The sequence below is a fragment of the Balaenoptera acutorostrata genome, chromosome X (genome assembly GCF_949987535.1).
Source record: "Balaenoptera acutorostrata chromosome X, mBalAcu1.1, whole genome shotgun sequence".
Classification (NCBI taxonomy): domain Eukaryota; kingdom Metazoa; phylum Chordata; class Mammalia; order Artiodactyla; family Balaenopteridae; genus Balaenoptera; species Balaenoptera acutorostrata.
The window spans coordinates 45,542,954-45,615,042 of NC_080085.1; the positions used below are offsets into that span (position 1 = coordinate 45,542,954).

The window sequence follows — 72,089 nt, forward strand, 5'->3', positions numbered from 1 at the left end:
AATTGATACAGCCACTATGGAGAACAGTATGGAAGTTCCTTAAAGAACTAAAAATAGAATTACCATATGAGCCAGCAATCCCACTACTGGGCATGTACCCAGAGAAAACCATAATTCAAAAAGACACATGCACCCCAATGTTCATTGCAGCACTATTTACAATAGCCAGCACATGGAAGCAACCTAAATGCCCACCTACAGACGAATGGATAAAGAAGATGTGGTATATATACACAATGGAATATTCCTCAGCCATAAAAAGGAACGAAATTGGGTCATTTGTAGAGACGTGGAATTATCTAGAGACTGTCATACAGAGTGAAGTAAGTCAGAAAGAGAAAAACAAATATCGTATATTAACGCATATATGTGGAACCTAGAAAAATGTACAGATGAACTGGTTTGCAGAGCAGAAATTGAGACACAGATGTAGAGAACATACGTATGGCCACCAAGGGGGGAAAGTGGTGGTGGGGGGGGGTGGAGTGATGAATTGGGAGATTGGATTGACATATATACACTAATATGTATAAAATGGATAACTTATCAGAACCTGCTGTGTAAAAAAATAAATAAAATAAAATTCATAAATTCAAAAGAAAAAAAAAATGATCAGGAGAGATATTGTGTCATTATGTGGACTTTGAATATTTGATAAAACTCTATAGAACTACTTACTTCAGTGAGGTGACTTTTGCAAAAGAACGTTTATCACTGTTTTGATTTTTCATGATCTACTCATGTTTTCCACTTCTCATGTCAATTTTGAATGTTCATTTTTTAATCAAGATATTATCCATTTTATGTATATTTTCAAATTTACTGGCAGATGAAAAAGAAGTGCTCTTTTATTTCCCAGAACACATGGGATTTTTAAGCTATGTATTATCATTGATTTCAAATTTCATTGCAGTCTGATCCAATAACATAGCTTTTATATATGTGTTCTGTAAAATTGTTGAGAATTCTTTTATGATCTCTACATGGTCATTTTTTAAATTTGTGTTTGATACAAGTACATTTTCTATTGAGGTATAAAATTCCACTTTTAAAATCATATTATCCAAATGTTATTGTTGCTTATTTTTATATGCATGTCTCAAAAGTTCTGAAAGGACTGTATAATATCTCAAAAGTATAGGGTTTTTTTCTGTATCCTTTCAATTTTTACTTTACCTTAAGGATATAACATTGCTTTTATGTACCTGACACTTAAAATGACATCTCTTGTTGCATAATATGGGAGAGGGAGAAACCTAGTATGTGGCCATAAAAAGTGTTGGGGGTGGGAGGAAAAAAATGACAGCATCAAGCCTGGTTCAGTATACGAGTGTTTATCATGTATTATTGAGTTTATAAAAGATGTAATAGAATTAGCCTACCTTCTGCAATAGTTAACATTCTGGGCTTAGAGGACAACAATAATCCTGAAATCAATTTCAAAATAAATATAAAGGCATTAAAAAAAGGTCAAGATGGAATAGTTTTCAAAGTAAGGCACAGAAAGGCAAGAAACGTGGAACAGTTGAATGAGATACAAGGGAAACAAAAAATAAAATAAAACAAAATAAATTGCCAGACATAAACACTAGCATACCAATAGTTACAATAAGGTAAATTGACTAAATGAATAAATTAAAAGGTAGATATTGGCAGTATCAGTAAGACACGCAACCTAACATTACAATGTTTATATGAAAATCATTTAAATTTCAATGATATAGGTAAATTAAACGTAAAAAGGGTAGAAAATGTCATATCATGTAAACATTCATTATAAAACAAGTGTGTTTGTCAGGTCTGCCCACTGTAATGTTACCTTCCCCCCCTTTCCATACTGTACCCTTTGGGAAGAATGACTATGGGCAGTCCACACTTAAGGAGTGAAGACTTATGCTCTACCACCTTGAGGACAGAGTATTTACATAAAATATTTGGAATTCTACTGCACAAGAGATTTGTCTCTCTCCATTTATTAATTTATTCAGGCATTACTTCTGTCAGTATGGACTCATGGATTTTTTATACTATGAATTACAATAATCCAACACTATTTTTTTAAACATCTTTATTGGAGTATAATTGCTTTAAAATGGTATGTTAGTTTCTGCTTTATAACAAAGTGAATCAGCTATACATATACATATATCCCCATATCCCCTCCCTCTTGCATCTCCCTCCCACCCTCTTTCTCCCACCCCTCTAGGTGGTCACAAAGCACCGAAATGATCTCTCTGTGCTATGCGGCTGCTTCCCACTAGCTATCTATTTTACACTTGGTAGTGTGTATATATACATGCCACTCTCTCACTTTGTCCCAGCTTACCCTTCCCCCTCCCCGTGTCCTCATGTCCTTTGTTTGGTTGCTTAAATTTCTATTTGGGCCATAAAGACAAAACAAAATAAAAAGCAGGAGTGTCTATATTAATTACATAATGTAGACTTCATTGCAAAGAAAATTAGTAGAGATCAAAACAAAACATTATATAATAATAAAAGAATCAATCCTCCAAAAAGTCTTTCCTGATCCTATCCACTGCTCCTATTAGTGTGTGTGGGTCTTTCTCTGTGTTTCAGACCCACCTGACCTTACTCCTGTCAGAGCAAACATCACGCTATTTTGGTAATTATATATTTTTATAACTGACCCTAATAGATTGTAAGTGCTTTGGAAAGCCTTATCCATCTCCACATCATCAGACTCCAACATGGTACCTGGTGCCCAGCAGGTGCTCAGTAAATTATTGCCTTACTGAGGTAGAAGATAGATAGGCCCCAGGCTGAGCAGCTGCAACTGGTTTCCTGCTGCCCTGAGACCAAAAATAGGCACAAATGAGATGACTGGCCAAAGACAACCCAGAAAACTACCCCCATATGAGCAACCTAAGCTGCCCCTATTACACACAACTCACTCCAAATTCACCTGTGTGCTCTTCCATAAGTACTTTGCTTCTAATAACTGTTGTCTCTATTTCACAATCTTGGTCTCTTTGCTGAATTCTTTCTTCAAAGAAGACAATGATTGGGGTCCTTCTTCCAGCCATCTCACCAGCAGAATCATTACCACTGAAATTCAAGCAGTAAAGGTTGTTTCTCTTTTTTTTTAATTGAAGTATAGTTGATTTACAATATTATGTTAGCTTCAGATGTAGAGCAAAGTGATTCATTTATACATATACATACATATTTTTTTCACATTCTTTTCCATTATAACTTATTACAAGATATTTATTGTAGTTCCCCATGCTATAAAGTAAATACTTGTGTTTTTTTTATCTATTTTATGTATAGTGGTGTGTATCTGTAAATCCTATACTCCTAATTTATTCTTCCCTTCCTTTCCCCTTTGGTGACCCTAAGTTTGTTTTCTATGTCTGTGTGTCTATTTCTGCTTTGTAAATAAATTCATTTGCATTATTTTTTTGATTCCACATATAAGTGATATCATATAATATTTGTCTTTCTCTCTCTGACTTACTTTACTCAGTATGATAATCTCTAGGTCCATTCAAGTTGATGAAAATGGCAATATTTCATTCTTTTTTATGGCTGAGTAATATTCCTGTGCAGGAAGAATCAGCACCAGACACTTCCTCATCCCAGCATCATGCTTCATCTTCCTCCTGGGTTCTGAGAGCATCACCAGGCACGGATCCCTCACACACAGAGTGCTGCACAGCTTCTGCAACAGGTGCAGGGTGCAGAGTTTCCACACATCAGTCTCTAACCCCAGAGTTTACATCACCCTGCACTGCCTGGACACAGGCACCGTGTGCAGCATGGTCATCAAAGAGGTCACCATTAGCGATGTGGGGGAGGAGGCCATGAAGGAGCACAAAGCTGTCCAAAGTGGGTCCACCAAGTGAGCCCCTGCCTCTCTTCCTGAGGAGGGGCAGGCACTGGGCCCACAACACACCTGAATCAGAAGGGAACTACCTCAGTGCTTGTCAAAGACAGTGTGTGAAATAGGTCTGTTTCTGGACTGGTGAACCCATGATGTTGCTCCAAGCTTCTACCCCTTCCCTGCCAGTATTTTTCAAGGGACTTGCTCATAATAATAATAATAATAACAAAAAACCTGAGCATGAATTTGTCTGGATACAACGATAATAATTTTCCAGTCCAATCAGCAAGTAGTGGCTCTACTTTTTCAAGTCGTCTTTTACATCACCCAGTTCTCACAAATCACTTGCAGATTGTTCATATGTATTGTACAGTTATGGCGCTATTGTGAACAGGATTCTCTTTAGCAGTTGCATCTGGTACATAGGACTACTACATCCAAATGGTTTCCTAAACATTTTTAGGACGTTTTCTATTGCTTATCCCTGTGTGTGTTCTAGGTAGGCACTCACATTTTTGCTACTTAGACATAGGCTTTATTTTCAGCTATATCATTTATTTAATGTATTTTATATAGTATGTTTAAGATTCATTAGTGTCACATACCTCATTGTACTTATTTTTCAAATGATGTTGTTATTTTGCTTGGTTTTGTTTTGGAATCTGTCTCTGGGTAGGGGGACAAGGAGACGGAAGGGTGAGAGAGATGTCTGTGTACTGTATGCCCTGTTTGATGTTCTGAAATTCCTACCTTGTACCTGTGCTAAGTATTCAGAAATTAGTAAATACTTTTAAAATGAGATTAGGTATTTTGATTTATATACAACAGGGCTTGTCTATGGGAATTGTTGGTTGTTCAATGTATTTGGTCTCAGATTATTTGAGAAAATGGTGGTGTCCAGATCCTCTAAATTCTTGAAAAGGAGAAATAGCAGAATGTTTACAGATTCAAACTCTGGGGCAGACCACCTGTGTTTGAATCCAGGCGCTTCTACCTACTAGTTAAATGACATGTCAAGTTGCTTAAACTCTGTACTCCTCAACTTTATCTTCTGTAAATAATGTTAACAACTAACAGTTTTGTCTTCAGGGTAGCATAGTACTTTGTACTTACTAAGTTGTTAATGAATGCTTGTTTTCTTTTTTCCACTGATTTAAAATCTCAAAACCTCCTCCTATCAAGTCATCCCACAATGTAGGAGCATCTCCATGATAGCTGAGATTTAGCCATAATATTTACACCATCTCATGCTGGGTTAATATTTAGAGCAGAAGGCACAATGATACTAGGTGAAAGTAATTAATATGGCAATATTTTAAAATCCTAAATCCAGACAGAAATCAGGAGGAGGCAATTGTTTCCATAAAGATCATTTAGAGGGCAACAAGGAGGTACTCTCAGAAAAACTGAAAGGAAATAAGATTTTTCTCTACATGTGAAACACAAAAATCAGAGCAAAGATATTCAAATTTTCTTTAAGGAATTAGACATATTCACAGTGTGATTGCATGTATAAAAAGATTTTTGAAAACAAGCAATACTAAACTGTATTGTTTAGATGTACATATGGTTGGACAACTCTAATGAACTGCAAGGAAATAATTTAAACAAGGATCTGATTAGGGCTTAAGTCTATGGAGGAGGGATGGTTTTATGACTTGAGTGGGGAACATGTCATATGTTTCTGTTACTCTTGCTATATAGCAAACTACCCCAAACTTAGTCCACAAAAAAAAAAAAAAACATTTTATTATATGCTTGGAGTTTCAGAGTAAGTAATTCAGAAAAAGCATAGTGGATATGACTTGTTTCATATGATGTCTGTAGCCTCAGTGGGAAAAAAACAAATGGCTGGGGGCTGGAACCATCTGAAGGCTCATTCATTTGCATGGCTGGCACTTGTATTGAGAACACTGGAAGACTAGGACTGACAAATAGAGTGCCTTCGTATTACGTCTCAGTGTAATTTGGCTCCCTCACAGCATGACAGGCTTCACAGTAGTCAGGCTTCATATTTCATAATTCAGGCTCCAAACAAGACCGTTCCAGTAAATGAGGTAGATGTGGCATCACTTTGTATGATCAAGACTCAAAAGTCATGTCATATCACTTCTGTCACACTCTATGAATTACAAGTGAGTCCACCAGACCTTTTGTACTTACCTGCATCATGAGGAATGCATACCCTTGGTAGCTATAGCTTCTTGTACATGGCTTATGAGAATGATTTTGTTCCTTAATCTTCTCCATATGTGCTAGCAGTAGTCCCATACCCACTCTCTCAAGAGTGGAGTATCCTCTACCTACTCATACCTAAAGACTAAGGTTTAACCGTACCCACTGTCTAGTCACAGGGATTTGAATCCTGTAATAGTTTACTTGGTATCTATAGATAACAATAGACTTGTCTCTATGATATAACCATCTAATTTCATACGTTAGATTTTCTTAGAGCTTATTTAGAATCACATTTTGAATATGAGGTGAAGATATGTAAAACTAATTTTTACCTTTAATTTTAAAAGTTTCCTTTTCCTTTTAAGAAAGAAAAAAGTGACCTTTTTGATTACATATATTTCTTTTCATATTGGTTTAATAAAAATTCAAATTATTTGGTTCATCTGACAAATTTCCTGTGATTTGTTAGGTAATAAATTAACCAAAAACTATTCCTCATTAAGCAATGTAAGAGGTAATATCAGAGACATTGAAGTTTCTCTTGGATAGAATAGTAAATTCTGGGCAGAGTTTTGGGTGACAAGTGGTCAAGTCCTAATTCTTTCATTGATAAGCTATGTGACTTTAGGGTGATCAGCTAAACACCTTGCCTTGGTTTCCTTAAATATAAAAAAGTGATTTAACTCTAGATTCTCTTAAACCCTGAAGTTTTATCAATAGGAAAAGAACTTTGCCTTAAAACAGATAAGGACACATAACTGAACTGCCCAGAATGCAAAGGATATTAGGAAGTTTATGGAGTGAGAAAAATTAACACTTCACAATGTGAAGAGAGGAAAGAAATGGCATCAAATGAGATAGTTACTGTAAAAAGAGTCCATTGAAACAAGAACATATGGAGGGTAATGTCTGCCATATTCAAATTAGTGCCAGGATTTGTGGTTTGTTGGATGCTTTTCCGTGGACTTTAGAAGGAAAAGGAATACAGCTGTGCAAACTCCCCTCTTCACCTTGGCTGAGGAACTCTCCAAGAGGGCAGATGGTCCTGAGTTTCAAGCCATGAATCATTGTCAGGGGATCTCCTCAAGCTGCCACAAGCAAGAAGAGTTGACAAACCTCAATGGATAATATTTTTATTACTATAGATGTCAGTCACATCCATGCCCTTGCTGCTGGGATCAGGTTTATTATTTAATAAAGCTACAACTTTGAAACAAAATAGCAAGAGCCAGCAAATTACATCTATCTAATGTCTAATGGATGTTTCAAGACCTTAGCATTCCTCCCTTTAATATTCATCATGGGGCTTCCCTGGTGGCGCAGTGGTTGAGAATCTGCCTGCTAATGCAGGGGACACGGGTTCGAGCCCTGGTCTGGGAAGATCCCACATGCCACGGAGCAGCTGGGCCCGTGAGCCACAACTACTGAGCCTGCGCGTCTGGAGCCTGTGCCCCGCAACGGGAGGGGCCGTGATAGTGAGAGGCCCGCGCACCGCGATGAAGAGCGGTCCCTGCACCGCGATGAAGAGTGGCCCCCACTTGCCATAACTAGAGAAAGCCCTCGCACGAACCGAAGACCCAACACAGCCAAAAATAAAGAAATAAATATTCATCATGAAGAAAGAGACGAGGCATTTCTTTCTCTTTATTTTTTTGTCTGATTTCAAAGTAGACTGATGGATAAATATTTTATATGTTTTGGTGCCTTAACTAGCTAATAAAAAAAAAAAAAAAATTTCACAATTTGTATGGAAACACAAAAGACCCCGAATAGCCAAAGCAATCTTGAGAACGAAAAATGGAGCTGGGGGAATCAGGCTCCCTGACTTCAGACTATATTACAAAGCTACAGTAATTAAGAGAGTTTGGTACTGGCACAAAAACAGAAACATAGTTCAACGGAACAGGATAGAAAGCCCAGAGATAAACCGACACACATATGGTCACCTTATCTTTGATAAAGGAGGCAAGCATATACAGTGGAGAAAAGACACCCTCTTCAATAAGTGGTGCTGGGAAAACTGGACAGGTACATGTAAAAGTATGAAATTAGAACACTCCATAACACCATACACAAAAATAAACTCAAAATGGATTAAAGACCTAAATGTAATGCCAGACACTATCAAACTCTTAGAGGAAAACATAGGCAGAACACTCTATGACATAAATCACAGCAGGATCTTTTTTGACCCAGCTCCTAGAGAAATGGAAATAAAAACACAAATAAACAAATGGGACCTAATGAAACTTAAAAGCTTTTTCACAGCAAAGGAAACCATAAACAAGACCAAAAGACAACCCTCAGAATGGGAGAAAATATTTGCAAATGAAGCAATTGCCAAAGGACTAATCTCCAAGATTTACAAGCAGCTCATGCAGCTCAATAACAAAAAAACGAACAACCCAATCCAAAAATGGGCAGAAGACCTAAATAGACATTTCTCCAAAGAAGATATACAGATTGCCAACAGATACATGAAAGAATGCTCAACATCATTAATCATTAGAGAAATGCAAATCAAAACTACAATGAGATATCATCTCACACTGGTCAGATTGGCCATCATCAAAAAATCTAGAAACAATAAATGCTGGAGAGGGTGTGGAGAAAAGGGAACTCTCTTGCACTGTTGGTGGGAATGTAAATTGATACAGCCACTATGGAGAACAGTATGGAGGTTCCTTCAAAAACTAAAAATAGAACTACCATACGACCCAGCAATCCCACTACTGGGCATATACCCTGAGAAAACCATAAGTCAAAAAGAGTCATTTACCAAAATGTTGATTGCAGCTCTATTTACAATAGCCAGGACATGGAAGCAACCTACGTGTCCATCATCGGAGGAATGGATAAAGAAGATGTGGCAAATATATACAATGGAATATTTCTCAGCCATAAAAAGAAACGAAATGGAGGTATTTGTAGTGAGGTGGATGGAGTTAGTGTCTGTCTTACAGAGTGAAGTAAGTCAAAACGAGAAAAACAAATACAGTATGCTAACACATATATATGGAATCTAAGGGGAAAAAAAGTCATGAAGAACCTAGTGGCAAGAAGGGAATAAAGACACAGACCTACTAGAGAATGGACTTGAGGATATGGGGAGGGGGAGGGGTAAGATGTGACAGGGTGAGAGAGTGGCATGGACATATATACACTACCAAATGTAAAATAGATAGCTAGTGGGAAGCAGCCGCATAGCACAGGGAGATCAGCTCGGTGCTTTGTGACCACCTAGAGGGGTGGGATAGGGAGAGTGGGAGGGAGGGAGATGCAAGAGGGAAGAGATATGGGAACATATGTATATGTATAACTGATTCACTTTGTTACAAAGCAGAAACTAACACACCATTGTAAATCAATTATACTCCAATAAAGATGTTAAAAAAATAAATAAATAAAGAAGTTGTGGTACATATATACAATGGAGTATTACTCAGCCATAAAAAGTAGCGAAATAATGCCATTTGCAGCAATATAGCTGGACCTAGAGATTGTCATACTGAGTGAAGTAAGTCATAGAGAGAAAGACAAATTACATATCATATCACCTACATGTGGCATCTAAAAAAAGGGTACAAATGAACTTATCTACAAAACAGAAATAGAGTTATGGATGTAGAAAACAAACTTATGGTTATTAGGGGGTAATGGCAGGGGGAGGGATAAGTTGAAAGACTGGGATTGACATATACACAGTACTATATATAAAATAGATAACTAGTAAGGACCTGCTGTATAGCACAGGGAACTCTAATCAATTCTCTGTAATGGCCTATTGGGAAAAGAATCTAAAAAATAGTGGATATATGTATATGTATAACTGATTCACTTTGCTCTACACCTGTAACTAACACAACATTGTAAATCAACTATACTCCAATAAAAATTTTTTAAAAAAGAATATTAAGAAGATTGAGTAACCATAGAGGTGAGAGAAACTAGGTGAGCTCCATGAGCAATATACATGTTAGGAGAGTGAAAAGGTTTACAGCCTGATGCTAAAGAAGCTGTATTACAGATTCAAATAGATCACTGCAGAAGACAAGGGGATTTTTTTTTCTTTTAACCGTTGGTGCTAGGATGTAGGGCTGCTGACTGGATTTCAATGTCACCTTTGCTGACAGTGTTGAATTGGGTCATTAGAGGAGCATGTTCACGGCCTGTTTGTCGAGGCTCTTGGGGTCTGGCTAGTGAGATCAGATTGAAAGATGTAATAGACTTCACAGGGTGATTTAGTGTTTATTGCCTCTCTTTTTTCTGTTCTCAATATACACATATAAACATCGTTTGGATTGTTTTCTTGGAGAAGAGTACCTTTTGAGATGCATCTGATGATTAACTTTATCTGTCATCATAACAGGGGAAAGGCAAGATGCCCTTTCTATCCACTTACAAGTTCTTTGCCATTTGAAGAGAAAGTGACGTCTCTCATCTTACATGTTCAGTGGTGCTACTTACCGCCTGAGCCACTGGAGCAAAAGTATGCAGCAAGTGAAAACATTTCCTCAGATCACGGCAGCCAGGTCAAGAGCATTACAGGGTAATTAACTCAGATCTGTTACTGTATCTAGTGTGTGGATTCTTTTAGCTTATTACTAAGTGTGACATTGTGTAAAAATGGGGAAGGGAAAGTCCAAAATCCAACCTGGCAAAAAATATTAAAAATGAAATAGAAACATATGCAAGCAAATAAGAAGGGATTTATAGTTGATAAAAATGTGGACTAACCTTCAGAGATACATTGTATTCTTTCTACTTCTAGATATTTGTAACTTGGAGGCTGTGACTCAACACTCAAGGACCTGAGAAAAAGAAAAATAGGAGAATTATGAAGCACAATTTTACTGGCATTTTAGATTAACATTTCATGCTTTGTTCATATTATAAATAATATTCATATTCACTCTAATGCATTTTCTATATGAAGTGCTGAGCAAATAACTTCATTTTCCAAGTATTTATAAATACATGATTATGTTCCATAAAGTTAGATCATTTTTAAAAATAAATGACACATTTCATTACAGGATATTTTATTAACTGAGCTTCCTTTACGATTTCATTTGTCAGGCAAGATGAATTTGAATTGCTATGGTATAAATTTTATATCAGAAACTTACTGTTTAACTTACATTGTTCATGGGGGGTCTGTATTTTGTTTACTTGATCACAAAAAGACATTATCTTTAAAAAGAAAACTTAGAAATTCAGGTGAATAATAATTCAATGTAATGGTTGAGAAGTTGAAAACTCTCTGTGAATCAAATGCAATTTCCAGCAACTGAAAAAGGATTAATCCCAAAAATATACAAGCAGCTCATGCAGCTCAATATCAAAAAAACAACAACCCAATCCAAAAATGGGCAGAAGACCTAAATAGACATTTCTCCAAAGAAGATATACAGATTGCCAACAAACACATGAAAGGATGCTCAACATCACTAATCATTATAGGAAGGCAAATCAAAACCACAATGAGGTATCACCTCACACCAGTCAGAACGGCCATCATCAAAAAATCTAGAAACAATAAATGCTGGGGAGGGTGTGAAGAAAAGGGAACATTCTTGCACTGTTGGTGGGAATGTAAATTGATACAGCCACAATGGAGAACAGTATGGAGGTGCCTTACAAAACTAAAAATAGAACTACCATATGACCCAGCAATCCCACTACTGGGCATATACCCAGAGAAAACCATAATTCAAAAAGAGTCATGTACCACAATGTTCATTGCAGCTCTATTTACAATAGCCAGGACATCGAAGCAACCTAAGTGTCCATCGACAGATGAGTGGATAAAGAAGATGTGGCACATATATATAATGGACTATTACTCAGACATAAAAAGAAACGAAACTGAGTTATATGTAGTGAGGTGGATGGACCTAGAGTCTGTCATACAGAGTGAAGTAAGTCAGAAAAAGAAAAACAAATACCATATGTTAACACATATATATGGAATCTAAAAAAAAAAAAGGTTCTGATGAACCTAGGGGTAGGACAGGAGTAAAGATGCAGATGTAGAGAGTGGACTTGAGGACACAGGGAGGGGGAAAGGTAAGCTGGGATGAAGTGAGAGAGTAACACTGACATATATACACTGCCAAATGTAAAATAGATAACTAGTGGGAAGCAGCTACATAGCACAGGGTGGTCAGCTTGGTGCTTTGTGACCACTTAGAAGGGTGGGATCGGGAGGGTGAGAGGGAGATGAAAGAGGGAGGGGATATGAGGATATATGTATACACATAGCTGATTCACTTTGTTATACAGCAGAAATTAACACAACATTGTAAGGCAACTATACTCCAGGAAAGATGTTAAAAAAATAAAAATAAAAACAAATGCAATTTCCATTTGTTGGAGAGAAAAGATTTATACTGGTGACATGTTTACACAAAAATACATTATATTTTAAATTACTAATGGATGCATTACAGAAAATGCTGTAGAAGAAGATGGATTTCACACCTTTTATACATATTAGAATTACATTAAAATTAGTTATTTTAACTTAAAAAATGGGAGAGAGCTCAAATCAGTAAAATTAGAAATGAAAAGGAGAAGTTAAAACGGACACCACAGAACTACAAGGGATCATAAGAGACTACTACAAGCAACTATATGCCAATAAAATGGACAACATAGAGGAAATGGACAAATTCTTAGAAAGGTACAAGCTCCCAAGACTGAACAAGGAAGAAATAGAGAGTATGAACAGACCAATCACAAGTACTGAAATTGAAACTGTGATTTAAAAACTCCCAACAAACAAAAGTCCAGGACAAGATGGATTCACAGGTGAATTCAATCACACATTTGGAGAAGAGTTAACATCTATCCTTCTGAAACTGTTCCAAAAAATTTCAGAGGAAAGAACACTCCCAAGCTCATTCTATGAAGCTATCACCCTGATATCAAAACCAGACAAAGATACCACACAAAAAGGAAAATTAAAGGCCAATATCACTGACGAACACAGATGCAAAAATCCTCCACAAAATACTAGCAATCCGAATCCAACAACACATTAAAAGGATCATACACCATGATCAAGTGAGATTTATCCCAGGGATGCAAGGATTCTTCAATATCCATAAATCAATCTGTGTGATACACCACATCAACAAACTGAAGAATAAAAACCATATGATCATCTCGTTACACGGAGAAAAAGCTTTTGACAAAATTCAACATCCATTTATGATAAAAACTCTCCAGAAAGTGGGCATAGAGGGAACATACGTCAACATTATAAAGGCCATATATCACAAACCCACAGGTAACATCATACTCAACAGGGAAAAGCTGAAAGCATTTCCTCTAAGATGAGGAACAAGACAAGGATGTCCACTCTCACCACTATTATTCAACATAGTTTTGGAAGTCCTAGCCATGGCAATCAGAGAAGAAAAAGAAATAAAAGGAATAGAAATTGGAAAAGAAGAAGCAAAACTGTCACCGTTTGCAGATAAGATGATACTATACATAGAGAATCCTAAAGATGCTACCAGAAAACTACTAGAGCTCATCAATGAATTCGGTAAAGTTGCAGGATACAAAATTAATATACAGAAATCTGTTGCATTTCTATACATTACAAATGAAAGATCAGAAACAAAAATTAAAGAAACAATCCCATTTACCATTACATCAAAAAGAATAAAATACCTAGGAATAAACCTCCCTAAGGAGGCTTTGTAGTAAGTTTTGAAACCAGGAAGTGTGAGGCTTCCAAATTTGATCTTATTTTTCACCTTTGAATATGATGTTAGCTGCGAGTTTGTCATATATGGCATGTATTATGTTGAAGTATGTTCCCTCTATGCCCACTTTTGGGAGAGTTTTTATCATAAATGGGTGTTGAATTTTGTCAAAAGCTTTTTCTGCATGTAACGAGATGATCATATGGTTTTTATTCTTCAGTTTGTTGATGTGGTGTATCACACAGGTTGATTTGTGGGTACTGAAGAATCCTTGCATCCCTGCTATAAATCCCACTTGATCATGGTGTATGATCCTTTTAATGTATTGTTGGAGGCGGTTTGCTAGTATTTTGTTGAGGATTTTTGCATCTATGTTCATCAGTGATATTGGCCTGTAGTTTTCTTTTGATGTGATATCTTTGGCTGGTTTTGGTATCATATATGACTTTTATACTTATGCTTCTATTTCTATGGAACAGATATCCATGAGTTAGATTACTGAGTCAAGGGGTGTGTGTGTGTTTTGGGTTTTATTTATTTATTTATTTATTTATTGGCTGCTCTGGGTCTTAGTTGCAGCATGTGGGATCTAGTTCCCTGAACAGGGATCGAACCTGGACCCCCTGCATTGGGAGCATGGAGTCTTAACTGCTGCACTACCAGGGAAGTCCCCATGTATAGTTTTGGGGTTTTTTTTAGTACATCTTTATTGGAGTATAATTGCTTCACAAGACCATGTTAGTTTCTGTTGCACAACAAAGCAAATCAGCCATACGCATACAAATGTCCCCATATCCCCTCCCTCTTGAGCCTCCCTTCAGTCCTCCCTATCCCACCCCTCTAGGTCATCGCAAAGCACCGAGCCAATCTCCCTGTGCTATGCTGCTGCTACCACCAGCCAGCTATTTTACATTAGGCAGTGTATATACGTCAACGCTACTCTCACTTCGCCCCAGCTTCGCTCGCCCACCCCATGTCCTCAAGTCCATTCTGTATGTCTACCTTTTTATTCCTGCCCTGCAACTATGTTCATCAGCACCAATTTTTTTTTAAGATTCCATATATATGTGTTAACATATGGTATTTGTTTTTCTCTTTCTGACTTACTCTGTATGACAGACTCTAGGTCCATCCACCTCACTACAAATAACTCAGTTTCATTTGTTTTTATGGCTGAGTAATATTCCATGGTATATATGTGCCACATCTTCTTTATCCATTCATCTGTCGATGGACACTTAGGTTGCTTCGATGTCCTGGCTATTGTAAATAGAGCTGCAATGAACATTGGAGTACATGACTCTTTTGGAATTATGGTTTCTCAGGGTATATGCCCAGTAGTGGGATTGCTGGGTCATATGGTAGTTTTATTTTTAGTTTTTTAAGGAAGCTTCATACTGTTTTCCATAGTGGTTGTATCAATTTACATTCCCACCAACAGTGTAGGAGAGTTCCCTTTTGATCACACCCTTTCCAGTATTTATTGTTTCTAGCTTTTTTGATAATGGCCATTCTGACCAGTGTGAGGTGATACCTCATTGTAGTTTTGATTTGCATTTCTCTAATAATTAGTGATGTTGAGCATCTTTTCATGTGCCTCTTGTCCATATGTATGTCTTCCTTGATGAAATGTCTATTTAGGTCTTCCGACCATTTTTTTTTTAATATTTATTTATTTATTTATTTATTTATGGCTGGGTTGGGTCTTCGTTTCTGTGCGAGGGCTTTCTCTAGTTGTGGCAAGCGGGGGCCACCCTTCATTGTGGTGCGCGGGCCTCTCACTATCGCGGCCTCTCTTGTTGCGGAGCACAGGCTCCAGACGCGCAGGCTCAGTAGTTGTGGCTTACGGGCCCAGCTGCTCCGCGGCATGTGGGATCTTCCCAGACCAGGGCTCAAACCCGTGTCCCCTGCATTAGCAGGCAGATTCTCAACCACTGCGCCACCAGGGAAGCCCCCGACCATTTTTTAACTGGATTGTTTGTTTTTTTGATATTGAGCTCCTTGAGCTGTTTGTATATTTTGGAGATTAATCCTTTGTCTGTGTTTCATTTGAAAATATTTTCTCCCATTCTGAGGGTTGTCTTTTTGTCTTGTTTATGGTTTCCTTTGCTGTGCAAAAGCTTGTAAGTTATACTAAGTCCCATTTGTTTATTTTTGTTATTATTTCTGCTACTCTAGGAGGTGGGTCAAAAAAGATCTTGCTGTGGTTTATGTCAGAGTGTTTCTCCTATGTTTACCTCTAAAAGTTTTATAGTGTCTGTTCTTACATTTACATCTTTAATTCATTTTGAGTTTATTTTTGTGTATGGTGTTAGGTAGTGTTCTAATTTCATTCTTTTATATGTAGCTGTCCAGTTTTCCCAGTATCAATTATTGAAGAGGCTGTCTTTTCTCTGTTGTATGTTCTTGCCTCCTTTGTCATAAATTAGGTGCCCATATGTACGTGGGTATATCTCTGAGCATCCTATCCTGTTCCATTGACCTATATTTCTGTTTTTGTGCCAGTACCATACTGTCTTGTTTGCTGTAGCTTTGTGGTATAGTTTGAAGTCAGGGAGCCTGATTCCTCCAACTCCGTTTTTCTTTCTCAAGATTGTTTTGGCTATTCGGGGTCTTTTGTGTTTCCATATGAATTGTAAGGTTTTTTGTTCTAATTCTGTGAAGAATGCTATCAGTAGTTTGATAGGGATTGCATTGAATCTGTAGATTGCTTTGGGAAGTATAGTCATTTTCACATACTGATTCTTCCAATCCAAGAACATGGTATATTTCTGCACCTGTCTATGTCATCTTTGATTTCTTTCTTCAGTGTTTTATAGTTTTCTGAGCACAAGACTTTCGCCTCCTTAAGCAGGGTTATTCCTAGCTATTTTATTCTTTTTGCTGCAATGGTAAATGGGAGTGTTTCCTTAATTTCTCTTTCTGATTTTTCATTGTTGGTGTATAGGAATGCCAGAGATTTCTGTGCATTAATTTTGTATCCTGCAACCTTACCAAATTCATTGATTAGTTCTAGTAGTTTTCTGGTAGCATCTTTAGGATTCCTATGTATGGTATCATGTCATTGGCAAATAGTGACAGCTTTACTTCTTCTTTTCCAATTTGTAATCCTTTTATTTCTTTTTCTTCTCTGACTGCCATGGCTAGGACTTCCAAAACTATGTTGAATAATACTGGCGGGATTGGACATCCTTGTCTTGTCCTGATCCTAGTGGAAATGCTTTCAGTTTTTCACCACTGAGTATGATGCTTGCTGTGGATTTGTCATATATGGCCTTTATTATGTGGAGGTAGGTTCCCTCTATGCCCATATTCTGGAGAGTTTTTATCATAAATCGGTGCTGAATTTTGTCAAAAGCTTTTTCAGCATCTATTGAGATGATCATATGGTTTTATTCCTTAATTTGTTAATATGGTGTATCACATTGATTGATTTGCGTATATTGAAGAATCCTTGTGTCCCTAGGATAAATCCCACTTGATCATGGTGTATGATACTTTTAATGTGCTCTTGGATCCTGTTTGCTAGTATTTTGTTCAGGATTTTGCATCTATGTTCGTCAGTGTTATTAGTCTATAATTTTCTTTTTTGTGTGTGATATCTTTTTCTGGTTTTGGTATCAGGGTGATGGTGGCTTCGTAGAATGAATTTAGGAGTGTTTCTCCCTCTGCAATTTTTTGAAAGAGTTTGAGAAGGATCGGTGTTAGCGCTTCTCTAAATATTTGATACAATTCACCTGTGAAGCCATCTGGTCCTGGACTTTTGTTTGTTGGACAATTTTTAATTATGGTTTCAATTTCATTACTTGTGATAGGTCTGTTTATATTTTCTAATTCTTCCTGGTTCAGTCTTGGAAAATTGTACCTTTCCACGAATTTGTCTATTTCTTCGTGGTTATCCATTTTATCGGCATATAGTTGTTTGTTGTAGGCACTTATAATCCTTTGTATTTCTGCAGTGTCAGTTGTTATTTCTCCTTTTTCATTTCGAATTTTATTGATTTGTTTCCTCTCCCTTTTTTTCTTGATGAGTCTGGCTAAGGGTTTATCAATTTTGTTTATCTTCTCAGAGAACCAGCTTTTAGTTTTATTGATCTTTGCTACCTATTGTTTTCTTTGTTTCTATTTCATTTGTTTCTGATCTGATCTTTATTATTTCTTTCCTTCTACTGACTTTGGGTTTTCTTTGTTCTTCTTTCTCTAGTTGTTTTATGTGTAGGGTTAGATTGTTTATTTGAGATTTTTCTTGTTTCTTGAGGTGAGATTGAATTGCTATAAACTTCCCTCTTAGAATGTTTTTGCTGTGTTCCATAGTATATCCTGCCACTCCCTTCTGGCCTGCAGTGTTTCCACCGAAAAATAAGCTGATAACCTTATGGGGATTCCTTTGTATGTTATGTTTTGTTTTTCCCTTGCTGCTTTTAATATTTTTTCTTTGAATTTAATTTTTGTTAGTTTGATTGATATGTGTCTTGGTATGTTTTTCCTAGGGTTTATTCTGTATGGGACTCTCTGTTCTTCCTGGACTTGGGTGACTATTTCCTTTCCCATGTTAGGGAAGTTTTCCACTATAATCTCTTCAAATATTTTCTCAGACCCTTTCTTTTTCTCTTCTTCTTCTGGGACCCCTATAATTCGAATGTTGTTGCATTTAGTGTTGTCCCAGAGGTCTCTGACATTGTCTTCAATTCTTTTCATTCTTTTCTCTTTATTCTGCTCCTCAGCAGTTATTTCCAACATTTTGTCTTACAGCTCATTTATTCGTTCTTCTGCCTCCGTTATTCTGTTATTGATTCCTTCTAGTGTGTTTTTCGTTTTAGTTATTGTGTTGTTCATCTCTGTTTGTTTGTTCTTTAGTTCTTCTAGATCTTTGTTAAACATTTTTTGTATTTTCTCAATCCGTGCTTCCATTCTATTTCCGAGATTCTGGATCATCTTTACTATCATTACTCTGAATTCTTTTCAGGTAGATTGCCTATTTCCTCTTCCTTTATTTTGTCTTATAGGTTTTTACCTTGCTCTTCATCTGTGACATATTTTTTTGCCATCTCTCTTTTTTTAGTTGGATTCTGTTCCTGTTTTACTGGTTGTTTGGCCTGAGGCTTCCAACACTGGAGCTTGTAGGCTATTGGGTAGAGCTGGGTCTTGATGCTGAGATGAGGGACTCTGTGAGACCTCGCTCCAATGAATATTCTCTGGGGTCTGAGGTTCTCTGTTAGTCCAGTGTTTCAGACTTGGAGCTTCCACTGCAGGAGCTTCTGCCAGACCCTGGGTGGTTCACTCTGGGGTTCCTCTTGCCTCCTTTGGGGTCAGAGTTACCCACCAGCGGCCGGCATGCACCCTAGTTGTGGGGAGACACTAACTCCACATCTTCCTACACCGCCATCTTGATTCTAAACCCGTGTGTAGTTTTTTTTTTTTTGCTACTTTATTTATTTATTTCTTTATTTTTGGCTGTGTTGGGTCTTCGGTTCGTGCGAGGGCTTTCTCTGGTTACGGCAAGTGGGGGCCACTCTTCATCGCGGTGCAGGGACCGCTCTTCATCGCGGTGCGCAGGCCTCTCACTATCGCGGCCCCTCCCATTGCGGGGCACAGGCTCCAGACGCGCAGGCTCAGTAGTTGTGGCTCACGGGCCCAGCTGCTCCGCGGCATGTGGGATCCTCCCAGACCAGGGCTCGAACCCGCGTCCCCTGCATTAGCAGGCAGACCCTCAACCACTGCGCCACCAGGGAAGCCCCCCCGTGTGTAGTTTTAATACATGATTTCACCAGTTTTGCCTTCTTAAATCCAAAAGTCTTAACACTTCGTAATATTACCACTAATATATATGAATAAAGTCTTCCTCATATCCTTGCCAATAATTGAAATTATAACTCTTAGTGTTTGCCAATCTCATGTATGTAAAGTAGTAGTCTCATTATTTTTTAATTTGCATTTATCTGACTACTATAGAATTTTGGCTTCCCCCCTCCCAATATTTATTGATTTATTGGTCATTTAGATCTGCGACTTTGTGAATTCCTGATTCTTAACCTCCTCCCATTTAAAAAAAAATTAGGTTGCTTGCCCTTTTTCTAGTCAATTTGTAAGAGTACTTTCTGTATAGTTTGGATATTAACCCTTTGTCATCTGTATTAAATTATATTTCCTGATTTTTTAAAAAAATATTTATTTATTTATTTGGTTGCGTCAGGTCTTTTTTGTGGCAGGTAGCTCCTTAGTTGTGGTTCCAGGGCTCCTTAGTTGTGGCACATGAACTGTTAGTTGTGGCATGCATGTGGGATCCAGTTCCCCAACCAGGGATCGAACCTGGGCCCCCTGCATTGGGAGCATGGAGTCTTATCCACTGTGCCACCAGGGAAGTCCCCCTAATTTTTTTTTGTTTGTATATTAATGATATTATTTGTCATTCAAAGGTTTAAAATTGCATAGAGTCAAATGTGTCAGTTTTTATTCATTTTTTTTTAACTTTCAGAGTTTCCAGTGTAGATTTCTCTGGCTCCTATATTATTCATATAAAGCTTCCTAGATCTTCTTGCAACATTCATTTTGTTTATTTAAAACTTTTGTTGATTTAAAATTTTTCTATATTTAAACTTTAGTTCATCTCGATCCTGTGATGTATGGTATTGTACATGTTTTAAGATTACAATTCAATTTTATTAATAGTTATACCATGAATTCAAGTACCACCTTTATTTTATGTTATTACATATATATAATGATATTAGCATTATAATATAATGATATCCACTAAGGCAAGTCCTCTCACTATTCTTTTTCATAATGTCCCTGCCTATTCTTGTTAATTTATTTTTACAAATAAACTTCTGATTATTTTATAAAATTCCAACATAGTAAATCTCGTGTATTATAGTTACTATCGAATGTTACATTTTAATTTTGGGGGACTTGATTCTTTGTGATATTAATTAAATCTTCTCATCAAAGGACATGGTTTATCTTTTTAATACCTCAGATTTTGTTTTCTGTCTTTCAATCAGATTTTATAGTTTTCTTCCTCTCATTCTGATTTTCTTGTTAAATTGATGTCTGAATATTTTATATTGTTTCACTATAATAAATGGAATGTTTTTTTCCCCTTCCTACTTCCTTTCTCCTTAACTTAACTGTTTGTATTTAAGCCTTGCTCTGAGACTCTTGTTTTAAATGTTGTCAAAGTTTCACAGAAGCAGATTATTGATCACTTTTGAAGGTGGTTAAAAAGCTAGAATCACAGGGTCATATAGTCCAATCCCTACCTGGACAAAACTAGGTAAACTTCTGCAAACTACCTAAACATGCTCTGCTGTTATGTCTTTATTCCCCATGCTTTTGCACCCGGCTCTGTGCCCCAGGAGGGGACTTTGCCCTCTGGATTCTTTTTTTGGTAATTTTTAAATTGAAGTATAGTTGATTTACAATGTTGTGTTTCAGGTTTACAGCAAAGTGATTCATATATATATTTTTTTCTTTTTCATGTTCTTTTCCATTATGTTATCACCAAATATTGACTACAGTTCCCTCTGCCATACAGTAGGTCTTTGTTGTTTACCTATTTTATATATATAGTAGTGTGTATCTGTTAATCCGTAACTCCTAATTTATCCCTCACTTCCCCTTTCCCCTTTGGTAACCATAAGTTTGTTTTCTATATCTGTGAGTCTATTTCTGGTTTGTAGATAAGTTCATTTGTATCATTTTTTTTAGATTCCACATATAAATGATATTTGTCTGGCTTACTTCACTCAGTATGATAATCAGACTGGTGCTCTGTAAGAATGAGGCTCTATAACCAAGCCTACTTTTCATGCTTTCCCTAGGAAAGAATACGTGGAAATCCAAACAGACCTGCTGCAGTTCAGCAGAACCTTTAATGCTGTCCTTTGTATAAGCCATCACCAATATGGAGAAGTAGCAAGTCAAAACCCCTTGGGAGAGGAAGCAAGATTGCCATTTTTATCATTTTCTTTTTGTCCTCTCATCCAAGGCACAAATATGCTTTCTTTCTTAGGTGGTCTCTGCTAGGAAAGCTTATAAAAATAAGCTATAAATTATTCAAGTTAGCCCTAACAGTTCTTTTTGTAGTACCTAGTAACAGCGGTGACTTTGCGCCTTCTGGTGGATTTTGTAGGAACAGACATAGCTCTGTGCAGTTATGGATCTTTGGTAGACATCAAAATGCACAGAAGAGAATTCTGGGAGCATCATCAGAAGTCAGCAGGCAGCTGATTCTTGTTTTCATATGGTACAGGAAGAAGGTCCTTGGCATCTGGTTAATACTTCAGTTATATTAGTTTCATCTATAGTAACAGTTTCAGGCATCACATCCAGGCAAAGCAGAGTCCAACAGAAAAAAGAGGATCTTTTTCCCCTTGGGTATAGTTCTTGAAGAATGAGAAAATGTGTTCTATATCATTTGCCCCCAAATTCAGATTCTGCTTACCTTTCCCTAATTCTGATTGTGATCTTGATTCATTCAGGATAATAAATATTATCCTCCATCATTTTCCATACCAGGAAATCCTTTCACTATACCTTTACATCCATGTTTGAACTAGACCTAGGTGAATAGGAAAAGGATGTTGGCGAATTTCTCCTATATTGCCCTAGTACTCCCATCATAACTACCTGATCTCACCTCTTGGATCTCTGGACCTCGCACTTCTGTGCAGTGGATATTTGGGACTTCATGGTTGAGAAAGGCAGACATGGACCTTACTTTTAGGGAATTCACAGTCAGCTGGGAAGGCAGACAATAAATAAATAAATAAATAATCTTCAACTGTGATGAGTGTACCGTGTAATGGGCAGAATTCTTCCCTCTGGAAGGAGAATGGCACTGGCAGCATATGGCAGGGGACTATAAACCTTGTTTAGGATGTGTCATCTCCCTGAGTGACCAGTAAATTCAGATATAAAGGATGAGTAGGAGTTAGTCCAAGGAGAAGTGGGTAGAGTTGTCAAAGCAAAGGAACAGCATGTATGCGGTCCCAGGGGCCAGAAATAGCATGGCGTATTCAAGGAACAGACTTCATCCCTGACCCCAGTAGCAGATAGTAGAAAATATTGGTTTACCAGGCTCTTAAAAACTATGAAGTTCCCGTCGAATTAATGTGAATAAGTTAAAGAGCGTGAGCACAGGGCCAGACCACCTGGGTTCAAATCCCCTCCCCACCCCTTACTAGCAGTGTAACCTTCAGCATATAACCTGAGATGTCTCAGCAAGTGCTTCTTCTTCCTCTACTGTGGAATTAGGAAAACTGTATCACCTAGCTCATGTCAGAGAATAATTCATAATGCTGCTGTGAGGATTAAATTAGTCAATTTAAGCACTTAAAACAGTGCCTAGTACACTGTAAGGACTCAAAATAGTGGTGTTATTATTAATATTTATGTGTAACTAGGTTGGGAGCTAATTGATTTGAAAGCTGTATTCAAAAGCTTCAGACATCATTGTTTATTTGACATACACCTCCAAGGTGGAACAGATAGTTCCAACATTAACAGTATGTAAAACTCTTTTTCTAGAGTGTGTGTGTATGGGGGTGGGTGTAAACATATGCTCCCATTTAGGCAGCCTGTGATGTAGGATTAGGAGTACATCTGATTTTTGGAACGTTTTTATGTTAGTTAATTTCAAACTTATACATATGTTGCAAGAATAGTACAAGGAATTCCCCAGTTGTTAATATTTTACCACCTTTGGTTTATCATTCTCTCTTTCTCCCTCTCTCCCTCTCTCTGTCAATAGTTACACACATACGTAACTATATTTTTTTCTGAATCATTTGAGAATAAGTTGCAGACTTCATGCCCTTTTATGCCTATATATTTATCATGGTTCCTAAGGACAAGTATAATTATCAAAATAAGGAAATGTACATAAATGAAAATAATATTAATAAATAATGAAATAAAATATTTCATTATTGTACTTAGTCTACAGATTTTATACAAACTTCACCAATTTTCCCAATAATAACTTTTATAGAATTTTTTCCTGATCAATGATCCATTTCACGGTCATGCATTGTATTTAATTGACATGTCACTTTAGACTCCTTCACTCTGGAACAGTTTCTCAGGCTTTCTTCGTCTTCCACACCTTGACAATTTTCAAAACTTTGGGCTAATTATTTTGTACAGTGTCCATCATTTGGGGATTATCTGATTGTTTTCTCATGATTCAACTAAGGTTAGGCAAATTTGACAGGAACATCACAAAAATGATAGCATGTCTTTCTCATTATATCATAAAGGCAGGTTTGTCCCAATATTGATTCTGATCACTTTGTTAAAGTGGTGTCCAATAGGTTACTCAAATGTAAATTTACTACTTTCCTTTGTAGCTGTTAAGTTTTCTTTGGGGAGCTAATTTGAGAATATGTACATATTCCTTTGATCATAAAACTTCCATGTAGCAATTTTAGTGTTCAATGATGATTCTTGTCTTTGACAATTATTACATAATAGGTACAAAATGGTGCTTTTCAAACTCCAACATTTCTTCTATATTTATTAGATAGCACTCTTCTGTAAGGAAGAGCTTTTCTTTTATTTATGTATTTATTTATTTATACTACAGATTCACAGATTCTTATCATATTCAATTAGATATAAAACATCATTATTATTATTTATTCTCATTTTGGTTTTTTATTTCCTCCTTATTTTATTTTATTTTTTCCAGTTTAATTCAGATATAATTGACATACAACACTGTATAACTTTAAGGTGTACAATGTGATAATTTGCCACATATGTATATATTTATTTAACATCTTTATTGGAGTATAATTGCTTTACAATGGTGTGTTAGTTTCTGCTTTATAACAAAGTGAATCAGCTATACATATACATATATCCCCATATCTCCTCCCTCTAGCGTTTCCCTCCCACGCTCCCTATCCCACCCATCTAGGTGGTCACAAAGCTCCTAGCTGATCTCCCTGTGCTATGTGGCTGATTCCCACTAGCTATCTATTTTACATCTGGTAGTGTATATATGTCCATGCCACTCTCTCACTTCGTCCCAGCTTACCCTTCCCCCTCCCCGTGTCCTCAAGTCCATTCTCTACGTCTGCATCTTTATTCCTGTCCTACCCCTAGGTTCTTCAGAATCCTTTTTTTTTTAAGATTCCATATATATGTGTTAGCATACGGTATTTGTTTTTCTCTTTCTGACTTACTTCACTCTGTATGACAGACTCTAGGTCCATCCACCTCACTACAAATAACTCAATTTCATTTCTTTTTACGGCTGAGCAATATTCCATTGTATATATGTGCCACATCTTCTTTATGCATTCATCTGTCAGTGGACACTTAGGTTGCATCCATGTCCTGGTTATTGTAAATACAGCTGCAATGAAAATTGGGGTACATGACTCTTTTTGCATTATGGTTTTCTCAGGGTATATGCCCAGTAATGGGATTGCTGGGTCATACTGTAGTTCTATTTTTAAATTTTTAAGGAACTTCCATACTGTTCTCTAGAGTGGCTGTATCAATTTATATTCCCACAAACAGTGCAAGAGGGTTCCCTTTTCTCCACATCCTCTCCAGCATTTATTGTTTCTAGATTTCTTCATGATGGCCATTCTGACTCGTATGAGGTGATACCTCAATGTAGTTTTGGTTTGCATTTCTCTACTGATTAGTGATTGAGCATCGTTTCATGTGTTTGTTGGCAATCTGTATATCTTCTTTGGAGAAATGTCTATTTAGGTCTTCTGCCCATTTTTGGATTGGGTTTTTTGGTTTTTTGATATTGAGCTTCATGTGCTGCTGGTAAATTTTGGAGATTAATCCTTTGTCAGTTGCTTCATTTGCAAATATTTTCTCCCATTCTGAGGGTTGTCTTTTGGTCTTGTTTATGGTTTCCTTTGCTGTGCAAAAGCTTACAAGTTTCATTAGGTACCATTGGTTTATTTTTGTTTTCATTTCTATTTCTCTAGGAGGTGGGTCAAAAAAGATCTTGCTGTGATTATGTCATAGAGTGTTCCGCCTATGTCTTCTTTTAGCGTGTCTGGCCTTACATTTAGGACATTAAACAATTTTGAGTTTATTTTTGTGTATGGTGTTAGGGAGTGTTCTAATTTCATTCCTTTACATGTATCTGTCCAGTTTTTCCAGCACCACTTATTGAAGAGGCTGTCTTTTCTCCATTGTATATTCTTGCCTCCTTTATCAGAGATAAGGTGACCATATGCATGTGGCTTTATCTCTGGGATTTCTGCCCTGTTCCATTGATCTATATTTCTGTTTATGTGCCAGTACAATACTGTCTTGATTACTGTAGCTTTGTAGTATAGTCTGAAGTCCAGGATCCTGATTCTTCCAGTTCCATTTTTCTTTCTCAAGATTGCTTTGGCTATTCGGGGTCTTTTGTGTTTCCATACAAATTGTGAAATTTTTTGTTCTAGTTTTGTGAAAAATGACATTGGTAGTTTGATAGGGATTGCATTGAATTTGTAGATTCCTTTGGGTAGTATAGTCATTTTCACAATGTTGATTCTTCCAATCCAAGAACATGGTATATCTCTCCATCTGTTGGTATCATCTTTAATTTCTTTCATCAGTGTCTTACAGTTTTCTGCATACAGGTCTTTTGTCTCCTTAGGTAGGTTTATTCCTAGATATTTTATTCTTTTTGTTGCAGTGGTAAATGGGAGTGTTTCCTTAATTTCTCTTTCAGATTTTTCATCATTAGTGTATAGGAATGTGAGAGATTTCTGTGCATTAATTTTGTATCCTGCTACTTTACCAAATTCCTTGATTAGCTCTAGTAGTTTTCTGGTAGAGTCTTTAGGATTCTCTATGTATAGTATCATGTCATCTGCAAACAGTGACAGCTTTACTTCTTCTTTTCCGATTTGGATTCCTTTTATTTCTTTTTCTTCTCTGATAGTGGCTGTGGTTAAAACTTCCAAAACTATGTTGAGTAATAGTGATGAGAGTGGGCAACCTTGTCTTGTTACTGATCTTAGTGGAAATGGTTTCAGTTTTTCACCATTGAGGACTATGTTGGCTGTGGGTTTGTCATATATGGCCTTTATTATGTTGAGGTAAGTTCCCTCTATGCCTACTTTCTGGAGAGTTTTTATCATAAATGGGTCTTGAATTTTGTCAAAAGTTTTTCTGCATCTATTGAGATGATCATATGGTTTTTCTCCTTCAATTTGTTAATATGGTGTATCACATTGTTTGATTTGCCTATATTGAAGAATTCTGCATTCCTGAGATAAACCCCACTTGATCATCGTGTACGATCCTTTTAATGTGCTGTTGGATTCTGTTTGCTAGTATTTTGTTGAGGATTTTTGCATCTATGTTCGTCACTGATATTAGCCTGTAGTTTTCTTTCTTTGTGACATCTTTTTCTGGCTTTCGTATCAGGGTGATGGTGCCCTCGTAGAATGAGTTTGAGAGTGTTCCTCCCTCTGCTATATTTTGGAAGAGTTTGAGGATAGGTGTTAGCTCTTCTCAAAATGTTTGATAGAATTTGCCTGTGAAGTCATCTAGTTCTTGGCTTTTGTTTGCTAGATTTTTAATCACAGTCTCAATTTCAGTGCTTGTGAATGATCTGTCTATATTTTTTATTTCTTCCTGGTTCAGTCTCGGAAGGTTGTGTTTTTCTAAGAATTTGTCCATTTCTTCCAGGTTGCCCATTTTATTGGCATATAGTTGCTTGGAGTAATCTCTCATGATCCTTTGTATTTCTCCAGTGTCAGTTGTTACTTCTCCTTTTTCATTTCTAATTCTATTGATTTGAGTCTTCTCCTTTTTTTTCTTGATGAGTCTGGCTAATGGTTTATCAATTTTGTTTATCTTCTCAAAGAACCAGCTTTTAGTTTTATTGATTTTTGCTATTGTTTCCTTCATTTCTTTTTCATTTTTTTCTGATCGGATCTTATGATTTCTTTCCTTCTGCTAACTTTGGAGTTTTTTGGTTCTTCTCTCTCTAATTGCGTCAGGTGTAAGGTTACGTTATGTATTTGAGATGTTTCTTGTTTCTTGAGGTTGGATTGTATTGCTATAAACTTCCCTCTTAGAACTCCTTTTGCTGCATCCCATAGGTTTTGTGTCATCGTGTTTTCATTGTCATTTGTTTTTAGGTATTTTTTGATTTCCTCTTTGATTTCTTCAGTGATCTCTTGGTTATTTAGTACCGTATTGTTTAGCCTCCATGTGTTTGTATTTTTTACACATTTTTCCCTGTAATTGATAGCACTGTGGTCGGAAAAGACACTTGATACGATTTCAATTTTCTTAAATTTACCAAGGCTCGATTTGTGACCCAAGATGTGATCTATCCTGGAGAATGTGCCATGAGCGCTTGAGAAGAAAGTGTATTCTGATTTTTTTTGGATGGAATGTCCTATAAATATCAAATAAGTCCATCTAGTTTGATGTATCATTTAAAGCTTGTGTTTCCGTATTTAGTTTCACTTTGGATGATCTGTTCATTGGTGAAAGTAGGTACTAGGATTGTATTACTGTCGATTTCCCCTTTTCTTGCTGTTAGCATTTGCTTTATGTATTGAGGTGCTCGTATGTTGGGTGCATAAATACTTACAATTGTTATATCTTCTTCTTGGATTGGCCCCTTCATCATTATGTAGTGTCCTTCTTTGTCTCTTGTAATAGTCTTTATTTAAAAGTCTATTTTGTCTGACATGAGACTTGCTACACCAGCTTTCTTTTGATTTCCATTTGCATGGGATATCTTTTTCCATCCCCTCACTTTCAGTCTGTATGTGTCCCTGGGTCTGATGTGGGTCTCTTGTAGACAACATATATATGGGTCTTGTTTTTGTATCCATTCAGCCAGTCTGTGTCTTTTGGTTGGAGCATTTAATCCATTTACATTTCAGGTAGTTATCGATATGTGTGTTCCTGTTACCATTTTCTTAATCGTTTTGGGTTTGTTATTGTAGGTCTTTTCCTTCTCTTGTGTTTCCTGCCTAGAGAAGTTCCTTTAGCATTTGTTGTAAAGCTGGTTTGGTGGTGCTGAATTCTCTTAGCTTTTGCTTGTCTGTAAAGGTTTTAATTTCTCTGTCGAATTTGAATGAGATCCTTGCTGGGTAGAGTCATCTTGTTTGTAGGTTTTCCTCTTTCACCACTTTAAGTATGTCCTGCCACTCCCTTCTGGCTTGCAGAGTTTCTGCTGAAAGTTCAGCTGTTAACCTTATGGGGATTCCCTCATATGTTATTTGTTGTTTTTCCCTTTCTGCTTTTAATATTTTTTCTTTGTATTTAATTTTTGATAGTTTGATTAATATGTGTCTTGGTGTGTTTCTCCTTGGATTTATCCCATATGGGACTCTCTGTGCTTCCTGGACTTCATTGACTATTTCCTTTCCCATATTAGGGAAGTTTTCAACTATCATCTCTTCAAATATTTTCTCAGTCCCTTCTTTTTCTCTTCTTCTTCTGGGACCCCTATAATTCGAATCTTTGTGCCTTTAATTATTGTCCCAGAGGTCTCTGAGACTGTCTTCAATTCTTTTCATTCTATTTTCTTTATTCTGCTCTGCAGTAGTTATTTCCACTATTTTATCATACAGGTCATTTATCCGTTCTTCTGCCTCAGTTATTCTGCTATTGATTCCTTCTAGAGAATTTTTAATTTCATTTATTGTGTGGTTCATCATTGTTTGTTTGCTCTTTAGTTCTTCTAGGTCCTTGTTAAACGTTTCTTGTATTTTCTCCATTCTATTTCCAGGATTTTGGATCATCTTTACTATCAATACTCTGAATTCTTATTCAGGTAGACTGCCTATTTCCTCTTCATTTGTTTGGTGTGGTGGGTTTTTGCCTTGATCCTTCATCTGCTGCATATTTCTCTGTCTTTCCATTTTGCTTTAGTTATTGTGTTTGGTGTCTCCTTTTCACAGGTTGCATGTTCGTAGTTCCCGTTGTTTTTGTTGTCTGCCCCCAGTGTGTAAGGTTGGTTCAGTGGGTTGTGTAGGCTTCCTGGTGGAGGGGACTAGTGCCTGTGTTCTGGTGGATGAGGCTGGATGTTGTCTTTCTCGTAGGCAGGATTGCATTTGGTGTTGTGTTTTGGGATGTCTGTGACCTTATTATGATTTTAGGCAGCCTCTCTGCTGATGGGTCGGGTTGTGTTCCTGTCTTCATAGTTGTTTGGCAAAGGGTGTCCAGCACTGTAACCTGCTGGTCGTTGAGTGGAGCTGGGTCTTAGCATTGAGATGGAGATCTCTGGGAGAAGTTTTGCTGATTCGTATTATGTGGAGCCGGGAGGTCTGTGGTGGATCAATGTCCTGAACTCAGCTCTCCCACCTCAGTGGCACAGGTCTGACACCAGGCCCCAGCACCAAGACCCTGTCAGCCACATGGCTCAGAAGAAAAGGGAGAAAAAAAGAAAGAAAGAAAGAAAGAAAGAAAATAAAATAAAGTTATTAAAATACAAAATAAAAATTATTAAAAACTAAACAATTAAAAATTAATATAAAAAGAATAAAAGAAAAGAAAGAAAGAAGAGAGCAACCAAACCAAAAAACAAATCCACCAATGATAACAAGCGCTAAAAACTATACAAAAAAAGACAGACAGAACCCTAGGAGAAATGGTAAAACAAAGCTATACAGACAAAATCACACACAGAAGCATACACGTACACACTCACAAAAAGAGAAAAAGGAGAAATATATATATATATCTATATATTTTTTAAAAAGGGAGAGAGTAACCAAATCAATAAACAAATCTACCAATGATAATAAACTCTAAATACTAAAGTAAGATAAACATAAAACCAGAAACAAATTATATGCAGAAAGCAAACCCCAATTATTCAGTTGCTCCCAAAGTCCACCGCCTCAATTTTGGGATGATTCATTGTCTATTCAGGTATTCCAGAGATGCAGGGTACATCAAGTTGATTGTGGAGATTTAATCTGCTGCTCCTGAGGCTGCTGGTAGTGATTTCCCTTTCTCTTCTTTGTTCCCACAGCTCCCAGGGTTCAGCTTTGGATTTGGCCCAGCCTCTGCGTGTAGGTCACCTGAGAGCGTCTGTTCTTCGCTCAGACAAGTCGGGGTTAAAGTAGCAGCTGATTAGGGGGCTCTGGCTCACTCAGGTCAGGCGGAGGGAGGGGTAAGGATTGCGGGGTGAGCCTGCAGCGGCAGAGGCTGGCGTGACATTGCACCAGCCTGAGGCACGCCGTGCGTTCTCCCGGGGAAGTTGTCCCTGGATCATGGGACCCTGGCAGTGGCGGGCTGCACAGGCTCCCGGGAGGGGAGGTGTGGATAGTGACTGTGCTTGCACACAGGCTTCTTGGTGGCTGCAGCAGCCTTAGCGTCTCATGCCCGTCTCTGGGGTCCACGCTGATAGCCGCAGCTCGTGCCCTTCTCTGGAGCTTGTTTAGGCAGTGCTCTGAATCCCCTCTCCTCACCCACCCTGAAACAATGGTCTCTTGCCTCTTAGACAGGTCCAGACTTTTTCCCGGACTCCCTCCTGGCTAGCTGTGGCACACTAGCCCCCTTCAGGCTGTGTTCACACAGCCAACCCCAGTTCTCTCCCTGGGATCTGACCTCCGAAGCCAGAGCCTCAGCTCCCAGCCCCCACCTGCTCTGGCAGGTGAGCAGATAAGCCTCTCAGGCTGGTGAGTGTTGGTTGGCAGTGATCCTCTGTGCAGGAATCTCTCCGCTTTGCTCTCTGCACCCCTATTGCTGCGATCTCCTCCTTGGATCTGAACCTTCCCCCCTGCCATCCCCCATCTCAGCCAGTGAAGGGGCTTCTTAGTGTGTGGGAACTTTTCCTCCTTCACAGCTCCCTCCCAGTGGTGCAGGTCCCGTCCCTAATTTTTTGTCTTTTTTTTTCTTTTTCCTTTTGCCCTACCCAGGTATGTGGGGAGTTTCTTGCCTTTTGGGAAGTCTGAGGTCTTCTGCCAGCATTCAGTAGGTGTTCTGTAGGAGTTGTTCCACATGTAGATGTATTTCTGATGTATTGGTGGGGAGGAAGGTGATCTCTACGTCTTACTCCTCCACCATCTTGAAGGTCTCTCCACACATGTATATTTTAAAATGATTACAAGATAAGGTTAATTAACACATCTATCACCTCACACAATTACATTTTGTGTGTGTGGTGAGAACATTTCAGATCTAGTCTCTTAGCAACTTTCAAATATTTAGTACAATATTGTTAACTATAGTCACCATCATGAATATTAGATCCACAGACTTATTCATCTTATAATTTGAAGTTTGTAACCTTTGACCAACATCTACCCATTTCCCCCATCCCCTAACCCCTGGCAACCTCCATTATATACTTCGTTTCTGAGTTTGGCTTTTTGTAGGATTCAACATATGAATGAGATCATAAGTATTTGGCATTCTCTGTATGGCTTATTTCACTTAGCGTAATGTCCTCAAAGTCTTTCTATGTTGATGCAGATGACAGGAATTCCTTATTTTTTATGGCTGAGTAATATTCCATTGTGTGTGTGGGCACGTGACACATTTTCTTTATCCATTCATCTGAGGATGGACACTTAGGTTGTTTCCAAATCTTGGCTATTGTGCCTAATGCTGAAATGAACAGGTGGGGGCAGATCTCTTGGAGACCTTGATTTCATTTCTTTTAATATATACCCAGAAGTGGGATTGCTGGATCATATGGTAGCTCTCTTTTTAATTTCTTAAGGAACCTCCATTCTGTTTTGCATAGTGGTTGTACAAATTTACATTCCCACCAACAGTGCACTTGTGTTCCCTTTTCCCCACACCCTTGACAATGTTTCTTATCTATTGCCTTTTTTTATAATAGCCATTCTAACAGATGTGAAGTGATATCTCATTGTGGTTTTGATTTGCATTTCCTTTATGATTAGTGATATCAAGCAGCTTTTTATGTACCTGTTTGCCATTTGTTTGTCTTTGAAAAATTGCCTACTCAGTTCCTCTACCCATTATAAATTTGATTATTTGTTGGGTTTTTTGTTGTTTTTTTTTCTTTTTTTTAATGTTTACTTATTTATTTATTTATTATTAGTCATCCATTTTATACACATCAGTGTATACTTGTCAATCCCAATCTCCCAATTCATCACACCACGACCCCCACCCACTGCCACTTTCCCCCCTTGGTGGCCATACGTTTTTTCTCTACTTCTATGTCTCAGTTTCTCCTCTGCAAACCAGTTCATCTGTACCATTTTCTAGGTTCCACATATATGCGTTAATATACGATATTTGTTTTTCTCTTTGACTTACTTCACTCTGTATGACAGTCTCTAGATGCATCCACATCTCTAAAAATGACCCAATTTCATTCCTTTTTATGGCTGAGTAATATTCCATTGTATATATGTACCACATCTTCTTTATCCATTCGTCTGTCAATGGGCATTTAGGTTGCTTCCATAACCTGGCTATTGTAAAAAGTGCTGCAATGAACATTGGGGTGCATGTGTCTTTTTGAAATGTGGTTTTCTCTGGGTATATGCCCAGGAGTGAGATTGCTGGGTCATATGGTAATTCTATTTTTAGTTCTTTAAGGAACTTCCATACTGTTCTCCATAGTGGCTGTATCAATTTACATTCCCACCAACAATGCAAGAGGGTTCCCTTTTCTCCACACCCTCTCCAGCATTTGTTGTTTGTAGATTTTCTGATGATGCCCATTCTAACTGGTGTGAGGTGATACCTCATTGTAGTTTTGATTTGCATTTCTCTAATAATTAGTGATGTTGAGCAGCTTTTCATGTGCTTCTTGGCCATCTGTATGTCTTCTTTGGAGAAATGTCTATTTAGGTTTTCTGCCCTTTTTTGGATTGGGTTGTTTGTTTTTTTAATATTGAGCTGCATGAGCTGTTTATATATTTTGGAGATTAATCCTTTGTCTGATGATTCATTTGCAAATATTTTCTCCCATTCTGAGGGTTGTCTTTTTGTCTTGTTTATGGTTTCCTTTGTTGTGCAAAAGCTTTTAAGTTTCACTAGGTCCCATTTGTTTATTTTTGTTTTTATTTCCATTAATCTAGGAGGTGGATATAAAAATATCTTGCTGTGATTTATGTCAAAGAGTGTTCTTCCTATGTTTTCCTCTAAGAGTTTTAGAGTGCCTGGACTTATATTTAGGTCTCTAATCCATTTTGAGTTTATTTTTTTGTAGGTGTTAGGGAGTGTTCTAATTTCATTCTTTTATATGTAGCTGTCCAGTTTTCCCAGCACCACTTATTGAAGAGACTGTCTTTTCTCCACTGTATATCCTTGCATCCTTTGTCATAGATTAGTTGACCATAGGTGCGTGGGTTTATCTCTGGGTTTTCTATCCTGCTCCATTGATCTATATTTCTGTTTTTGTGCCAGTATCATATTGTCTTGATTACTGTAGCTTTGTAGTATAGGCTGAAGTCAGGGAGTCTGACTCCTCCAGTTCCGTTTTTTTCCCTCAAGACCACTTTGGCTATTCGGGGTCTTTTGTGTCTCCATACAAGTTTTAAGATTTTTTGTTCTAGTTCTGTAAAAAAATGCCATTGGTAATTTGATAGGGATTGCTTTGAATCTGTAGATAGCTTTGGGTAGTATAGTTTTTCACAATATTGATTTTTTCACAATATTGATTCTTCCAATCCAAGAACATGGTATATCTCTCCATCTGTTTGTATCATCTTTATTTTATTTCATCAGTGTCTTATAGTTTTCTGCATACAGGTCTTTTGTCTCCCTAGGTAGGTTTATTCCTAGGTATTTTATTCTTTTTGTTGCAATGGTAAATGGGAGTGTTTCCTTAATTTCTCTTTCATATTTTTCATCATTAGTAGGAATGCAAGAGATTTCTGTGCATTAATTTTGTATCCTGCAACTTTACCAATTCATTGATTAGCTCTAGTAGTTTTCTGGTGGCATCTTTAGGATTCTCTATGTATAGTAGCATGTCATCTGCAAATAGTGGCTGTTTTACTTCTTCTTTTCCAATTTGGATTCCTTTTTTTTTTTCTTCTATGATTGTTGTGGCTAGGACTTCCAAAACTATGTTGAATAATAGTGGTGAGAGTGGACATCCTTGTCTTGTTCCTGATCTTAGAGGAAATGCTTTCAGTTTTTCACCATTGAGAATGATGTTGGCTGTGAGTTTGTCATATATGGCCTTTATTATGTTGAGGTAGGTTCCCTCTATGCCCACTTACTGGAGAGTTTTTATCATAAATGGGTGTTGAATTCTGTCAAAAGCTTTTTCTGCATCCATTGAGATGGTCATATGGTTTTTCTTCTTCAATTTGTTAATATGGTGTATCACATGGATTGATTGCACATATTGAAGAATCCTTGCATCTCTGGGATAAATCCCACTTGATCATGGTGTATGATCCTTTTAATGTGTTGTTGGATTCTGTTTGCTAGTATTTTGTTGAGGATTTTTGCATCAATGTTCATCAGTGATATTAGTTTTGGTATCAGGGTGAGATGTCCGCATAGAATGAGTTTGGGAGCTTTCCTTCCTCTGCAACTTTTTGGAAGAGTTTAAGAAGGATGGGTTTTAGCTCTTCTCTAAATGTTTGATAGAATTCACCTGTGAGGCCATCTGGTCCTGGACTTTTGTTTGTTGGAAGATTTTTAATCACAGTTTCAATTTCATTACTTGTGATTTGTCTGTGCATATTTTCTATTTCTTCCCGGTTTAGCCTTGGAAGGTTACACCTTTCTAAGTATTTGTCCATTTCTTACAGGTTGTCCTTTTTATTGGCATAGAGTTGCTTGTAATATTCTCTTAGGATGCTTTGTATTTCTGCCGTGTCTGTTGTAACTTCTCCCTTTTCATTTCTAATTTTATTGATTTGAGTCCTCTCTTTTTCTTGATGAGACTGGCTAATTGTTTATCTTTTTGTTTAACTTCTCAAGGAACCATCTTTTACTTTTATTGATCTATTGTTTACTTTGTTTCTATTTCATTTATTTCTGCTCTGATCTTTATGATTTCTTTCCTTCTGCTAACTTTGGGTTTTGTTTGTTCTTCTTTCTCTAGTTCCTTTTGGTGTAATGTTAGATTGCTCCCTTGAGATTTTTCTTGTTTCCTGAGATAGGCTTGTATAGCTATAAACTTCCCTCCTAGAACTGCTTTTGCTGCATCCCATAGGTTTTGGATCATCGTGTTTTCATTGTCATTTGTCTCTAGGTATTTTTTGATTTCCTCTTTGATTTCTTCAGTGATCTCTTGGTTATTTAGTAACGTATTGTTTAGCCTCCATGTGTTTGTGTTTTTTACGTTTTTTTCCCTGTAATTGATATCTAATTTCATAGTGTTGTGGGCAGAAAAGATGCTTGATATGATTTCAATCTTAAATTTACTGAGGCTTGATTTGTGACCCAAGCTGTGATCTATCCTGGAGAATGTTCTGTGAGCACTTGAGAAGAAAGTGTAATCTGCTGTTTTTGGATGGAATGTCCTATAAATATCAATTAAATCTATCTGGTCTATTGTGTCATTTAAGGCTTCTGTTTCCTTATTAATTTTCTGTTTGGATGATCTGTCCATTGGTGTAAGTGAGGTGTTAAAGTCCCCCACTATTTTTGTGTCTGTCAATTTCCTCTTTTAGAGATGTGAGCAGTTGCCTTAAGTAGGTGCTCCTATGTTGGGTGCATGTATATTTATAATTGTTATATCTTCTTCTTGGGTTGATCACCTGATCATTATATAGTGTCCTTCCTTGTCTCTTGTAACATTCTTTATTTTAAAGTCTATTTTGTGTGATATGAGTATTGTTACTCCAGCTTTCGTTTGATTTCCATTTGCATGGAATATCTTTTTCCGTCCCCTCACTTTCATTCTGTATGTGTCCCTAGGTCTGAAGTGGGTCTCTTGTAGACAGCATATATTTGGGTCTTCTTTTTGTATCCATTCAGCAAGCCTGTGTCTTTTGGTTGGAGCATTTAATCCATTGACGTTTAAGGTAATTATCGATATGTGTGTTCCTATGACCGTTCTCTTAATTGGGTTTGCTTTTGTAGGTCCTTTTCTTCTCTTGTGTTTCCCACTTAGAGAACTTCCTTTAGCATTTGTTGTAGAGCTGGTTTGGTGGTGCTGAATTCTCTTAGCTTTTGCTTTTCTGTAAAGCTTTTGATTTCTCCATCAAATCTGAATGAGATCCTTGCTGGGTAGAGTAATCTTGGTTGTAGATTCTTCCCTTTCATCACTTTAAGTATATCATGCCACTCCCTTCTGGCTTGTAGAGTTTCTACTGAGAAATCAGCTGTTAACCTTGTGGGAGTTCCCTTGTATGTTATGTTATTTGTCATTTTTCCCTTGCTGCTTTCAATAATTTTTCTTTGTCTTTAATTTTTGCCAATTTGATTACTATGCGTCTTGGTGTGTTTCTCCTTGGGATTATCCTGTATGGGACTCCCTGCACTTCCTGGACTTGGGTGGCTATTTCCTTTCCCATGTTAGGGAAGTTTTCGACTATAATCTCTTCAAATATTTTCTCTGGTCCTTTCTCTCTCTCTTCTCCTTCTGGGACCCCTATAATGCGAATGTTGTTGTGTTTAATGTTGTCCCAGAGGTCTCTTAGGCTGTCTTCATTTCTTTTCATTCTTTTTTCTTTATTCTGTTCCAAAGCAGTGAATTCCACTATTCTGTCTTCCAGGTCACTTATCCATTCTTCTGCCTCAGTTATTCTGCTATTGATTCCCTCTAGTGTATTTTCATTTCATTTATTGTATTGTTCATCTCTGTTTGTTCTTTAATTCTTCTAGATCTTTGTTAAACATTTCTTGCATCGTGTCGATCTTTGCCTCCATTCTTTTTCCGAGATCCTGGATCATCTTCACTATCATTATTCTGAATTCTTTTTCTGGAAGGTTGCCTATCTCCACTTCATTTAGTTGTTTTTCTGGGGTTTTATCTTGTTCCTTCATCTGGTACATAGCCCTCTGCCTTTTCATCTTGTCTATCTTTCTGTGAATGTGTTTTTTGTTTCACAGGCTGCAGGACTGTAGTTCTTCTTGCTTCTGCTGTCTGCCCTCTGGTGGATGAGGGTATCTAAGAGGCTTGTGGAAGTTTCTTGATGGCAGGGACTGTTGGTGGGTCGAGCTGGCTGTTGCTCTGGTGGGCAGAGTTCAGTAAAACTTTAATCTGCTTGTCTGCTGATGGGTGGGGCTGGGTTCCCTCCTTGTTGGTTGTTTGGCTTGAGGCAACCCAACACTGGAGCCTACCCAGTGTCTTTGTTGGGGCTAATGACAGACTCTGGGAGGGCTCATGCCAAGGAGTACTTCCCAGAACTTCTGCTGCCAGTGTCCTTGGCCCTTGGTTAGCCACAGCTGCCCCCTGCCTCTGTAGGAGACCCTCCAACACTAGCAGGTAGGTCTGGTTCAGTATCCTATGAGGTCACTGCTCCTTCTCCTGGGTCCCGATGTGCACACTACTTTGTGTGTGCTCTCCAAGACTGGAGTCTCTGTTTCCTCCAGTCCTGCTGAAGTCCTGCAATCAAATCCCACTAGCCTTCAAAGTCTGATTCTCTAGGAATTCCTCCTCTGGTAGCCAGACTCCCAGGTTGGGAAGCCTGACGGGGTGCTCAGAACCTTCACTCCAGTGGGTGGACTTCTGTGGTATAAGTGTTCTCCAGTTTGTGAGTCACCCACCCAGCAGTTATGGGATTTGATTTTATTGCGATAGTGCCCCTCCTACCATCTCATTGCGGCTTCTCCTTTGTCTTTGCATGTGAGATATCTTTTTTGGTGAGTTCCAGTGTCTTCCTGTCGATGATTGTTCAGCAGTTGTTGTGATTCTGGTGTTCTCGAAAGAGAGAGTGAGAGCATGTCCTTCTATGCCATCTTGAACCAAATCTGGGTTTTTTGTTGTTGTTTTGTTTTGTTTGTTTGTTTTGCTATTGAGTTATATGAGTTCCTTATGTATTTTGGGTATAAACCCCTTATCTGATATATGGTTTCCAAAAATTTCCTCCCATTCTGTAGTTTGACTTTTCATTTTGTTGATTTTTTCTTTTGCTGTGCAAATGCTTTTTGGTTTGATGTAGTTCCAAATTTTAATTTTTGCTTTTGTTGCTTGTGCTTTTGGTGTCGTTTCCAAAATCTTATTGACAAGACCAATGTAAAAGAGCTTTTTCCCTATGTTTTCTTCCAGGAGATTTATGGTTTTGGGTCTTACATTTAAGCCTTTAATCCATTCTGAGTTAATTTTTGTGAGTGGTATAAGATACGGGTGCAATTTCATTCTTTTGTATGTGAATATCCATTTTCCCTACACCACTTATTGACTGCCTTTTCCCCATTGTATATTTCTATATTCCATGTTAAATATTAGTTGAACATATATGCATGTGTTTATTTCTGGGGTCTAAATTGTATTCCATTGGTCTATATGTATGTTTTTATGCCAGTACTATACTGTTTTGATTATTAGAGCTTTTTAGTATATTTTGAAATTAGGAAGTGTGATGCCTCCAGTTTTGCTCTTCTTTCTCAAGATTGCTTTGGTTACTCAGGATCATTTATGGTCCTAGGCAAATTTAGGATTGATTTTTGTATTTCTGTGAAAGATGTCACTGGAATTCTAATAGAGAATCTATAGATGGCTTTGGGTAATATGTACATTTTAAAAATATTAATTCTTCTGATTCACTAATGTGGGATATATTCCTATTTATTTGTGCCTTCTTCAATTTCTTTCATCAATTCCTTACAGTTTTCAGTGTAGAGATCTTTTACCTCCTTGGTTAAATTTATTCCTAAGTATTTTATTGGTTTTGATGCTATTGTAGATGGGATTGTTTTCTTTATTTCTCTTTCAGATATATTATTGTCAGTGTATGGAAATGCAACTGACTTTTGTAAGGTTGATTTTGTATCCTGCAACACTACTGAATTCATTTGTTCGTTCTAACAGTTGTTGGTGTTGTTACAAATCATGCCATCTGTAAAAAAAAGATAATTTTTCTTCTCTTCTGATTTGAATACCTTTTATTTGTTTTTCTTGCCCAATTTCTCTGGCTAGGACTTCCAGTACTACTTTGAATAGAAATGGTGAGAGTGGGCACACTTGTCTTGTTCTTAATTTTAGAGGATAAGTTTTCAGCTTTTCACCCTTGAGTATGATGTTAGCTGTGGGCTTGTCATATATGGCCTTTATTATGTTGAGGCATGTTCCTTCTATATCAAATTTGTTGAGAGCTTTTATCATTAAAGGATGTTGAATTTTGTCGAATGCTATTTCTGCATCTGTTGAGAGGATCATATGATTTCTGTCCTTCATTCTATTAATGTGGTGTATCACATTTATTCATTTGCATATGTTGAACCATCCTTCCATCCCAGGGATAAATGCCACTTGGTCATGGTGTATGATCCTTTTAATGTGCTGTTGAATTTGGTTTGTTAGAATTTGTTGAGAATTTTTTTCATTTAAAAGACTTTATTTTTTATTGACATATAGCCAATGTACAATATTATATAAGTTATAGGTGTACAATATAGTGATTCACAGTTTTTAATGGTTATACTCCATTTATAGTTATTATAAAATATCCCTGTGTTGTACAATATATCCTTGTATTTTGCATCTGTATTCATCAGGGATATTGGCTCATTGTTTTCTTTTCTTGTAATGTCCTTATCTGGCTTTTGTATCAAGGTAATGCTGGCCTCAGAAAATAAGTTTGGGAATATTCTCTCCTCTTTAATTTTTTGGAAGAATTTAGTAAGATTGGCATTAATTCTTCTTTAAATTTTGGTAGCATTCACCAGTGAAACCATCTGGTCCAGGGCTTTCATTTTGGGGGAGGGTTTTGATTATTGCTTCAGTATCCTTAGTCATTATTGGTTCAAGTTTTCTATATCTTCATGATTCAGTCTTGGTAATTTGTGTGTTTCTAGGAATTATGTCTTGTAGGTTATCCAATTTTTTGGTATATAATTGTTCATAGTAGCCTCTTATGATCCTTTGTAATTCTGTAGTGCCAGTTGTAATGTCTCCTCTTTCATTTATAATTTTGTTTATTTGAATCCTCTCTCTCTTTTTTCTTGGTTAGTGTAGATAAAGTCTTCTTAATTTTGTTTCTTTCCAAAAAAAAAACAACTCTTAGTTTCATTGATTTTTTTCTATTGTCTTTCTAGTCTCTATTTCATTTATTTATGCTCTATTCTTTATTTCCTTCCTTCTGCTAACTTTGGGCTTACTGTGTTCTTCTTTTCCTAATTCCTTGAGGTATAAAGTTAGGTTGTTTATTTGATATCTCTATATTTTTTCTTATGTAGGCATTTATTGTTATAAACGTCCCTCTTAGAACTGCTTTTGCTGCATCCATTATGTTTTAGTATGTTGTATTTTCATTTTCATTTGTCTCAAGATACTTTCTAATTTCTCTTTTGATTTCTTCTTTGACACATTGGCTGTTCAGCAGCGTATTGTTTAGTTGCCACGTATATGTGGATTTTTCAGTTTTCTTCCTGTTTCTAGTTTTGTACCATTTTGGATAGTAGACATGATTTCAATCTTAAGTTTGTTAAGGCTTGCTTTATGGTGCAACATATGATTTATCCTAGGGAATGTTCTAAATCATTATCTATTCTAATCCTCATATTGTGCAGATTTAGGCAGTGTGAGCCCCATTCAAGCTGCCTCCTGTGTTCTTTTGACAACCTCACATAATTTTTTTGAGCACTCCTTTATTTTCTGTTCTACACTAATCTTAGACTTTCCATATGCCTTCGCAGGAATCAATGATTTGTCCAAGGAGTTGTGATTCCTTTCATTAGGAAATAGCATTCAGAAACAATGATCTGGGTGCTAGATGTTCTCATGGCAACTGGGATACAGCCATTTTTATTACATTTCATGTTTCCTGCCTTACTGTGTCCTGGAGCTGCAAGTGTTTATAATAAAAATGAACTAGCTTCAGTATAATACTTAGAGAACTAGTTGAATCTTGGTTTTCCTTTATTGCTGGAGTAGAGCAGACCCTGGAGAATTAAACCAAAATGTTTTTAGATACTTGTTGTATGACTTACCACTGATTTCCACTTGCAATCCAGGAATAATTTCCCTTTGGGACTGAGAGTTTTATTTTGTCTAAAAAGCAAAACCTTTCTTGGCTGGAGCCAAGAGAGTAGAAAACAATGATATTTAGATCATAGTATGTCAAAATTAGTCATTATAGTCTGTTTCTGGGACAATGGCATGGGCTCACTTTTCTCTGATCCTCCTCTCTAAATACAACTAAAGATCCTGAAAATAATTCAAGAGACTCTAAAAGACAGAAGAAGATGGACTGAATAGTGAACTCAGAACTTGAAGAACAACAGCACGGAGAGTTCCCTGGGTTTTCTTTATATCATTCCCATAACCCAGACTGGGTCTGCAACCCCCAAACTGCCAACAGGTACAGACCAAAAAAATCTCCAAAAAAAAAAAAAAGGAAATGGAAAAAAAGCTTTTTCTCTCTGAACAAAGATCTGGGAAAGGGAAAGCTTAGCAGGGAGATCCATACCCAGTGGCAGCAGCTGGCTTATCTGTCTGTGGTAGCTTCACCAGCTGAGTTGGGAGAGGACAATCTATCTCCCATGCTTCACACTAGCCAGCAGCAGCAGCAGAATCTGATCTACTCTAAGCAGTAACAGCAGAACTAGGGAAAGCTGACACACTCCCTCCTCCACATCAGGAGGCAACAGATGAGCCCTTCCACCTGCACTGGTAATGCCAGTTGCCTTAGTGTCTCCCAGTCCTCTACTGAAATGCAGAAGGCAGCCCAAGGCAATGTTTCCTTATCTTATACTCACTGGCAGCCAGCCGCCTAGGTCCAGGGATCCTGGCCTTCCATCCAACGGCTGAACGCATCCTAGGCCTGGTGCCTCCTGGGTCTATACTCAGTGGCAGAAAATGAACAGGGCCAGGGTCTCCTGACCCACCACCCAGACCCATGGCTCTGACCTTCCACACAATGGCAAAAGGCAGCCCATCCCTGGCTGCACTATCAGAGAGAGAGTGGGAAGCTCCTGGCAGTGAGTGGCTGGAAAACAGGTCAGGAGAAATGTTTTCTGTCCTATGGGTCTGGATTTCCCCACAACTCACTTTAATTACACTGGGAGAAGAGGAAGCACCTTCTTTCCCTGCATGTGGTAACAATGGAAGCTCAAGCAGAGTCAGAAAAATAAAGCAGATCAAATGGCATTGAAAAATCTCAGGAAACTAAATTGTCATTGGAATTACAGTCCACAATAGTAGGTCAGAACCTATACACTAAAACTAACAGCGTGGTTGCCTGATAAAATAGAAGATATAAAAAGGGCGAAGAGTCTCTTAACCTAATGTTTAAAATGTTCAGAAAACAATTGAAAATCACTTATTATACCAAGAATCAGGAAGATAAAAACTTGAATAAGAAAAGACAATCAAATGACACCAAATACTGAGATGAATTAGATGTTGGAACTATCTCATAAAGATTTTAAAGCAGTCACTATAAAACTGCTTCAAAAAGTAATGACAGGTAACCTACAGAATGGGAGAAAATATTTGCAAATCATATATATAATAAGAGGTTAATATCTAAAATATATAAAGAACTCACACAACTCAATAGCAAAGAAACAAGCAATCTTATTAAAAAGCAGGCAGAAGATCTGAATAGACAATTTTCCAAAGAAGACATACATATGGCCAACAGGTACATGAAAACATGCTCAACATCACTAATCATAAGGGAAATGCAAATCAAAACCACAATGAAATACCATCTCACACCTGGTAGAATGGCTATTATCAAAAAGACAAGAAATAACAAGTGTTGGTGAGGATGTGGTGAAAAGAGAACATTAGTGCACTGTTGGTAGGAATGTAAATTTGTGCCACTACTGTGGAAAACACTATGGAGATACTTTAGAAGTTAAAAATAGAGCTACTGTATGATCCAGCAATTTCACTTCTGAGTATTTAGTCAAAGAAGAAAAAAAACTCCACGAACTTGAAAAGATACCTGCACTCCCATGTTCATTGCAGCATGACTTAAAATAGCCAAAATGTTAAAACAACCTAAATGTACATTAACAGATGAATTGATAAAGATGTGGTACACATATACAATGGAATACTACTCAGCCATAAAAAAGAATGAAATAATTCCATTTGCAGCAACATGGATGGACCTAGAGATTATCATATTAAGTGAAGTAAGTCAGACAGAGAAAGACAAATACCATATGATATCACTTATATGTGGAATCTAAAAAAACAAAACAAAACAAAACAATAAGCTCATAAGTGTAGAGGACAGGAAAACAGATTGGTGGTCACCAGAGGTGGGGGGAGGAGAGAGTGGGGAGGTGAGTGAATTGAGTGAAGGGAATCAAAAGGTACACATTTCCAGTTATAAAATTAGTTAATAATAATGTTCTATATATTTGAAAGTTGCTAAGAGTAAATCTTTTTTTTTTAAGATCTTTATTGGAGTATAATTGCTTTACAATGGTGTGTTAGCTTCTGCTTTATAACAAAGTGAATCAGTTATACATATACATATGTCCCCATATCTCTTCCCTCTTGCATCTCCCTCCCTCCCACCCTCCCTATCCCACCTCTCTAGGTGGTCACAAAGCACCTAGCTGATCTCCCTGTGCTATGCGGCTACTTCCCACTAGCTATCTATTTTATCTATTTTACATTTGGTAGTGTATATATGTCCATGCCACTCTCTCGCTTTGTCCCAGCTTACCCTTCCCCCTCCCCATAACCTCAAGTCCATTCTCAAGTAGGTCTGTGTCTTTATTCCCGTCTTGCCCCTAGGTTCTTCATGACCTTTTTTCTTTTTTTTTTTTTTAGATTCCATATATATGTGTTAGCATACGGTATCTGTTTTTCTCTTTCTGACTTACTTCACTCTGGAGAGTAAATCTTAAAAGTTCTCAATACAAGAAAAAAAATTATGTAACTATATGAGGTGATGGATGTTAACTAGAATTATTGTGGTGATCATTTCTCAATATATACAAATATCATATCATTTTGTTGTACACCTGAAACTAACAGAAAGTTGCACGTCAATTACACCTCAATAAAAAGTTAATTTTTAAAAAGTAATCAAAAATTTGCTTGAAAAAAGGAAAAAAACCTAAGAAAAGAAGTACAAGTATATAAAAGAGTCAAATAGAAATTATAGAACCAAAAAACATAATAACAGAACAAAAAATTCACTGGATGGGCTCAATAGTAGTGTAGAGATGACAGAAAATAGAATCAGTGAGCTTGTGGAGAGATCAATAAATTTTACTGAATCTAATGAACAGAACGTATATTCCTGAAAAAATGAAATGAGCAGAGTATAAAGGAATTGTTGAAGTCTAACAAAAAATCTAATATTCATATCACTGATGTCCCAGAAGGAGATGAGAAAGAATGTGGGGCTGAAAAAGTATTTCTATTAGTCAGGGTTCTCCAGAGAAACAGAACCAATAGGGTGTGTGTGTGTGTGTGTGTGTGTGTGTGTGTGTATGTGGCCTTATTATAAATAATTGCCTCACACGATTAGGAGGCTGACAAATTCAAAAAATGCAATGTTGGCTGGCAGGCTGGAAACACAGGAGAGCTGATGGCGCAGTTCCTGTCTGAAGGCCAGCAGGTGGAGACCTAGGAAAGCCAATGGTGCTTAAGAGGTCCAAAGACAATCTGCTGCAGAATTCCCTCTTGCTCTGGGAGGCCAGTTTTTTTGTTTTATTCAGGTTTTCAACTGATTTGGTGAGTCTTACCCACATTATGGATGACAATTTGCTTACTCAGAGTTCATTGATTTAAATGTTAATCTCATCCAAAAACACCCTCCAGGTTGACACATAAAATTAAGCATTACAGGTTCATCCCATGTCAACTTGGCACCTGTATGCATCTCCTTATACTTAATCTCCAAATAAAGACAATAACAAGGTCATCCTTCTACCTAACCTGATACAGCTATCCTGCCTACAACTGAAAATGCACTAACCTTTTCCTCAGAAAAAGATACAAACTTCTTGGGTGATGGTTACTCTTCTCCTTGATCACCCATACTTAAATACCATGATGTATTAGTTTCTGCTTTATAACAAAGGGAATCAGTTATACATATACATATGTTCCCATATCTCTTCCCTCTTATGTCTCCCTCCCTCCCACCCTCCCTATCCCACCTCTCTAGGTGGTCACAAACCACCGAGCTGATCTCCCTGTGCTATGCGGCTGCTTCCCACTAGCTAGCTATTTTACGTTTGGTAGTGTATATATGTTCATGCCACTCTCTCACTTTGTACCAGCTTACCCTTCCCCCTCCCTGTGTCCTCAAGTCCACTCTCTACATCTGCATCTTTACTCCTGTCCTACCCCTAGGTTCATTAGAACCTTTTTTTTTTTAGATTCCATATATATGTGTTAGCATACTGTATTTGTTTTTCTCTTTTTGACTTACTTCACTCTGTATGACAGACTCTAACTCCATCCACCTCACTACAAATACCTCCATTTCATTTCTTTTTATGGCTGAGTAATATTCCATTGTATATATGTGCCACATCTTCTTTATCCATTCATCTGTCGATGGACATTTGGGTTGCTTCCATGTCCCGGCTATTGTAAATAGAGCTGCAATGAACATTTTGGTACATGACTCTTTTTGACCTATGGTTTTCTCAGGGTATATGCCCAGTAGTGGGATTGCTGGGTCGTATGGTAGTTCTATTTGTAGTTTTTTAAGGAACCTCCATACTGTTCTCCATAGTGGCTGTATCAATTTACATTCCCACCAACAGTGCAAGAGTGTCCCCTTTTCTCCACACCCTCTCCAGCATTTATTGTTTCTAGATTTTTTGATGATGGCCATTCCAAGCGGTGTGAGATGATATCTCATTGTAGTTTTGATTTGCGTTTCTCTAATGATTAATGATGTCGAGCATTCTTTCTTGTGTTTGTTGGCAATCTGTATATCTTCTTTGGAGAAATGTCTGTTTAGGTCTTCTGCCCATTTTTGGATTGGGTTTTTTTTTTTTTTGATATTGAGCTGCATGAGCTGCTTGCAAATTTTGGAGATTAATCCTTTGTCAGTTGCTTCATTTGCAAATATTTTCTCCCATTCTGAGGGTTGTCTTGTAAAGCAATTATACTCCAATAAAGATGTTTTAAAAAAAAAGATTCACACACACACAATAAATAAATAAATAAATAAATAAATAAATAAATAAATAAATAAAATATTATTCAACCATGGGAAAAAAAAAAGAATAATACGACTGCATTAGGAGGTTATGGGTTGAATTATGCCCCACCCCCCCAAAAAAAATCTGTCAAAGTCCTAACCCCCAGTATCTCAGAATGTGACCTTATTTGGAAATAAGGTTTTTGCAAATGTAATCAAGTTAAAATAAGGTCAGGATGGGCCTTAATCTAATATGACTGATATTGTCATATGGAGAAATTTGGACACATAGACAGACACAGAGGGAAGAAACTGAGAAGACACCCAGAGATAAGGCCATGTGAAGACAGAGAATTTTAGTGATGTATCTACAAGCCAAGGGATGCCAAAGACCTCTGGCAAATCACCAAAAGCTAAGAAGAATCGAAGCCTCCCCTATAGGTTTTAGAGGGAGCATGGCCCTCCTAACACCTTCATTTTAGACTTCTAGCCTCCAGAATGGTGGGACAATGGAATTCTATTGTTCCAAGTCATCCAGTTTGTGACAATTTGTTATAGCAGCCCTAGGAAACTAATATAGGCATGTTACGCTTGCTACCAGGAGTAATAATGACAGATCTGGCTACATTTTTCTGTTGTTTTCTTGTCTCCACTCCTAGGCATTTAGTTGTAAGGCCAGAAGTCTTGTTTAGGGCCAGGTTGTTGAATCTGTGGTTGAAAACCAAACTCTCATTTGCCTATATTTCTCTGTCCTGTGCATTTTTACCACACCCCTAAGGATATTTTCTAAGAATAACTGTGAATTCATAAGACCATATGGCAGTAACCAGACATAATCAGAAGGGGCGACAAAATATACATTTTATAGCAGCTTTTGGTATTCCAGCCAGATTCCCTAGAGCCAGCAGATCTCCCATGTAGACGGAAGGACGGTTTGGAATACATTTATATAAAAGCTCTCCCCTGTAGGCAAATTCAAACTTAGTGTGTAACTGTCCTGATTTTTTGCTCAAAACCCATGGAGTTTAGGTAGCATTCCACTGAACTATGGCCATGACGATCTTGGTCTTCCAAATAAAATGAGACTGGTTTCTGCTCAAAAAAAAAAAAAAATACCATGATGTAAAATTAAAAACATTTAAATATTATCATATGAAGTTAATACATCTTGTGTCATATGATAAGCAGGTAAGAAAGGAAAGAAAAAAGATACATGCTTATTTTATGTATATATACACAAAAACATATTCATAACAAAATAAGGAGAAAATACTCATGACAATTACAGTCCCCATTTCTGTAACTGGTCACATGGCTGTAGTTGGTATTTGCAACTTCCTTCTTCTACTACCCATTCCATATTCCCTATGCCTTCAGCAGACATCTCAGCTGGTCATGGTTATTTACATGGTGGGGTGACCCAAACTTTTGTTCCTGAAGGGTCTGGGCCATTAGCAATCCTGTCTGAATTGGGTTTTTGTAATTCTTCATTGTCCTTAATCACAGGGTGTGGAAATACTAAAGGATCTCCTGTGTTGCAGACATGCTCTTTCTTTTTTTTTTTTTCTTTTTCTTTTTTTTTTTTTGCTATTTTTTTTAACATCTTTATTGGAGTATAATTGCTTTACAATGGTGTGTTAGTTTCTGCTGTAAAACAAAGTGAATCAGCTATACATAAACATATATCCCCATATCTCCTCCCTCTTGCGTCTCCCTCCCACCCTCCCTATCCCACCCCTCTAGGTGGTCACAAAGCACCAAGCTGATCTCCCTGTGCTATGCGGCTGCTTCCCACTAACTAAAGTTGCAGATATAGAGAATGGACTTGAGGACACGGGGAAGGGGAAGGGGAAGCTGGGATGAAGCGAGAGAGTGGCATGGACATATATACACTACCAAATGCAAAATAGACATGCTCTTTCTTACCTCCGTTATAGAGTAGTGGTCCAATGTCCCCTTGGTAGTCGGGATCAGCCCAGCCAGCACAGTAACTCCCTTCTTTACATTGATTCAGAAGCACAAAAAGATCAAAGTGGTGGCAGCAGTCTTAACTTACAGGTCAGAGGAATCATTGTTGGGTCTCCTGGTGGAAGCATTCTTCCCTTTGGAACTAAGGCCTTTAGGCCAGCTGAGCATAAGGTCACAGGAACAGGAAGCAAAAATTTTACTAGTGGGTCACTAGGGGTAACAATGTGTGTTGCCACTCCCATTTCCACATCCTTATTCCTGAACCCATGAATCCTGGCTATGGGATAAACAGCACCACATATTGGACTCTTATTCAGAGCATATACAGCCTTCTTGAGAAACTTGCCTTAGCTCTGCAACGTATTGCCACTTAGCTGGAGTTGTAACTGAGTCATTCCACTGTTCTATCAAAATAGAACAGCACGGTGTGAAACATGGTAAGACCAGTGAATTCCACGAGCATGGGCCCATTGCTGCACTTCATTTGCTATAAAGTTACTAACTTAATCAGAAGCACAAGCATTGTTACGTAGAATACCATGACAGTGGATAAGTAATTCTGTAAGCCCACATATGATAGTTTTGGGAGAAGCACAGCATGCAGGGAATGTAAATCCATATCCAGAGTAAGCACCTCTTCTGGTAAGAACAAAACACTGCTCCTCCCATGATAGAAGGGGTCCCATTTAATCAACTTGCCACCAGGTCGCTGACTGGTCACCCTAGGGAATGGTGCCATATTGGGGACCATTGGTCTCTGCTTCTGGCAGACTGAGCACTCAGCAGTGGCTGCAGCCTGGTCAACCTTGGTGAGTGGAAGTGCATGTGGCTGGGACCATGCATAATGTCCATCCCTCACACCATGGTCACTTTGTTCATGAGCCCAATAAACAATGACAGGGATTATGGTGTGGCTGGTGAAGGAGGCTGACTGGTATTTAGAGCATGTGTCAGTGGATTATTAAAATCATCCTTTGCTGAGGTCACCCTTAAGAGGACATGGACAAGGGACACAAATAATTTTGTATTTTTTGCCCATTCAGAGAGGTCTATTCACATACCTCTTCCCCAAATTTCCTTGTCAACAATTTTCTATGTTCTTTCTAAATCCCTGACCATCCAGCCAAACCTCTGGCCATAGCCCATGAATTGGGATATAATCACATATCTGACCATCTCGCCTTCAAGCCAAATGAACAACGAGATGCACTGCTCTAAGTTCTGTCTACTGGAGGATCCTCAAAAACATTAAAAAATAGAACTACCATATGATCCAGCAATTCCATTTCTGGCTGTATACCCAAAGGAAATGAAAACAGGATATCAAAGAGATATATGTACTCCCATCTTTGTAGTAGCATTATTCACAATAGCCAAGATATGGAAACAACCTAGGTATCCATCAATGGATGAATGGATAAAGAAGATGTGAGATGTGTGTCTGCTATATACATAATGGAATATTATTCAGCGATGAGAAAGAAGAAAATTCTGCCATTTGTGACAACATGGATGGGCTTTGAGGACATTATGCTAAGTGAGATAAATCAGACAACGACAAATGCTGTATGCTGTCACTTACATGTGCAATCTAAAAAGGCCAAACTCATAAAAACATAGGGTAAAATGTTGGTTATCAGGGGTTGGGTAGTGGGGAGAATGAGAGAGATGTTGTTTAAGGGTACAAACTTGCAACTAGTAGGTAAATAAGTTTTGGAGATTAAATACACAGTGTAGTGAATATAGACAACAATATTGTGTTATAATCATCTAACTTGCTAAGAGACTAGATCTTATTTATTCCCACCACAAAAAAGAAATGATAATTAGGTGATGGTATAGAGGTGTTAACTATTGCTACAATGGCAGTCGTATTATATTATATAAATGTATCAAATCACCATGTTGTACACTTGAAATGTACAGTTATATGTCAAATAAATTTCAACTTTTTAAAAAACTGAAGGAAAAACCAAACCTCTAAGCAAGCTAAGAATAGAGGGGATGATTACCTGAACTTGGTAAAGAGCATCTACAAAAAAACTACTTCCAACAAAATAGTTAATGAAGAAAGACTGAATGCTTTCCCTCTAAGATTGAAAAGGAGACAAAGATTTTTGCCCTCGCCACTTTTATTCAACATAATACTGGAATTCTAGGTAGTGCAATAAGGCAAGATAAAGAAAACATTATAAAAATTAGAAGGAAAAATAAAACTGTCTCTATTTGCAGATGACATGATGGTCTATGTGTAAAATTCCAAGGAATCTACCAAAAAGTCCGACTATTTAGTTATAAGTGAGGTCAGCCATGTCACAGTATAAAAGATCAATGCATTAAAATCTATCCCATTTCTTTATACTGACAATGAACCTGTGGAAACCAAATTAAAAATACAATACCATTTACAATTACGCCAAAGAAAATGAATTACTTAGTTCTATGGCCTGAATTGTGTCCCCACCCAAATTCATATGTTGAAGCCCTAAGCCCCAATGTGACTGTATTTGGTGATAAGGCTTTTAGGAAGTAATTAAGGTTAAATGAGTTCAAAAAGTCAGAGTCCTAATCCAGTAAGATTCGTGGCCTTAAAAGAAGAGGAAGAGATCTCCCCCTTCCCCTTCACATGCATGCACTGAGGAAATGCAATGTAAGCACTTGAAGAGAACTCTAACCAGAACCTGACCATGCTGACATCCTGATCTTGGACTTCCAGCATTCAGAACTGTGAGAAAATAAATTTCTGTTGTTTAAGCCACCCAGTCAATGGTAATTTGTCATGGCAGCCCAAACAGACTAAGATACTTAGGTATGTATTTAACAAAACATGTACAGGATTTTTATGCTGAACATTAAAATACACTGATGAAAATAATCAAAGAATAACTAAATAAATGGAGAGGCATACCATGTTCAGAAATTGTAAGACTCAACATAGTAAAGATATCAATTCTCCCCAAATTGATCTGTAGGTTTAATGCAATTCAATATCAAAATTCCAGCAAGGTTTTTGTAGACATAGAGAAGCTTATTTATCAGCTCCATGCTTTCTTTGCAATGACTTAGAGGGGTGGGACAGGGAGGGTGGGAGGGAGGTTCAAGAGGGAGGGGATATGGGGATATATGTATGCATATGGCTGATTCACTTTGTTATACAGCAGAAGCTAACACAGCATTGTGAAGCAATTATACTCCAATAAAGATGTATAAAAAAAATAAAAGCCATCTCCCTCCAGGTTCTAAAAAAATAAAAATAAGAAAATAAATCATCTAATTCTCAGGCTCTTTTTTGGAGAAGAAAAAAATTTGTATGGAAGAGTTGCCTGGTGGTCCAGCGGTTAAGACTCCGTGCTCCTACTGCAGGGGGCGCAGGTTTGACCCCTGGTTGAGGAACTAAGATCCTGCATGCTGCGTGGTGTGGCAAAAAAAAAAAAAAAAATTGTATGGAAAGGCACAGGCCTTAGAATAGCATAAATCATCTTGAAAAAGAAGAATAAAGTGCAAAGAATTAGTCTATCTGATATGAAGCCACACTATATAGCTACAATACTTAATACTGTGTGGTATTAGTGTGAGTATAGACACATAGATCAATAGAACAGGATAGAGAACCAAGAAATAGACCCACACAAATATGTTCATCTGGTTTTTGACAGTGGTGCAAGAACAGTTCAATAGAGGAAGGATAGTTTTTCCATAACCTTTTCAAGAAATGGTGCTAAAAAATAAAAAAAAATATTTTTAATAAAATAAAATAAAATAGTTTTAGAAAAAGAAATGGTGCTGAAGTCATTGGACATCCATAGACAAAAAAAAAAAAAAAATAAGAAACCTTAACCTAAACCTAACACTTCATATAAAAATTAAAGCAAATCACAGACTTAAATATAAAACTTTAAAACTTTGAGGACAAAACTTAAGAAAATCTTTGGGGTTTAGGGTCAAAGAGTTCTGAGGCCTGACAGCAAATCATGATCAATAAAAGAGAAATTGATAAATTGGATGTCATGAAAATCCAAACCTTTTGCTCTGCAAAGCACATTGTAAACAGGATGAAAAAATCAGAACAGACTAGAAGAAAATATTTGTAAACCACATATCCAACAAAAAACTATCTAGAATATATAAATAACTCTTAAAACTCAACAGTAAAAGTGCACAACAAAAATATCCCAACCAAAAAAAAAAAAAAAAAAAAAATATCCCAACCAAACCCAATTAGAAAATGGACAAAGACATGAGGATACACAGATGGCATATAAGCACATGAAAAGATGTCCAATATCATTAACCATGAGGAAGATGCAAGTGAAAACCACAATGAGATATCACTACACACCTATCAGAATGGCTAAAATAAAAATTAATGACAACACTAAACACTGGGGAGAATATGGAGACATCATCGGATCACATGCATTGCTGGTAAAATTGTAAAATTGTACAGCCACTCTGGAAAGTAGTTTGGCAGTTTCTTATAAAACTAAATATACAACTACCATACACCCCAGCAAATGAACTCTTTATCTTAAAGAAAAGAAAACTTATGTTCATACAGAAACCTGTACATAGTGTCCATAGAAGATTTATTTGTGATAACTAAAAAATGGAAACATCCCAGATGTCTTTCAGCAGGTAAATTTTTAAACAAACTGTATAAAACAGACACCATGGAATACTGCTCAGCAATAAAAAGAATGAACTATTGATACTCCCAACAACTTGGACGTTACCCAGAGTATTATGCTGAGTGAATAAAAGCCAATCTCAAATAGCTACATATTGTTTGATTTCATTTATATCAAATTTTGGAAATGACAAAATTTAGAAACATTAAACAGATTTATCATACCAGTGGTTAATAATTGTGATGATGGGATAATTACCTATATATGTGATAGAATTGCATAGAACTTGTTTTGTGCTGGTCTCAACCTATCAATAATCAATGTTGTGGCTGGACTGGCCCTTGTGGTTCTTATTATAATCACAAGACACATGCAGCAATAACCATCAAGAAACTTTGAAAAAGAGGTTTATTACTTACAGGTCCTGGAAATGACATAGCACACCTGGGGCCACACAGCAAGGTCACAGGTAGAGAGAGAGGGCAAGATCTGGGGTTCTGCTTTTAGAGGTCTAGAGTGGGGGGCCTTGTGTTTTATGGGCTCCCTCTTGTCGATGGAAGAAAAACACACAACCTAAAAGTCATGAGTTATGTTTTACTCAGGGAACTTACTGAGGACTATTGCCTGGGAGACAGCCTCTCAACTCTGAGGAAGTGTTCTGAAGAGGTAAAGGAGGAGCCGGGATATATAGGAGTTTTTGCTGAAAAAAAAATATAGTCGAACATCAGAAGATTACTGCTAATCACAAAAACAGACATCTCAAGTTGATTTTAGTGTTTTTCTATGTAGGGGAAGATGCAAGAAACTGGGGTCACTGAAATGTTTCCTTAGATATATATGCATCTTAACTACCTAGGGTCAGTATCCTGGTTTTCTCCATCCTGAATTCCCCTCAGTGTGCACCATTGCGGAGGTGGGGGGGGGGGGTTGGCTGCAGTGGCTGATGGCTTGGTCGTGGGCAACATTTGTTGTTTACTGAAATGGCAAGAAACATTTTTTTGTCTGCACTTTATATTGGTGAATTTAAAACATAAGAGTGGGAATTTAAAGGTCGGGAAGAAAAAAAGACAAGCGGCCCAAACGGTCAGCTATAAAAATCATCCAAGATCTCTGAAAGGAGTTTGGGGTGACTGTGGGGTTCAGCCAGGTTCTTTATGTGGTCACATAGGTGGCAATTGTGTTTATTGAGATAGCCACCTTTGTAGTGGATGCCTAGACAATCAAAGCTTAAGTCAGGTACTTGCATTACAAAAAGAAAAGCCAACTGTCAGGCTTATACTATAGGACTATCAATAAATACACACACACACACACACACACACACACACACAAGAGAGTATACATAAAACTGGGGAAATCTGATGGATTTCATCAATAAAAATATCCTAGTTGTTATACTATAGTTTTGCAAAATGCTATCATTGGGGGAAATTGGGTAAGGGGTACAAGGAATCTTTCCATGTTATATATTACAACTGTATGCATACCCACAATTACCACAATAAAAAGTTCAGTAATAAAAAGCGTGTCATGATGTACCCAGGCATTGTTCTGAATACAATGCTCCACTAAAAGAAACCAGAGCTCTTTGTAGAAATGTGTAATTCCAGGGCCAGGATAGTAAAAGTCCAAGGAGAGCCTGGGGCATCTAGTTGATTTGGAAAACAAGGAAGTGCTCAAAGATTAATGAGTAAATGCAAAAGGATACAGGAAGGAGCTTGTTTGAAAGGGTTCCCGTGGGCCAAAGTTGGGACAATTTAAACTTTAAAAAATTGACTGTAAATTACTGAATAAATAAAAATCCATGAGTCCAAAATAATACCCAGAGGAAAACAGAGAAAGAGACAGAGAGAGGGAATAATTTTCAGTAATTGGAAATAACTATTACTGCTACCCTTTTTAAATTTTTATTTTATTGAAGAATAGTTGATTTACAATATTGTGTTAGCTTCAGCGTACAACAAAGTGATTCATTTATACATATTTTCTGGTTCTTTTCCATTATAGATTATTACAAGATATTGAATATAGTTCCCTGTGCTATACACTAAATCCTTGTTGTTTATTTTATGTATAGTGGTGTGTATCTGTTCATCCCGAACTCTTAATTTATCCCTCCTCCCCCTTCCCTTTTGGTAACCGTAAGATTGTTTTCTGTGTCTGTGAGTCTGTTTCTGTTTGGTAAATAAGTTTATTTGTATTATTTTTTAGGTTCTATATATAAGTGATATCATATATTTGTCTTTCTCTGTCTAGCTTACTTCACTCAGTATGATAATCTCTAGGTCCATCCATGTTGCTGCAAATGGCATTATTTCATTCTTTTTTATGGCCAAATAAAATTCTATTGTGTATATATATACACCACATCTTGTTTACCCATTCATCTGTCGATGGACATTTAGGTTGCTTCCATGCCTTGGCTACTGTTAATAGTGCTGCTATGACATTGGGGTGCATGTATCTTTTCGAATTAGAATATTACTCCTACTCTTTACCTATAATTGTCAGTTTGCAGAGTAAAGAATAAAGTACATACCCTGCCTTTAAAGGAGAAATAGTCCATCTGCAGTTGATGAGAGAAAGCTCATCTTTACGGATGAATGAAAGCTAATAAAAGTAGAAGAAAATTTAGAATCAGAAAATCACTATTTTGTAATTTAACAATAAAATAATTGGTTCAATCAAAGGTTATCAATGGATTCTTAAACCATTAGGCAAAAGGTTGGAAAGGAACAAGATAGTTACACAGTGTCAAAATAACACCTCTCAGATTACTTGTTTATCGCAAAGGAAAAACTGTACCTTCACAACGGAGAAACCTGGCAATCATCATTTTAATGAAGAGTAACATTTAGTGTCATTACTACTGGGACAACTTGACATTATGAACCTCTGATGTGATGCAGTATGATGTATGCAACAACATCTGCCAAAACAACATACTTGCCAAAATGTGTAACTTGAATCTAATCAAACCTTTAGCCCTGAGTTTTAGCTGTATAGGAAATATATTGGGTAGAAGAACAATCTAAATGACATCACAAGGAAGCAATCAGGTAAAATCAGCAGGTAACAGACCTGGTCTGTTAAAAAAAAAAAATCAGTATCATGGAGAGAAAAATGGGTGGTGAGATTGTTCTAGATTAAACACACTAAAAAGACATAACCAAATTTTTTTTTCATAACCAAATTTAATGTGTGGTTTTTAATAGATCCTGTGTTGAGGGGGGAAATTTTAAAAACACATTTAGGAAACAATTTGGAAATTTAAAATATATACTGGTGTTACTGAGTCCAAGCTTGTGCGGCTCACCGCACGACAGGCCAATACATTGAGAGATGAGTTGTTGGGTGGGGCAAAGAATAGCAGCTTTATTCGGAAAGCCAGCAGACCAAGAAGAGGGTGGACTAGTGTCCCAAAGAAACACCTTCCCTGAGTTAAAATTCAGGCTTCTTTTATACTAAAAGGGGAGGGGGTAAAGCCCTGGTTCCAGCCAGACTCCGGAGGGGATGTGTTAATTTGTTCCTTTGTACAGCCATTCACAGGTGGGCCTGGTCAGGACATTTCCTATGAGCTAAACAAAAGTATTTTAGCTTAACACTCATTACCTGGGAGGCAGGGTTCCCAGAGATGGGCCATTATGTATAATTTAAGCTTTTTAGGCAACATCCCTTTAGTGATTAACTTGTAATAGACTACAAAAGGTCTTCCCTATTACGCTGGAAGTTAGATGAAATTAGGAAATTATCATTGACTTATAGGTGTGATAATGATATTGTGGCTATAAATTATGTCTTTATTCCTAGGCCAGGAGTGCTGAAGTACTGAGAGACGAAATGGCACTGATACGTGTATCTTACTTAAAAATGTTTTTGAAAAACTACATACATATATGCATGCATATAGATATGTGTATATGACAAAATGTTAAGAATGACTGAATTTAGATTGCGGGTGGATTTGTGCATCTCTGCTTGCAGCCAATATGTGTAGATGTCACTACTTAATTCAGGAAGCAATTTTTTGAAGACTCCTCACTGCTTAACTGTTACACCTCAGGGAATAGGATCTGTGTTCATTTTGTGGGGTCTCTCCTCTGGCCATGCCCAATGATCACATCAATCTCCAGAGAACGGTTCAGCTTCCTATCTATGCTTCCCAGAGCTGTTAATTTGTTCTTGGTACAGATGGACAAATTAATGTATTGTTTCTTCTTTTACTTCCTGTTCTTAGAGAACGAATTTAAATAAGTGACTTTTCGTCCTGTATTGAGGTTAACATCCAGTTTCTCTGTGGATCCACTGGTGTGTTGTAACACACTACTGTGGGTCATCACCTTTACTACTCCCAACTTTAGCACAACTACTCACACTACACACTCTCATCCCTGAAAGTCTTTTTGTATGCCTCAGTTTGACTCTACTAGGTGAACAATGCTTATTTTGAACTATTCTGCCTGCTGCTGCCTGCTAGCTAAAAGGTCTTCAGTATTTTCAGTGTTTCAATATTTTAAGGTTAGGCTGCTGATTTACATCGACAATAGAAAACAGTAGTTAGAAGAAGGAGCAGCTGATAGGCTCAGCTAGAATTGCAGGCCAGTAAAGGCTGTTTCATAGGGTCAAGGGAAGGGTCTCTTCACAGCACAAGTGGTCAATCAGGCTGATGCAATGAGGCTGCTCAGTAACTTACTGGGAAACCAGGGGCGGTGGGCACACACTTGAAGGCTGCAGGCACTTTGGGCAGAGTGAGGAGCAGCGCGGACGTTCAGCCGCGGGTCCGAAAGGAAACCGGGGACCCTGCCGCCGCCTGCGCAGCCGTCCGGTCAGGGACACGCGGTGCCCACCTATCCAAATCCGGGTGGGGAGCCACGCGGCGGGGAGGAGGCCAGCGGCGGCCAGGTGGGATGCGGTCAGGATTCAGCAGAAGCGCTGGTGGCGGCGGGCCCGGGAGGCGGGCTCCAAAGGCGTGCCGCAAGCCCCGAAGCTGCCGGCGCCCTCCGTGTCCCCCTCAACGAGATACACCTGGGCGTGCAGCCAGAGCGCTGGAGACATTGGGGAAGCTGTGAGGCCTCAGCTGCATGCATACGGCCAAGTTTGTTGGACACCTTCGAGTCCCCAGGCCTGGTGAACTACACTGGGGGTGAACCACTGCCGCACGGTTAAATTTGAGCCTGGGCCCCTGCAAACCTGTGAGTTCTGGATTGCAGCTGCAGGCTGTGCAGGAAGAAGCAGCACCCACACTTCCTCGTCCCGGTCTCGTGCTTCATGCTCTTCCTGGGCGCCAGGAGCATCATGACGTACCGATCCCGCACCCACCCAGCTCTGCAGAGCTTCTGCGGCAGGTGCGGGGTGCGGACTTTCCACGCGTTAGTCTCTCACCCCAGAGTTTACGGCGTCGCCTCACACTTCCTGGGCGCGGGCACGCACTGCCTGGACGCGAGCACCGTGCGCAGCGTGGTCGTCGAGGAGCTCAACAGTGGCGACTGTGGGGGAGGGGGTCATGAAGGAGCACAAAGCCGTCCAGACTGGGTCCACCAAGTGAGCCCCTGCCTCTCTCCCCGAAGAGGGGCAGGCACTGGGCCCGCAACACGCCTGAAACACGAGGGAACCACCTCAGTGCTTGTCAAGGACAGTGTGTGAAGGAGGTCTGTTTCTGGACTGGCGAACCCGTGATGTCGCGCCAAGTTTCTACTCCTGCCCTGCCAGTGTTTTCCAATGGACTTGCTCATAATGACAGTAAAAACAAAAAACCTGAGCACACATTTGTCTGGGTACAACGATAATGATCATTTTCCAGTCCAATCAACAAGTAGTGGCTCTACTTTTTCAAGTCATCTTTTACATCACCCAGTTCTCACAAATCATTTGCCGATTGTTCATATGTACTGTACGGTTATGGCGCTATTGTGAACAGGATTGTTTTTAGCAGTTGCATCTGGTACGTAGGACCACTACATCCAGACGGTTTCCTAAACATTTTTAGGACGTTTTCTATTGCTTATCCCTGTGTGTGTTTCAGGTCGGCACTCACATTTTCGCTACTTAGACATAGGTGTTATTTTCAGCTACATTGTTTATTTAATGTATTTTTATATACTATGTTTAAGATTTATTAGTATTACATACCTCATTGTGCTTATTTTTCAAATGATGCTGTCATTTTGCTTGGTTTTGTTTTGGAATCTGTCTCTGGGTAGGGGGACAGGGAGACAGAAGAGTGAGAGAGGTATCTGTGTACTCTATCCCTGTTTGATGTTCTGAAATTCCTGTCTTGTACATGTGTTAAGTATTCAGAAATAAATACTTAATAAGTAGAAAATATGTATTACTATGTTGTTTATGACAAAATCAGCATTAATTTATAAGTAATTTCTTGATACTGGAGATTTTTATCAAACAATAGGTGGTCTGCGTCTTTTCATGCCAAACGATATGTATAAACATCATCACTTAATGGCTTCATAGAATTTTAAAATATGGCTCTTCCATAACTTATTTAACCAACTTCTGATGGATGTTTAGTTTTTTTCCAGCTTTTCACTAAGGTAATAATATTTCATAGGAGTAAAGTTCCAATAAATATCTTCAGTGTTCTAGCACTTGGGTAAAAGGGTCTGGAGTTCTTTCAATTTGTCATTTTCTTGCTGTTTCTCTTCTGTACATATGTTTCATTAGATGGGCATACAATATGCATTGAATTGCTTAACTTATCAACAAAATTAAAACCCAACTCAGGGGAATTCCCTGGTGGTCCAGTGGTTAGGACTCCTTGCTTTCACTGCCGAGGGCCCGGGTTCGATCCCTGGTCAGGCAGCTAAGATCCTACAAGCTGCACATGGTGCAGCCAAAAAATATAATAATAATAATAATAAAAGCATTTAAATGTATTTTTTAAATAAATAAACAAATAAAATCCAACTAAGTAGATATGTTTCCATGTATAATTGTGAGTAACATGACTGTACCATCACACAGAGAAGCTATCATCCTTCAATCCCTACCCCTCATTTTTCCATCATCCCCCACCCCAAACTGGAGGGAGGGAATTTATGACCCGGTTTCTCTAACATGTCCCCCTACTCCGCAAGCTTCCTCCTTTGTTATTTGGAATAGCTTGTCCCTTCACCATCTAGAGGTTGAGCTGAGCTAGAAGAGGTAGAAAGGGAGGGAGAACATTAACTTACATATATGCCCCAGGAGATTCCATCATCTTGGTGGTCAGAAAATACTAAATTGCACTTAGAGTTACACCTATATGACATTCCATTGCATGGATGGGATCCAGAGAGAGAAAGAAAAAAAAAAATGGTTCAAGACTTCATGCTTCTATCATGTTAGTGTTTTTGTACAAAGAAATGTGTATATATGATTTTTCTCTTTTCCTCAGAGTGACTTTTCTTTCAAAGTGAATGTTGACTATTTTCTGCTTCTCTATGCCGTGTGCAAATCATTCATGAGTTTATTTGGTTAAAACCCATGTTCAGGAGTTTCAGACAGCATTGTTAAGCTGGCATACAATGTATGTGTCCTGGGCTGGTGTGAGAATCAAAGTCGAGAACTGTTGTGCTGGTGAAAAGGGATGAGAGAAAGTGCTAGAACCTGACACTGGACCAGCTGTTGGGGCAAGGGGATGACCTCCCAGGTGTTTGGGGATGGGGAATTGGAGGGAAAGAGAAGCGATAAGCAGCTTAGACCCAGTGGGGAAAGGACAGAGGTGTTCAAGGGAGTCTTTAAAGGGTCTTGCACAGGCTGTGTGATTTCAATGTTTTTCCCCCTGCCTCCGAAGAAGTCCTCAATATTTCTTCATGTGTTAGCTGTCTTCTCTTCTACTGCACAAAAAATAGAATACACTTTAAAATTGTATATGAGATGTTCATCCATGTACCATTAAAGTCATTGCGGACACTTACAGTGGTCTATGTGCCATGCTTTAGGCATCTCTTACTTCAAGGGAAGAGCAAGGACTTGGCATTTGGGCCTGGGCTGAAATCCCAAGTCTTCTACCTACTGATGTCTGGCTTTGCAAAGTCTGGAAAAGCCCACACTCAACTTCACTGTGAGGTTTAAATGAGGTCATGCATATAATCTCTTGGCACAGTGAGTGACACCTAGCAAGCACGCAATAAGAATTTGCTAGTGTTGTTGCTGTTATTATATCAGGGCATTGATAAGAAGGATCAATGATCATGATTGTAGTTGGCTCTAGGATCCAGATAATTTAACATACATTCTCTCAGGTGCCATTTTTGGCCACTTAAAGTGAGAGTCAGAGCAGTCTAGCGGCGGGATAGAAGAAGTAATAGGCTACAAGTCTGCAGGATGCTAGATGCTCCTTCCCCATTTAATGGACTCATCAGACAACATACATCATTTCTTCTCTGCCCTCTCAGACATACACCTGTCTTCATTCATCCAAGCCACTAACAGAGGAATCATGTCAGATAGAACCTCATCCTACCCCACCTCATACCTTATTATCTCTCCAGCTTTACTCCATTTTATGCCTACTAGCTGCCTAGCACTGCTCTCCATGCTAGGATAGAGCAGTGAACAAAATGCAGTCCCTACAGAAGCATAATTCGAAAAGATACATGCAGTCCTATGTTCATAGCGGCCCTATTTACAATAGCCAAGACATGGAAGCAACCTAAATGTCCATCGACAGATGAATGGATAAAGAAGATGTGGTACCTATATACAATGGAACACTACTCAGCCACCAAAAAGAACGAAATAATGCCATTTGCAGCAACATGGATGGACCTAGAGATTATCGTACTAAGTGAAGTAAGTCAGCCAGAGAAAGACAAACACCATATGATATCACTTATATGTGGAATCTAAAATATGACACAAATGAAACAAAACAGAAACAGACTCATGAATATAGGGAAAAGACTTGTGGTTGCCAAGGAGGAGGGGAGTGGGAGAGGGATGGATTGGGAGTTTGGGATTATCAGATACAAATTATTATCTATAGGATGGATAAACTACAAGGTCCTACTGTATAGCACAGGGAACTACATTCAATATCCTGTGATAAACCATAATGGAAAAGAATATGAAAAAGAATGTATATGTATATGTATAACCGAATCACTCTGCTGTATAGTAGAAATTAACACAACATTGTAAATCAAATCATACTTCAATAAAATAAACTTTTTAAATTTTTAATAAATTTTTTAAAATGCAGGGACTTCCTGATGGTGCAGTGGTTAAGAATCCGCCTGCCAATGCAGGGGGCACGGGTTTGAGCCCTGGTCCGGGAAGATCCCACATGCCGCAGAGCTAAGCCCGTGCGCCACAACTACTGAGCCTGTGCTCTAGAGCCCGCGAGCCACAACTACTGAGCCCGTGTGCCACAACTACTGAAGCCCGTGCGCCCAGAGCCCGTGCTCCACAACAAGAGAAGCCACTGCAATGAGAAGCCTGCTCACCACAACTAGAGAAAGCCCACGCGCAGCAACGAAGACCCAGTGCAGCCAAAAATAAATAAATAAATGTATATATATATAAAAAAATTGCATTTTAAAAAATGCAGTCCCTAGGCATCTATCACTTCCATCTAGTGGATGAGAAAGACAAATAACAGTCAGCTTACAACAGAGTGTGGCTAGGGAAAGCACAGTGTGCTGTGGGAGCACAGAGATGAGGCCCCTATTCTTGGACCAGATAATAAACTTCTCTGGGCTTCAGTTTCAGGGTCCTCATCTCTAAAATGGTTACAATAATAATACTCATCTCCTAATCTTGTCCTTTCTCCAGGATGAGATACAAAGGAACCTAAGAAGACCAGCTATACTCCAGGGGAAACCATTAACTCTGTGCCCTGTGTCACACATCAGTGTGGAACAGAAGCATTCCAGGACCCCTGGGAATCTAGTCTACCCTGGGACCATGGGTAAGGAAATGGGAGTGGGGGCAGGATTGGTGCCATTTACATCTTTTCCTCTATGTCTTTACATATATCGAAGGGGCGTCTTTTATTTTACTTATTTAATTTATTATGTGTTCTTAATACTACAAGTAACTAAAGTTAGTCCTCGCAGATTATGCAACAGGTGGTATCAGTAGGAGCATATCGCCCTCCGGTGGACATTGTAAGTAATGTCACATTACTGGATGATTTTGTTGCAACACTTGAGAAATTCAAAGGGAATGGGTGAAGCTTTCTTTCTCAGAGTCTCTGGCAAAGAACCCCAGTGGGTGGCATGCTTTCCTCTACAATAACTGTTCCAGGAATTAAAACCAGGAAAAACAGTGTCAAGCAGAAAAAGAAGACCTGTCTCTTTCTGTGTGTCTCTTCTCATGAAATAGGAAATCTTTAACAAAATCATTGCTCCCAGGTTCTATTTTCAGTTTTCTTTTTCTGGCTGAATAAGATCTTGCACTATTTAGTATCTTAAGAAAAGAACCCCTATCAATAAATTTCCAGTCCTTAGCCATGTCTGTTCATCCAGCTTTGCCTGGGACATGTGAATAAGAAATTGATGTGGATGCATTATTTCTATCTGCTTTTTATCCTTACCCTGTAACCTCAGACTTCCAGCTGCCATAGTGCCTTTTTTTAATACTAGTGTGGTATGTACTTGTCGACTGAAAAAAATGCACAACCTGAAAGTTGAGAATTAAGTTTTATTTGGCAGACAAAACTGAGGACTTAACCCTGGGACACAGCCTCTCAGATAGCTCTGAGGGACTGCTCTGAAGACGTAAGGGAGGAGTCAGGACATATAGGAGTTTTTGCAACAAAGACCAGGTAGTTGGAACTTTAAAAGATTACTGTTAATCAAAGAAAACCAGACATCTCAAGTTAATGAATTTAGTGCTTTTCTATGTATGGGAAGATTCAAAATTCTGGGCTCAATGAAATCATTCCTTTGATATGCACCTCAGCTATCTGGGGCCAGTATCCTCTGCTTTCTCATCTTGAGTCTCCTGAGGGTGCACTGTTGGGGGGTGGATGCAGTGGTTGATGGCTTGATGGTGGGCATCCTGTTTCTATCCTGAGTTCCCTCAGGGTTCACCATCGGGGTGGTTGTAATATAGTGGCTTGATGGCTGCAACATCTTTTGTTTCCTGATATGGCAAGCGACATTTTTTCATTGACATCCTGAAATAGGCTCTGGGATTACACCTGGTCTCAGTCCTTGCCAAGCTTGCAGCGTGTTGGAGGAGACAGAAACTACAAGAAACTCTGGTAGGTGCTCACAGTGATGGGGGAATTCAACATGTCCTGATAACACAGATCAAGATGGGGGCAAGCTATAGACTTTCAAAGAAAGAGACTTGCCATGTGAGACATAAGAAGTAAACAGGAGTTGGTCAGGTGTAAAACGGAACTAGAATTTTCCAGGGAAATGAATAATATATATGATGTCTTAGAAGTTGGAGAGAGTGTGATGCACATGAGGAACAGACTTCTGGCCTCAATATTGTATTTGTTTGTTGTTCTCTGCGAGCATTTTGAGGGTAAGGATCCTAACCAATTCTTTCTAAAGCCCAAGTGCTCAGTACAGCATCTGATACATCACTATTCAATAAATATCTATGCATATATAAACTAAAGAGCACCCACAACATGCCAGACATTGAAGTAGAACTACTACTGGCTTTTCATAAAATTCAAACTTATTCAGAAAGTATGTAAATTAAAATAGAGCTATTTCTTGCCAATGGTAAGAAATTCTGAAAAATGTATTTACCATCTGAGCACAAAAAGTGGGGAAAGAACCAACCAGTGTTTTTGAAAATTCTTGAACATTTACTGTAAAAGCTGCCATGTCTATGCTTTAACTGATTTAAAAATGAACAAATAAAATTCAGTACATCTATCATATTTATATGCTTGAAATCTGTGCGTGTACATTTGTGTACATGTATATCCTTGGATCTGCATAGAATATGCTTTGAAGTTTGTAAACGAACAAATCTAAAGTAAACATTAGATATATATTCTCACACAGGTTTACTCATAGAAACGGCCTAACTCCTCCCCCTCTTCATTATTTTCTCCTTCCTCCTCCATTTGGACCCAACCCCCACCCCTTGCTTCAAGACCTTATGGCTCATTTTCTCTAATCATCTCTTCCGATGTCACCTACACTGCTCCGGAACCACTAGTCAGTGCTGGGAGGCCAGGTTATTTTGTGTGGGGGGGGGGGGGAGGGGGGGAGTTAAGGGTACTGACCCAATAAATACTGGTAAATACTTAACATGTGTCGCTCCAAGTGTAGTTCTGACATGAATTTTGGTTTTTGTTTATGTTAACTAGTAAGACAAAACTCAAACAGAGGTGAAGACCTATATCAGAACTTCACTAATTCATTAATGACTTCCACGACTTCCTTACTGAATTGCACAATAGTTTTTCAAATACCAGAAGACTAGTTTCTCAATTCTGTGTGCTATTCTATTCACAATGTAATGGCTACAGAAACAAAACACATTTAAATTTAATCTGCATTAACATATTTTAAGGAACTCCCTGGTGGTCCAGTGGTTAGGACTTGGCGCTTGCACTGCTGTGGGCCCGGGTTCAATGCCTAGTTGGGGAACTAACATCCCCCAAGTCTCACAGACAAAGAAAACAAAGACCCCCCCCCACAAAAACAAAAACATATTTTACATCACTTTCTTAATTCTAGACAATCAACATAACAATCGATCAAACCCTGATTTCCTGATCTCCGTGGTGTGCTGTAAATACCTTCACCGTGGCCTGTTTCCAGCTACCAATGTAAAGGCACTGGATACATATCTAAGTAGAGATATGCAGTTGCATACCATTATATAACATTTCCACAATACAGATACAAAAGATATAAATAACTTCAAGAACATAGATAATAGTAAAATGTAATAAAATACTTAGGAAGCAATAAGTTTTGAGTATTTTTACCTTTTTATATAATTAATTTATTGTTAAGTTCAAATAATTTATTTTTAATCATCTGCTCTGAGTTGGTATGAGCTGCCTACAGCACACCACTGGTCTTGACCCCCTTACTCCAGGCAGTCACCATCATCTTTGGGTGTATTGGACCAATGCAAAGACTCTACTATGCTTGGTGCTCTGTTCTCTATGGTTTTAACCCTTGTCTTTGCAGGGACAGTCCTTTACCTCATGGCAAAAGAATGGCAAAGGAGCTCTCAGTAACATTCTGAGAATTTGCATATGATATGAGAGAGGAAGAGGAGATACAGATACAGATACGGATACACATAGAGTTAGAAATAGAGATAGAGACAGAGATAGAGATAAAGAGATAGAGAGAGAGAGAAGCTAAAAGTAGGTTGGATGTTTGTTATTATTTCAGCAATGTCAGTGTTTCTGGATTTGAAAAAACTTCTGTATGCAAATCTTTCTCAGTGAGAACTGTACTTTTTTTTAATTGAAGTATAGTTGATTTACAATACTGTGTTAGTTTCAGGTGTACAGCAAAGTGATTCAGTTTTATATATATATTCAGTTTTATACAAATATAAATATATATATTCAGGTTATTTTCCATTATAGGTTATTAGAAAATACTGAATATTTTTCTGCATGTTATACAGTAAATCTTTGTTGCTTATCTATTTTATGTACAGTAGTTTTTATCTGTTAATCCCATAATCCTAATTTATCCCTCCCCCAATCCCTTTCCCCTGTGATAACCATAAGATTGTTTTCTATGTCTGTGAGTCTGTTTCTGTTTTGTAAATAGATTGATTTGTATTATTTTTTAGATTCTGCATATAAGCAATATCATATGATATTTGTCTTTCTCTGATTTACTTCACTTAGTATGATAATCTCTAGGTCCATCCATGTTGCTGCAAATGGCGTTATTTCATTCTTTTTGATGGCTGAGTAATATTCCATTGTATATAGATATAGATATATATATAGATATATAGATATATAGATATATAGATATATATATATATATACCACATCTTCTTTATCGATTCATCTGTTGATGGACATTTAGTTTGTTTCCATGTCTTGGCTATTGTAAATAGTGCTGCTGTGAACATTGGGGTGCATGTATCTTTTTGAGTTAAGTGTTTTAGTCTTTTCTGGATATATGCCCAGGAGTGGGATTGCTGGATCATATGGTAGTTCTATTTTTAGTTTTTTAGAACCTCCATACTGTTCTCCATAGTGGTTGTACCAATTTACATTCCCACCAACAGTGTAGGAGGGTTCCCTTTTCTCCACACCATCTCCAGCATTTATTATTTGTAAAATAAATAATGATAGCCATTCTGTACTTTTTAATAAAGAACTGTGTAACTGTGAGGACTAGGTCAGATAGTAGATGTGAAACACTTAGAAAAGTAGTCCCTAGTAGGTGTTAAGTGCTGAAATCAGAGTGCCCGGGTTTGAATCTTGACCCATTCCTTCACTGACTGTGTATTTCTGGGCAAGTTCAGTAGCCTCTGAGTTTTAGGGTTTTTGTTCTTCCTGTAAATGGGGCAAAATAACAGTACCTACCACATAATGTTGTTCTAAGGATTAAAATGGATGTCGGAACATAGTTAGTCCTCAAAAATATACCTCTCATCCTTATTATGATTAGTTCTGACCCCAGTGGCAAACCCCTTACCAAATTATTGTGTTGCTAGACCTTGAGTTTCCTGGGGCTAATAAGACCATCACAGTGTTAGATCAATATTTAATCTGTTCTAAGGATTTCTGCTTGTCCTCTGTGTATGGATCACATAGCATTTAATTATTTCCCACTCCCATTTTCTGACCATAAAAATGCAGATCAGTAACAATGCCTAATATATATGGATAGCTCTGTGCTAATCCCTGATGCTCACAATGTACGAGACCAATAATACCTGATTCTACAATATACAGCAGTAATTTCTGTTCTTCCTGGTAACTCTGGGAGATAGTTTTATTTTCTCTAATTTACACATGAGTAAACAAGCTCAGAAAAGTTCAGGGTCATGTCCAGAGTCCCCAGACCAAGAACTGGTAATCAAGGGTACATTATGAATCTGGATCCCATATCCTTCACCTGAATCCAAACTGCCTTCAGTTTACCAGGGTAGGAGGTCAAGATGCACTGTCTTCCCAGCTGGGCTATAGGATCATTACAGGCAGAGAACATGATTTAGCATTCTTTTGTGCCCCTGGTACCCAATTTGATGTTAAGCCCACCGTAGGTATACATGAAATACCTGCTGAGTAAACTAGTGGCTCAGTTTGTATTTAAAATTTGCCATAATTTGACAAGACTGAATCCATAATGATATCACAGCTAGAGAAAGAATGTGTCAGTCAAAAGTACTCTCCACTAAAGAGTTTTTCTGCTCTCAGAAGCTGTGCGAGTTGGTGAAGGAGACTTGAGGCACTGGCTATTTAATCAGATATTTGTTCCAAAAAATCAAGGCTCTTTATACGATTTTACTTGCACAGTCTTGCTTTTAATTCAAAAATATCACTTGCCTTTAATTGCAGGTATAAAAATAAATAACATAGACTATTATACTATTTACTATTATTTATTTAACTCCTTTGCAATGTGCTAAGCACCTACTTTGTTATAGTAATTAATCCTCAAGGAGCACTGTTAAGTGAGCATTGCTATGTATTTTGTGTTTATTTTCTGCCTCCTTGAACTAGAATAAAGCTTCAATAGAGGAAGGGCATTGTCAGTTTTCTTCACTGCTGAATACCATCACCTACAGGGGTGCCTAGTCATTTTAAATGAATAATAAATACTTGTTACAGGAATAATCTGATCGATGAACCAGCTTTGGATACAAGGTCCATCCTAAACAAGGATGAATTCTGAATTCTGAGTAGCATGGAAAGTGGCCAAGTTAAGCTGTAGGGAGTCCCAGAGTCTAGTAAAACCAATACAACAAAGAGTGCACGCTTCCCGCTTTAGGCAGAACTGGGATGGAATTCTGCCTCTCTCACTTGCAAGCTGTGTGACATTAAGATTGTTTTAGGAATACTCTTAGCCTGTTATCTCCTCCGCATAGTTGTATAAAATTCACAAAAGCTCTCATTCATTTATTCAAGAAGCATTTATCAAATGTCCTCTATGTACCAGGAACCTGTCATGGGTGCTGGGAATAAAAAGAGGAATAAATACATTTCGTTGCCTCTGGAAGGTCACAATGGTGAGATAGACAAGTTACCACTGTTTACAGTGCAATGGGATTAGGGCTCTGACAGGGATATTATGAGAGTGCCCCTGGCAGATGGAGTAAAAGAAGCTGCTGCTGTTCACATCCTTCCAACCTTTCTGGTAATAAAGTCATACACCTCTAAAAGGCCTCCAGCCTGCCTCTCGAATCATCTGTGTATAAAATTTAACATGGCAGAGAGAGTGACAAATTGTTTCTGGCTCAGCTCCATCCAAGTGTAGCTCAATAACTCAAATGACAGCAAAAGTCACAATGGAGCAAAATATACTTTCGTCTGTGGAGATGACCATCAATGTTGGCACATGAAAAGTTTCCATAGACCTCTAGGACACAAGAAAGAAACTCCAAGATATGCAAGAAGGAATCTTCAAGATAAGCATTGTCACTTCGGAGCAGAAGCAGCTGAAACCTGGTTCAGAAAAGTGGCACGAGAAATTAGACAGAGTGGCTGTACTGGGCTGGACATATTTCTGGGAATTTTCAGGTCACAGAGATGACTCAGAAAAGGTCCCTACCCTCTGAGAACTTACAGTCTAACAATACAGAAACATAAACAGATCATCTTAATATGTGGATTTTTTTTCTTTCCCAACTACTCTGAGAGGTATTTTTCAATACCCACCCCCTGCCTTCTACAGATGAGGAAACAGGCTGAAAGATGTTAGGTAACTTGGGTGGTAAGTGATGGAGTTGGGACCCACATCCAGGTTTGTCTCTTTCCAAAGCCAGACCTTCATCCACTCACTATGACATTTCACTTACATTATACTTACTGAGTCATACCTGTCCTTCCTGATGAGACGTGCATTATGTTTTCTGATAGGGTTCACACGTGCAAAATCTAGGAACCCATCAGGGAAGAGTATCCCTGTAAAGTGCCAAGTTAGATCTCAAAATTGCTGCTCTGAAACCAATAGGCCTGAAACCAACAACTTTTCTCTATAGTGAGTCAGGAAAGAGAAGGCACCATGGAAGTGACAGCAGAGCGAGGGGGCAGTGTACATTTAAGTCCTGAATTAAAAGTGATGACACTGTTATAGGTGGGAGCTTGGGGTAATGTACATTGCATGGACCACTAGTGATGAGAACTGACTACACCGCTATGTCCCTGACCAAGTTAAGCCTTTTTACAGCCTGATCACATTTGCCCACCCCTCAGCCTGGTGTTTAGAAGCCTTACTCTGTCTCCAGTGCTTTTGGCTGCTGTGCATTAGGTGCCAAGTAAAGTTCTCTATTGCGCTATGAGGTACAATAGAGAGGGGAATTCTGACCCATTTTCAGTGCCATCCTTCACTGTAGCCAGCAGTCCACACCACAGGGCATAAGTTGGGTTAGCATTTCTCACAACTCAGTCACTCGTTCCCCACTTTTAAGACTCTAACATATCCGGATGCCACTGTGCTGATTTTTTCTAATATTTTCAGGAAAATTGAATGACTTTTAAGATTTAAATGAAAAATCATGGTAATTGAAAGATAACTAGAAAAATAAATACAATAAGATGTTTAAAAGTTTTTTTTTTACATTTTCATTTTAAATTTTAAACTGAAATAAAATGAGTGAAATGAATTGATGTCCGTACTACTTAACATTTCATACGTATTCTCTCATCTAATTCTCATAAGACAATCCAGAATGCATAATACCATTTCCATTTTTCAAGATGAGTAAACTGAGATCTGAGAAGTTTGGAGACACGCACAAAGTAAGAGAAGTGCTATGTCACAGACTTAGGATGGAAACCCACAGTCATACGATGCCAAGGCCCACAAAGACTGCTGAGCAGGCCGTGCACGTGTTCCTCAGCTTAATTATCTACCAACAATCGTCCCTTTCCTTTTCTCTCTGACACAGTTTTATGGAGTTTACATCCCATTTCCTCTCAATACTATCAGCCGATTTATCACCCCTGAGACATCTCCCCAGATCCTGTGGCAAGATGTTCACGACACCCCAGTGAGACTAAGTATGGCATTCTTCTTCCTGAAATGTAGTTATGTTTTCTGTCTTTTGGGGACAGGGTAATTTATTTGAATACTTTCTAATAGGGAAAATTCATTGCTGTTTACAGTTGTCCTGCCGTCATACAAAAAACTGTACCCTGAGGAGAGTCCTTTATTGCAGAAATGGTTTCTGGTAGAAAGTATGCAAATGAGAAGCTTAGAGTTGGCTTCTGGAAAAACAGATGATAGAGGGGAAGGAAGGAGAGGCAGCTTCTATTCCTGGAGAATCAAGAAGTATGATAAGGGATGGAGGATTGAGAGGAAGACAGGGAGAGGGAGTGAGGGTGGGGAGAGAGAAACTGGGCAATTGCCAATAAAGGAAGAAATCTGGGAGAAAGAGCAACGATATTTACAGGAAAATTTATGGTGATATTCCATGGAGTGTGTAATGTCAACGCACTCCCCATCATCCCACCAAGGCCTTGAAGTGGCTGTGATTAGCTATATGT

At 38.1% G+C, this 72,089-nt stretch overlaps 1 pseudogene; it reads left to right on the forward strand.

Annotated features, from left to right (window-relative positions):
- Positions 1–3,779: 3,779 nt before the first annotated feature.
- On the forward strand, positions 3,780–59,072 carry LOC130706247 (centromere protein V-like protein 3; annotated as a pseudogene).
- Positions 59,073–72,089: the final 13,017 nt, after the last annotated feature.